The 70,801-nt window shown below is 40.5% G+C and overlaps 3 protein-coding genes across 4 annotated transcripts; 2 read left to right on the plus strand and 1 right to left on the minus strand.

The window, feature by feature from the left end:
- Window positions 1-25,910: 25,910 nt before the first annotated feature.
- creb1b (cAMP responsive element binding protein 1b) lies at window positions 25,911-37,390 on the plus strand. Its single transcript, XM_080903766.1, has 8 exons — window positions 25,911-26,060; window positions 30,419-30,544; window positions 30,667-30,813; window positions 30,913-31,013; window positions 32,061-32,215; window positions 32,821-33,003; window positions 33,184-33,337; window positions 33,615-37,390. The coding sequence occupies exons 2-8, from the start codon at window positions 30,440-30,442 to the stop codon at window positions 33,757-33,759; spliced, it is 990 nt and encodes a 329-aa protein (XP_080759892.1). The 5' UTR covers window positions 25,911-26,060; window positions 30,419-30,439; the 3' UTR covers window positions 33,760-37,390.
- Window positions 37,391-40,741: 3,351 nt separating this feature from the next.
- ccnyl1 (cyclin Y-like 1) lies at window positions 40,742-54,676 on the plus strand. 2 transcript variants are annotated; one of them, XM_080902041.1, is made up of 10 exons: window positions 40,746-41,728; window positions 43,477-43,551; window positions 44,209-44,252; window positions 44,634-44,734; window positions 45,091-45,126; window positions 45,237-45,288; window positions 45,955-46,074; window positions 46,947-47,113; window positions 50,425-50,587; window positions 50,982-54,676. In XM_080902041.1, the coding sequence occupies exons 1-10, from the start codon at window positions 41,569-41,571 to the stop codon at window positions 51,096-51,098; spliced, it is 1,035 nt and encodes a 344-aa protein (XP_080758167.1). In that variant the 5' UTR covers window positions 40,746-41,568; the 3' UTR covers window positions 51,099-54,676. The 2 variants fall into 2 exon arrangements, with proteins under 2 accessions (XP_080758168.1, XP_080758167.1); XM_080902042.1 differs by lacking the exons at window positions 50,425-50,587; window positions 50,982-54,676 and adding an exon at window positions 48,452-50,398 and having other exon boundaries at window positions 40,742-41,728.
- Window positions 54,677-55,873: 1,197 nt separating this feature from the next.
- On the minus strand, window positions 55,874-59,378 carry fzd5 (frizzled class receptor 5). Its single transcript, XM_080902043.1, has one exon. It carries the CDS (start codon window positions 58,674-58,676, stop codon window positions 56,952-56,954), a length of 1,725 nt encoding a protein of 574 aa, XP_080758169.1. The 5' UTR covers window positions 58,677-59,378; the 3' UTR covers window positions 55,874-56,951.
- Window positions 59,379-70,801: the final 11,423 nt, after the last annotated feature.

Raw genomic sequence — 70,801 nt, forward strand, 5'->3', positions numbered from 1 at the left:
CACAGAGATGCCTTTTATCTTCCCCAAAGTGATGGATCATGTTGGGATTGTTTCTAAAGGCACAAAGTGTAACACCTGCAGTGGCCAGGATCATGTTCTTACCCACAAAGCTCCGTGATCAAAGTCTGAACAGTGATTGGTAAACAGTTTTGGTGTTACATCAGTTTAAAAATGTCTTTTTCCATTTTTTGGTAAAAAATGAAAACAAAAATATCCAACAGTGAAGAAACACTGAATAACAGGAAACAATGAATCAGCTGCTCTGTAGCTGCTTAGCTGTACCAGATGGAGCGAGTTAAACAGAAGACAGATGGACAATGAACTGCTTCATCACCCCAGTATGCAGGAACCATATTCACTACTGCAATGTGTTTCTTTTACCAAAGATGTTTTAGAGTTTAACGACAGTAACATCCAGAGAAAACACTATTAAATCTAGATTAGTGTCACGTCATCTTATTAGAGCGCATTAACCAACCATGGTCAGCCTCGTAGACAAAGTAGATTTCTAGTTTATTTTAATCTGGTCTAGGTCCCATTAATCGGGCTATTGTATAGCAGAGACCTGGAGAAACAAAAAGAAAAACAATGTATATGTTTTGGTAACAAGCCACTGGCTGCATCATACTGCACCACAAGGTTGAAAATTCCCTCCACATACCGCACAAATGAAATCCCAAGATGCAAATGGGTGTGTGGATCTGGACTAGTTTGTGAGAAAACAGCCCCTAGTTTTTGTTTTTCAATATTTATTTATTTCCATTTGCTTTGAATCTGTTTAAACAGCAAATGTTAGATTTTGCAATTGTAAAGAATCCTTCCAAAATCTCTTGGATCCAGATCCGGATACAAAATGACTCCACAGTTTAATCACTTCTGTGTGGGATTAAGCTCCACCTCAGGCACATTTTTCATGTCTTAACTTTTTTGGGTAATCCTGCTTGCAGCCAGACAAACAAACCAAGTCAATCACCGTCGTAGTGAAGGTAAAAATGTGATTTTTACATAAATCATGTTAAAATGTTTATTTTAGAGATGAAAAGTAAACAGTGAAATTAGATTCGCTAACTTTGTTATCAGGCTCCATTCAGGGATACTTTCAGTTTGAATGAATCATCCTGCAGATTCAAGTCAGAAAACACAACACAAGTGTTTTGGGGGAGACAATAATGTGATGCAACAGTGTTTTTAGTGTTCTGCATGTTTTGGTTTCGCTGATGTTCCGTCACATTATTGTGTCCCCAAAAACATTTGCTCTCTGTTTAGCTAGAAAACATCAGAATGCTGCCAAAGATCCCTGTGTCTTGTGAGTTTCTGGTTTTTCTACCTACACTCTGTTTCATTCAACCTCCTTTGTGTTTTCTGTGCTTTTGCAGCTTTTTTTTTCAATTTGCATTTGACCTCTCAGGGCCACCGTCAATTAACGCACTTAATCAGTGACTTAATCACTAATAGAAGTACCCTGAGCAATATTTGAATTAGGAGGAACAAAATGCAGAATATCTGTTTATTTTCTTCCTATCATACTCATTTGCAGCGTATCTTAATTTCACATCCTTTGTTCTCAGTCTGTTTGAACACTGGTGATTTTATTGCTCTGGTTTATATTTTTCACTTAAACAGACTGTTGGGCCTCTTTATATATTTCAGTCCTTCTCTCCTCACCATTCCTTTCTGATCTATCCTTTCCCTCACAATCCACATCTCAGTCTGTCCATCCTCATCTCGTCTCTCTGTCTCTGCCACATCAGCTCAGCTCTGCAGTCTCTCAACATCTCTATCTGCTTTTTTTCACCTGCGACTCTGTCACATTGAGTTCTCTGCTCTTTCTGTCTCTTTTCTTTTTCTGTTTATCTCTCCTCTTTCTTCCTTCTTCCACCTCCTCCATTTTTCCCCCATTCCACCTTCCCTCGCCCTTCTTCCTCCTCCCTCCTCATATCTCTCTCTCTCACTCTGTTCCCCTCTATCACCTCCTGGGTAATGACAGGGGGGACAGGTGGAGACCAGACCATCTCTACCACCAGTCTGTGTGTGATTGTGTGTGTGTATGTGTGTGTCATTTACACACACATACACACACAGATGGTGGACAGGGGTCCCTGCCGGCCAGCCTGTCTGTCTGGTGATGGGGTGTTGTTGTTGTTGAGTGCACTCAGCCACACATGATTAGCTAGACAAACACACACACGCAGACACACACGCATATGTAGTCCTTTCTACATGGCACATATGGGGCTCAGCACCAAAACAAGTCACCTGCTATTCCAGTCACACATACACAGACTCACACACACAGGACTGAACAAGAATCAGAGGGCTGTGGAATTGTCAGTACTGATTATGGATAATCGTGTGTGTGTGTGTGTGTCTTTGCTTTACGTAACATTATCACTACGCAATAAATTTTCTTACATGTTATCCTCAGACTGTGGCCTTATTCTAATTTATGCAGTGGACTAATTAACCATTAATGCTGTTTATGCTGTTTTTGGCACAATATAATGAAACTTGGTTAAAAGACTGTGGAAGTGTGAATACAGATGGAATTTAATGGGATTGATAAAGTTTATGTAAATCAGTGAATTTATATGCACCAGGTTAGAGTGAAGTTGAACATACTGGGGATAAAAAGGAGGATCAGAGATGATTGGGCAAAATGTATGTCTCTTTAAGACTGTTTTTATTATGGACATACCTTCAACAAACACACATGTGAATGACAAAGAGAATCCAATCGTTTAAATGAAGAAAATATACTATTAATTTTTGAAACGGAGAAATCCAAAATGATGTAGAACACAAGACAAAAACAAAGGCAAATAAAACAAACAATACATTTCTGTTCCCTGCATTGTAGATGGGTAATGTCGCTTTCACACCTAAACAGAAAACTGAGTATAATAGGGGTTATAGTGGAATATGGCAGGTGGGGGAAACCCTATTGGTGCAGTGTTGGGAAAAGAATTCCTTAGAATTATTGCTCTTGCGTGCCCTAGTGTTTCCTTGTGTAACGGCAGTGAGCAACACCCCCCCCCCCCCCCCCCCCCCCCCCCCGCCATTAAGGTGTTGCGGATAAATACAACAAAATAAAATGATACGATCAAGACAAAAACTATGGTATTTTGTAAATGTAATAATAAACGCGATTCCACTGTGTAATTGTGTAACTTGGTCGCTATGGTAACGCATAAATATTTCTTTCAAAATAAGACACACAACTACAACACGGGAAAAGACCCAGGGAAACTGAGCTAACGATAAAATCCCTGAAAACCATACATTTCACACCCAAGCCTCAACTCTCGTGGCCCGGTACCAAACGAGTCCGTGACCCACGGGTTGGGGACCGCTGTGTTAAACAGTAATGCTAGTATCACCATGGAATTTACTGAGTAAGTCTAATCAGTATCATCACTTTATATTCAGACTGATGTCTTATACCCTTCATGTAAGCTAACATTGACCATGAACACCACAGCCACTCTGCACCAGTACAACATAGTGCATCAGTGCAAACTTGCCACAGTACTGCAAACTAACCTGTTTAGCCCACAGAAAACTGCCCAGTACTTTTTCATTTGACCTTTAAATACACAAAAACAAAGTTTGCATATTTGTTTGTTTAGCAAAATACTGAAAAGACATAACTTCCCATCATGAGCAGATCAGTTTGAAATATATATACACACACATATATTGGTTTGGGCTTTAATAGGTTCCACTCCTTTTTTTTTTCAAGCTTTCCACCAGATTTGTGAAACTGGTTGTACAGATTTGCTCTCACTGGCTACAAAAAAATTACTGAGCTCCTACACCGATGTTGGGCAATAAGGCTTGGCTCAAAGCTCAAGCTCATCCCAAAGGCACTGGGGGTCAAGCCTGTGCAAGCCAGTTTGGTTGTCTTTACGCCAGACTGGGAAAGATACTTTGTGGGCTGAATTTTGTGCACAGAGAATGTAGAATGTTGAAAAATGATACAAATAGTTTCTCAAGTTGCATTTTTTGTTACTATGACAACCAACCAGAACCAGCTGGTAATTCATTACAGAAAATAAATAGTATAATGTAGATGAGGAAAGTGTATTTTATCCACTTTTAGCGGCAGAGGAAAAGTGGCCTGGCAAAAGATGATGGGGGAAAAAAAATGAAGGAATACTTCGATGCATGCCTTTTTGATGATCGCTCCATTGCATTTTTCCAGCTCAGTAACAATGACACCGAGCAGGTGCAGCACAGGTGCCTGATACCCAACAACATGTGTCACCTTGACATCAAACTGTTGTCACATGTCACACTGTATTTCTCCCAGTGGTACCTCAATGGTTGTAGAGGTAAAAGTGCCTTTGAGCAATGCAGTGCATTCCCAAAGTGGGAGTAAACAGGAAAGCTTGAACTCCAGATGTAAAGCATTTTTCTTAGTACTTCTATAAAATTTGCCAAAAAACCTCTTCCCCTGTCAGTACTTTACCAAGAAGGGCACACTGGGAATAGTCATTAAGATGACCTCCCTTTGATCCGGGGAAAGCAAACACATCTGATTTGTGGAGAGCCGGAGAGATTGGAGGATTCCTGGAAATTGCGTGTGTGAGAGAGAGAGACAGAGAGAGAGCTCTCCATTTATATATTTATTTGATTTTTAGATGTTTCTCTTTGCTTATTTATGCTTCATATATCTCATATACATGGGTTTATCTCTGTTCTTATCTGCACTCACATCATATCCTCGTGTCTTTGCATCACTGACTTGCAGACACTGTGTTTGGTCATACAAGCCTATTATTAAAATGGATGAGTGACCTTCACAGGGTCATGTCGCACACAGTAAAACCCCTCTGTGCTGTTGCTGTGCACAGTTTTCAGCCCTCCTCTCCCTCTTTCAGACTGGCATGAAGGCTGTTTCCTGACAATGGAGCTTCAAGCGTAACAGCAGTTTTATCTTACACACCAGTCTTACAAAGACACTGAGGTTCAGCGACGGGCCAGTAGAGCTATAATAGGATCTGCTGGTTTATTTTATGTGAAGATATCCTATTTACACCAGGATGTCTTAAAAAATAAACAGAGGCAGAGAATCGGTGTGTTTTATAGGAAATTTATTGAGGAAATTAAGTGACTGATAAACTATCATGTAAAACCCAATAAACCCATTAATGAGGCTGTTTTCTTTTACAAAATGCTTTTATATAACAACTGAAGAGCTGCATTGTTAATCAGTGAGCTTTGGATTCACAAGTATGGTGATTTTGTTGCCTTTCTTCCTTTTTTCACTTTTCATCCATGGCTAAGCATGTGAATGACTTTCTTTGGTAACAGTTTGGAAACTGTTGGTAGTATCCCACTATAATGTGAGAAGACAGAATAAAACTGACATGTAAACTTATCAAAGAAGAGAAAGCAGTAACTGTTTTCAGTTAGTTGTGGAATTTGGGTTTTGGGTCTCTTTGCTCAAGCGGTTCAGCAATGCACAAAAGTCTTGAGCCAGCCTCTGATTTCTTTATATTTGATAGGAAATTAGAAAATAGCTGCAGCAATTTATTGAAGCATGTGCAGTTTGTATGATTCTAACGAGTCTGAAATTCAGTATTTTGTATCATCATCTTTATTCTTCAACACAACCTGAACTGTCTTAGCCAACTAACTTATTTAAGTAGTCCTCCAGAATAGCTCTCCAGGCTTCTTGAAGAACTTCTTGAAGATGGTATTGCCTTGCAGATCAAAATCTGAGCTAGTTTTCTGCATTCAGAACTCAACCGGTCTTGACAAGATCCTGAACACCACTGGCTTAAATGCAGTTCTAAACCAGCTGCTTTAGATACCTGTTGTACCTCTTTTCTGACCTTCTCTGTACGTACTAGCAAACAAAAATTTGAAGCAAAGATTTTACATTTGGAATCATCACATCATTGGACCTATTTTTCAGGGTTTCAGTTCTCTCAGTCTCCTTTCCAGCATTCCCTTCCATTAAGACCATTTCTGATGAGGCTTCAGTGAACAGTAGATGCATCTCTCAGGTTGTGTGTCAGGTCTTTGCTGGATTTGACTTGACCTTCAACTACTGTTGGTCTGCTGTAGATAGTTTCTAGCCCTACCACTTCTTTTGCCCTCTTTTTGTCCTGTTTCCTTATTTTTCTTTTAAGGACACACTGCACACTGTGCTAAGATATCCCAAGTTTTCAGCTAATAGCTCTTTGGGAATCACTCTGTTTGTCCAAGTCATAATACCAACACCAATAAATATTAACATAAACAGTTTCCTAGAATAATACATGAATTTAAACATATTGATATTCACTATAAGTTTTTCCTTGATTTTTCAGTGTGAACTGCAAATGCCATCAGCGACTATCACCATGCAGTTTTCACATTTTCAGTGTTTACATCATTGTACTCCAGACGTGACCTCCCACTCACCAGCCCACATAGAGAGTTACGATGTTAATAAACTTACACTCACTGTGATATCCTTTGCCAAAGCCAGAGTGTATGTGACAGCAGGAAGTAATAACTAATAATTTCAGTAATAACTGAAATCTATCATATACAGTACCTCTAAGCTCGAGTACATTTTACTACGTTTACTACACAGTACATTTAAGCTCACAGTAAAATTTACTAAAATTTACAACAAGTTTCTGTGTTTGTAAATATCTGCAGTGTCACATCTGTAAAATCAGTAACAGGAAACAATTCCTCATTATTCCACCCCGCAAATCTTGCACATTTAGAAACTCATGTGGGTTTTAAATGATTGTGCATTACTGATAGAGTCACTACTGCATCTGGCAGATGGTAATTAATCTTAACTTAATGCTTTTTTCTCTCTCTTTTTTTTTACGGTTGATGATTAACAAATAAAATACGCTTCTGAAAGTTTACCTGTTGTCAAGTTCCTCCCCAGCTATTTCTGCTATTCTTCCACTCGAGCTGCAGCTGCAGCGGAGTTATGAATTTATTTTAGATCATAATAGAACTTTTCATTAACGTAGATTCATTTGCAGCTGTGGGGGACGCTATGCTGGGCCACCTGTCCCTTCACCTCCGCCACTCACCTCAGCTCCCCTCCCTTCGACCCTGGGACCTGCGCTGACGGAGCAGCAGCGTCCTGCAGAGACATGGAAGACAGAGAGGCGGAGACTGAGGAAGAGACAGGGCGGAGATAAACAGAGAGAGAGAGTGTAATCTATCTGCAGACGGACAGGGTGCTGCGGCAGTAACATCCTTAATCTGACTGGCAAGGCCTGATGCTGATCTGACAGCTCCCACTGATGTACTGTGGAGGGAAGAGATAGGAGCAGCACACATGAACGCATGCACACACACATCCGTTACAAGGTTTTTTGGTGGCTACACTCAAATCTTTTATACTATATTAAAATCTATATTACACTGAAATATGTGGTTAACAGCTATATTTCATAGTTTTATTGTTATTGCTGCTATATAATACTATTACCAAATTTAAGAGCTAATAAAACTTGTGCCACACAACTAATAGCAGGTGTAGTAAAGAAAAGTGTGTTCGGTATTTTGAAGTATCGATTAAACGTTTAAAAAAACTCTACATTTTTTTGCAACTAGAATATTGATTTTGTGACAGGTTTGGGGATTTTTGTGACTTTTATTAATGGCATCAGCTGCTCATTAAAGACTGAGAAAACTGTCAGGAAACAGCTAATGTCTGTGTGATAAAGATAATGAGGTCTGAAAGTTTAGCTTTCACTCTTCTCAAAGTCTCAGGTGAACACGTGTTGTGAGACACTAAAACGGCTTTGAACTCAGTGGTGTCAAACCAGGGCCCGAACACAGCCCACCGAAGGGTCCAATGCAGCCCACTGGATGACTAATACTAAAGACTGGAGTGAAATCAGTGATTACTCCAGATTTTCAACAAATGTCCTGCTTTTCCTTTTATGGTTATGCCAAACTTACTACACGGGACTGAGTTTTTATCACACTGGGCACAATTTATTGATTTATCGCAATATTCAAAACATAAAAACAGCAAGAAACAGTCTAGATGTGAAGGCTTTGTGCTATTTCTTTTATATATTGTAATATTTACGTAAGGAATAAATGAAGGTGGACAATACTGAGAAATTTTTTTTTTATTTTTTATTTTTAAAGGTACTTATCATAAATTACATTTTTATTTTCTATTATTATCATTCTTATTATTATTATTATTATTATTATTATTATTATTATTATTATTATTATTATTATTATTATCAGTCTTTTTTTTAACTTAAAAACCTTTCAGAAATATCCAAAAAAGACTAAAGCGTGTTAAGCAACAAAACATTTATATTTCCTGCCAACGATGTCAACAAAAGCTGAACTAAGGCCAGTGTGTTACTTTACTGTTTACTTTATTTATACTTTATTGTTATGCTACTTATTACTACGAGATACAAGAGCGAGTCAGTCAGTGCAACCTTTTTTTAATGTTACCTTAGTATTTTAGTTAACGAAGCAAACATGCTATTTGTTTAATATATTTTATAATATATTGATATGATTATTATTTGATTACTTGTATATATATTTTTACTTTTATATTACTTTTGTTTTAATTATTTGATACTTGTTTATTACTTGTACTATTCACTCTCCATTAATATTTCCTACTCTTGTGCAAAAGAAGAAGGACACAACTGTGTCTCTCTCTGCACAAAGTGGACAAGTGAAACTACACAACAGGACAAACTTTTTGGCTTTAAATATATTAGAGTGTGTGTGGAAACTGACTGTTTCAGATGATTTGTAGGAGAACTAAAGGAAAGAAAGTGTTTTGGAGACGATAACAAGCCAATGGTTTTGAACCATGGCTTTCTGTGCACTGAACACAGTAATTATCTGTAAAGCTGGGGTGGACAGCAGGACTTTCCACAGACTGCTTTCACAGACTGCTTTCAGATGTTTATTCCAACAGTTAACATTAACTGACTGCAATAACCAAGAACTTGGTTAAGTAGTGTGTGTGTGTGTGTGTGTGCGTGCGTGCGTGCGTGCGTGCGTGCGTGCGTGCGTGCGTGCGTGCGTGCGCGTGTGTGTGTGTGCACGTGATGAATCTATATTTATTAATCCCATCCTTTTAGCTCTGTCTTATTAGACTCCAGCTCTGATTTCTTCTGCAGCTAACTATGCTGTGTTGAGATTATATCCTGGGCTATAACAGATCAACTACACAGGACAAAAAAAAAGTTTTGTGTGGTCTGTAGGTTTGCAGAAGGCTTGGCTTATTCTTACTGTACAGTTAGTGGCTCTTTAATATATAACAAAGAAATGAAAATAGATGGTATTATAATTATTTAATCAGTGTACTCATACGTGCATAAGTATAAACATGCACGTGAAGACTGTGAAACAACCACCATCACTAGCCACCATCCACACTCCTCCGTTGGGTCCATGAATAATGCAGAACTCCCATTTTCATACCACTTCCTCTTCCCTCCCCTCATCCCCTTTTTTCTCCTCCTCCTCTTCCCCTGTGCCATAGTAAAAATAGATCCATAAACCTGCAAGCTTTCGCTCTGGTGTTTACACCATCGTGGCCCTCCCCACTGCTCTCCCTCTCTCTCCTGACAGTAGGGTTATTACTCTCATTCATCTCAGCCTGTTCTCTCCATCTTCCACGGGAGCCAGAGAGCAGAAACAAAAGAAGAGGTTGTTGGGCCAGACTGCGAGCAGAGAGAAGGTCCTCAGGTAGAATGTAGATGCTTAATCTCCATATCTTTATTATGTTGCTCATAAAAATAGCCCTATGTTCCACGTCTCCCCCTTCCTCCTCCGTGTGCACTCACTCTTAGCTCAGGGGAAATGAGGAGCTCCTCTACCAGGCATTAAATGTACAAAGTGGGATGCACCGAAAGGAAAAAAAAAATTTGATGTCCGCTCCTTCTCTGTGGATGCAAAGCAGTAATAAGTTTACTTGTCAGTGCGTCGTCGGGGAGGTAAGATGCGAAAAACTGCTGTAAATTCACTTTATACATTTTTGTTTGGTAAATTAAGTATGTCTGCTTTTTCCTTACGGTAAATAATATTAGACTTGTTAGTGGATTGAAGCGATCTCTATGAACATAGAGAGGTTTGGAGCAAACCTAGCTTGTTTCACTGAGTAGCTAACAAAAATAACCTGTGAATTACCACTGAAGAAAACAGGATGTTAAAAAAGAAACTTGACGCACAGACTTAACTTAAACCCTCCCCCCAACCCAGTACCGTCTGCTTATAGGTCAGAAACTCTAACAAGCACAGTAGACTTACCCAAGTTGTGGACTTCATATCCTAAAGCAGTGCACGTGTGGCTTATATAGAAATCTTTAGTGTGCAAAGAGTTTGGAGGTCTGGGTCTTTCTTATATAGCTTTTTCCTAATTAACCCTCCAAATAACAAGAGTGTAGTATAAGCTTTGTGCTTCTCTGCTCTAATATAAGGCTCATTATGTCCATTGCAAAGAGCTTTTCATTAGCTAACTGCATCATCATTGGGTTACGGGTTACATTAAAATCCCCCACATTAATGTCACATCAATCCAAGAAATTTGATCATTTGATCATCAGCCAATGGGCTCTAAGCAACACTTAAACATCCTTCCTGATTTATGAGCAAGATATTATTTGTCAGCACCTTGTAAACTCACTAAGTCATATCTGTTTTATGATATGATAAAACTATGATTATGGTCAGTTTATGTTTAGAGGTTTGGGTTAATTAATTAATAAACATTGTACTGAAGTTAGGGAATAGTCATGGTTATTGTTTAAAAGGATGAATGACCATAAATGACGCCGAGCTCCTTTCTATAGGGATGTTGCCGTTCTGTTATGATGTCACATGACTTCCTTTGTTGGTTTGATCATATTGAATAGAGCTGCTGTAAGGCTCTGTAGCTTGTTTATGTCATTTGTTGTTTTGGTGCTCACTAACTGAAACTCTCTGTTTTAGGAACAACGTTCAGATTACAACCATCTTTGAACTTGTTTTAGGTTTGCTGACAAAATTGGGCACTTTCATTTTGGCAATTTGTTTTTTCATGGGTTTTTTTCTGTTTTTTAATTGTAGTTTTTAACTAAATCTTATTAACAGGAGTTCTAGCCTGACATTTTTCATGTATTTTTCCCTTTTTCTCTTCCAAGCAGTTTAAGGCTACATCCACACTAATGCGTTTTTGTTTGAAATTGCATTGTTTTCTCTTCGTTTTGGCCTCCCGTCCACACTGAGACGGCGTTTTTCGCTCATGGAAACGCAGCGTTTTGAAAACGCTCTCGAAAACGCATACATTTGAAAACGGTGCTTTTGCATCGCAGTGTGGACCACGAAAACTGAGAATTTCTAAAATGATGACACATGTTAGTCATATGATGCAGTCATGTGACCAATTAAGCTAAGATAGTGGAGGGCATTACACAGCAGTTGTTTTGTTTGCTCTGAAATTTGACAGCCCTATTAAAGATTAAATTCTTTAATTCTCACCCACTTTTGCAACTTTGTACTTTTGTGTTACTCGCAGCAACAACTCCACCTCATTGTTAGTCCATTTAAAAAACTCAGTGCTTTTCCTCGACATTTTGCCGCAACGTTTCAAAAAGCCGGAAGGTAAATAAGCAGCAGACAGAAATGAGGCAGGCCGAATCTTCTTGCGTTTCACGCATGCGCAGGACTGGAACGTAAGCGTTTTCAGCCGTTTCAATGTGGACGTGCAACTCTGTGAAAATGACTAGTGTGGACGTAGCCTAAGACTACAGCCTCAAAAGTTATTCCCCACCCCAGCTGTAAAAGGCTGCTGGGGTATTGATGTCACCTGACCACATTCAGGCCTTGCGGATATGCAAGTTTGTAAATGCAATAACTCGAGAATAAGACAATGTAGGATTTTGAAATCAATACCATAGATGTGTCTACTAGGAGGCTGAGAGTTAGCAGTGGCAGCCAACAAAATTTTTATTTATTATTTATTTATTTATTTATTTATTTATTTTTAATTTATTTATATTTATTTTATTTTATTTTATTTTTATTTACTATAAGCTGTTCCTGACAATAAGACCGCCCCTCCCTGAGCCTGGCACTGCCAGTGGTTTCGTCCTGTTAAAAGGGAGTTTTTCCTTCCCACTGTCACCAAGTGCTTGCTCAGAGGTCAGTCATTTGATTGTTGGGATGTTCTATTTATTATTGAGGGCTCTTACAGCGTAAAGCACCTCGAGTTACTGTTGTTGTTGGCGTTATATAAATAAAATTGACTTGAATTCGGAGTGGTCTTGTCACACTGTTATCACAGAAATAACTGGATGTCCTGTAATACAAAACCAATGTGTGCATTTTCCCCCTTTTCTTTTACATTCCTATGTACTGAATAATTTATGTAAGCTAAGATGTTATCAAGTTCCAATAAATGGATAGTTAGAAAAGCTTAGATGTCATTTCAACAAACCCAATGCTGAAGAGGAACAATAAGCTGCTTTTTGAAGCCTCCTGAGTTACTGTGGATGTATGTTGAATCCTGTGATTGCTGTAGAAAGCTTACATGCTGTACTACAATGCGAGAAAGTTATGGCAACAGTAACTGAGGGTGACAATGGGGAATGCTTTTCATTCATTCTGTTCTCTCCCATGGATTTTTCTCATTTTTTTACACATCACTGGACTTAAATAAGCTTTTATATAATAAATGATGAGACACTTATACTGTGAAAGGGGCACAAAAGCTTCCACGCAGAAGGGAACAGCAGTCCGGTTAGTAAACATTAACAGCAAATTTGACAGGAGACAAAGTGGAAATTGAATGCATGGATACCCTCCATTGACTAAGGTCTCTTTGTGCTACTTTTCTCTCCTTCTCCTCCACGCCTTCAAAAGGTCACACAGTAGACTACAAAAAAAATCCCATTTGAACGTTTTGAACATGAGAAAGAGGAGTTTGTTACACCGATGCTCGTCCCACACAGGTTTCCCCTCGACACAAACTCACCACAGAGCATTTCAAACGAGCGAATGTCAGGCTGTGATTCAGGGATGTTGGACCGAGTCTACATAAGCCTGTTTGTGCGTCGCACAGACAGAGGAGCACAAACAGTAAAACCTCTGACAGTCTGCCACTGTCTGAACCTGTGATTCAGTTCAAAGAGCAGAGAGAGGTGTGCTAGACATGGAGGAGGCACAGTCCCACATTTCACCTCTCAAGGTGACAGTGTTTTGAAAACACGTCGGGTCTGTCATGCTTTTTGATTACATGTGGCGTGTGAGGTATTGCTGAGTAGTGCTTTTGTCACTGTCTTGATCTGTGTTTGATGCAGTTTTCCAGGAATCACTCTTTAAATTTCCCCATATGTATATTTTTCCACCATTTTTAATAATGTTCATTATAAGGCACGACACCACTGGGGAATACCACAGATACAGACAGCACTTGTCATATTTGTGTCTACCGGAAAAAGACTCTGCAACGCTAGCTTTCACTTCTGTCACTTCAAAAAATGAAAGTTGTAGCCATTAAAATCTAACACGTAGCTGATGTATTCACATTGTCATCTGAATGCTCCGCATTTAGTATTATCCTAAGTAGCTCAGTGTGTTTATGGCGCCATGTCTGCACAGCCTCTGCGTGCTGAGTTTTCCACAGTGGCGTCCTCATTTGGCGACAGTCGATTTAAAAAAATATCATTTTTTGTCACCGAGGGAGTGTGAGACTGATGAATTTTAAAAAGGCACCTTAATCACGCTGCCAACAGCAAAATTGCTTCCATATTACTTCTCAGGCCATTTGCTTTCTAATTATCTGTCCAGCATGAGTCCCTGCTTTACTCTATTTTCAATCAACAGCATGTTTGGGTTATTGTTTTTTTTTTATATAAACCAACAAGGCATGCAGTAGAGCAAGGTCACAAAACCAGAGTACAAGACACGGCCTTTTGTGCTTTTATACAGTTACATTTTTAATAAGGAGAGCTTGTTGTTGATATAAACTCTGTATACCTGAAATTTAAATAAGATAGCTCTACACTGAACATGAAATGAATGCAGACTGATGTGTGTGTGCACCATCTGTGCTGCTGTTTCTCTGTTTTTACCCCCACCCCCTCAATTCAATCAGCAGTTCAAAGCCCTGAAAATACAGATGTAGTTATCCCCGTGAATATGAGTTTTCTAAATGTACCTGTTAGACAAATTCCCACTTTTTGCTCCAAGGTCTAACAAGGCAATACAAAGAGATTCATATCAGTGTAGAAACATATCCGTATGCACGTGTTGTAGAGGATCACATGGCATAAACTGCACTTCTGTAAGTATCCCATTGTTGAGACATTCACAAGCAGCAGACGTCACCATGTTTAGCTAATTTAACTCTTTCTGAGAACTGCATCAGGGGTTTTACATAAGTCGCTCATTTAAATAAGGCTTACAGTTTGCATTATTGAGGGCTTGGCCGCTTTGACTGACAACCGAATGCTGCCACATGTGGTTGTAGTCAGCGTATGTCTGCTAGGCCTGTATTACGGGGATATACACCTCTTAAACGTTGTGCTGTTAGTGCCGTTTGGTTTTTTTTTTTTAAATCCTGTCCCATCAGTCTTGTAAGTACAATGTCCCGCCGTGCAGGTAATTACAGATGCACTTTGCTAGCCAAACCCGCTAAAGTTAGCTGACAGCATAGTACATGGTAGCAGGCAAAAGGCTAGAAGAAGATTTTCAAACTCGTATCATATCATATGTTGTATAATTTTTAAGAAAGATAAGAATGCAAGTTAAGATCTCCGCCACTGGTGAATAAGCAGAAAAGCAGCTGTGAGCGATCAACATATGGCACAAAACTAAATCAAGTGAGAGAAAGTACACCGACAACAGTACATGGTAAATGTGTGGAGACTTTTGTGAATATGAAACATGTCGCAGACACATCGTGACTCTTTGACCATTTCTTGTGGCAAGCTTTTTTTCTCTCTCATTTTTTTAATTACCCTCTGGGCATCCTGCTGTCTCCAAAGCCTTTGAAATAGGTTTTAGATTGGCATTCGATCCGCTGCTCTCCTTCACTTTAGACACGTCTTTCTTCTTCTTCATGTCTTTCATGCAGAGCACCTTGGCCGCTGAAAGGGAGCATTGGAGAGCTGCACGGTTATTCGATGTGAAGGCACATGACATAAAGTGAGAGGATAGGAGAGAAGATTTAAAGGAAAAAAGGAAAGGAAACAAGGATGTAAAGAGACAAGGAGAGAACAGGAGAGACCGAGAAATGAAACAGAGAGAAGATTAAAGTGGACAGGAAAGAAGATGAAAAGAGAGGGGGGAAAGGAGGGAAGAGGAAATTCAAAGAGGACAGAAGAGGGGAGGATGAGCAAAGAAGGGTGACAAAGGGATGAGTGTACATAAAAGAGAAGAAGAAGAGACGATTGAGGGTAAAAGAAAAGAAGAAAAAGTGTGGTAGAAGAGACAAGGAGAGAGAGAAGGAACTAAGGTTAAACGAGGGGAGGAGAGGAAATAAGGATAGGGAAGGAGACAGCATAAAAGACAAGAGGAAACACGAGGACACATGGTGTGGAAATGAAAAAGGGAGAACATAAAAAACAAGGTGAGTGGGTAAAAAGGAAAAAAAGGGGGGAGGTAAATGTAAGAGAGGAAAAGGGAGGCAAGAAGGAGAAAGAAGAGAAAGCAAAAAAGGAGGAGAAAGTGAAGGAGGTGTAAAAGAAACGACTCCGAGAAGAAAGAAGAAGAAAAAGAGAGGACAGGAGGAGGATGAGAAGCCAGTCGTTCTTTACCCAGGGGGAGGCGCGGCGGGGGGTGGGGGGCTCCTCATCCCTCTCTCCTCCAACTGATCCTCCTTCTTCAAGGTCAACCACACGCATGCATACACACTCATGTACACACAAAACAGACGCATATACACACACACACAGACAGGCGGTTGGCAGACACGGTACACACCAAAATACACACACACACACACACAAATGCATTTAGTCGAGCTCAAGTAGAAAAGACGCCTTCTGCCCGCTTTTTTCTCTCTGACTCTGTGTACCAACCAGCCAAATCTCAGTCAACCATCTGGAGATAAAAACATTCTTCCCATACACACACACACACACACTCGCAGAGACACAAATGCACACGCACACTGTGTGTTTATGATAATAGACCAAATGCCTCTATTGATTCTTTCTCTGTCTGTCTCTCTCCCTCTGTGGTTGCATGTAAAATCAGTTTTATGTCTCGCTCCATTCTCCTTCTTTAAAATATCTATTCCTCTCTACTTAGACAAAAAAGAAGAAACAAACATATGACTTCTCCGTATTAATACATCACCTGCTCCTCATGATCATTACATTTTGACTCGCAGGGATCTAAAACGCCGTGGCCAAAAATAAAATGCCTCCGAACCAAGAATGCAAAGAAAAGAAAAGATCTTGCCCGAGAGGTGAAAGTGAAGGCACGAAGTGTCGCTGAAACTCCAGCTGCTGTGAACCAGATGGGGTTTGAATTCACATGAAACAGGATTAAATGTGCCTGCTTAAAAGCACAGAGTGCTGAAGGAAAATGTCAGACATGGACGTTTTACCAGTATTAGATCGGTAATGGAAGGCTCACATGATTGCTCTTGTATTAGCTCCCTGCTGCTACCTGAAAGCATTGTTGTGATGTATTTGCAGCTTGACAGCTGTTAGTGAAACATAAATATAGTTTGTAATTTTGTGTGTGTGTGTTCTGCTGTGCACATTGTCAGTCCTCATTTTACTACAATCTTGTTTCATCTGTTTGATATTTTTTCTGCTGTGTTTGGCTTGGCTTTGCATCCCTGACTCATCTTCATTGGTGAGGGGTAATTCTGCTGAGCCACCTCTTAGCTTCTGGCTACTGACTAGAGAGATTTTAGTGAAACTGTTTTTCCAACACAAATGCAAACCTTTAATTGTGGGACTACGTTTTCTCAGCATTGGTTATGTAAGAAAATGTTTAGTCTTGTAGTGGTGACTCTTGACCTTCTGGAGTAAAGGAGGAAGAAGTGTGAAGTCAAGAGTGAAATCTCGAGGAAGGTAAAGAAGTGAGCACCAATAGGGACAAGATATCACACAGAAAAGCCCTATAGGTGTGGTCAACGAGTGGTAAATGGAAACCAGTGGATAACGGCTGTCGTGTTTTCAATAAAACATCCGTAGTAGTTAGCAAGCTTCTTTATTTTAACGTGGCTCACATCCATGTACGTAAACATAACCTGCCGCTGCTTCTACGACACAGTATATATCACAATTTGGTTAGACAGCCACCTAGTGGTGAAGCTGAACTACCCACATAACTCCTATCAACACATCCCCTTTTCTTTAGATGTTATCTGCTGAACAACACTATGGAAACATACCTAACATTGCATAGCTTGAATAACATCACAAACACTTGTGACAGTGTAAACTACGGAACACACAATAATGCAGAAAGTTCCTTTTTGATATATGCATATATATCTAGCTATATATGTATACACCAACATATACATATATATATATATATGCTTAAAGGTTTAGTCTATCAGGTGGCTTGATAGAGCGTGCTGATCTTCTGACAATGGGTGACTGGTCTCTTTGCTCCACACTGTCCTTCACGGGTGTTGTTGGTTCAGGTGGTGTGTTGTTGTCATCACACTGTTCTTCCGATGGTCCCATTGTCTTTTGAGTGTACAGTAAACTCCTCCGATTTCTCCTTAATATCAGTCCATCTTCAGTTTTCACATTGTACGATCTTGGGTTTACCTCCTCCAGTACAGTTGCTCTCTTTTCCCAGATGTTTGCATCTTCCACTCTGACTGCTTCATTGGGTGCGAGTGGTTTTAGACTTTTTGAGGACTTGTCAAAGTTGACCTTTTGTCTCTTCTGCAACTGTTTCATTTTGTCTCTCACTTGTTTATGTTTCCTGGTTGTTGTGTAAGGAAGAGTGGTCCGTAGTTTTCTTCCCATTAATATTTCTGCTGGTGACTTGCCATGCTCCAGTGGTGATGCTCTGTAGCTCAGTAGTGCCAAATAAGGATCTGCCTTACCATCTTGTGCTTTCTTTAGTAACTGTTTCACAATGTGCACACCTTTCTCTGCTTTCCCATTGGACTGTGGATGCAGGGGGCTTGAGGTCACATGTTTAAAGTCATATTCCTGAGCAAATAGTTGGAATTCTCTACAACTATAGCAAGGTCCATTGTCACTATGAACAATCTGTGGTATCCCATGTCTAGCAAATATTGATTTCATGTGCGTTATGACACAAGTAGCTGACATGTTGGACAATAATGCCATCTCTGGATAGTTTGACAAGTAATCAATAACCAGCAGGTAGTTTTTTCCTCCTAGGTGGAAAATGTCTGTTCCGACTTTCTGCCATGGTTCCTCCGGTATGTCTGTTATGGTCAGAGGCTCTTTTGGTTGTTTTGCCTGGTGTTTGATACACGTATCACAAGTGGAAACCATTTGCTCAATGTCTGCATTTATACCTGGCCAATAGACTGCTGTTCTGGCTCTCCGTTTGCATTTCTCTATGCCTAGATGTCCCTCATGCAGTCTTTTCAGGATGTCTCCTCTCAGTGAGTGTGGAATTACTACTCTGTTTTGTCTTAGCAGAAGTCCATTCACAACACTTAGTTCTGCTCTTATGTTGTAGTATGTTTTGCATTCACCTCTTGGCCATTTCCCATTCAACAGTGTTATAACTCTTTGCAGACTAGAGTCCTTTTGTGTTTCAGCCTTGATCTGATGTGATTTTCTGTCTGACACAGGAAGTGACTCTGCTACCAGGTTTACATGTATATTTACATCCATCTCTGTGGAGCTTTGCTCTTTGTTTGGGGTTGTGGCCCTAGAGAGTGCATCTGCTAACACAATGTGTTTACCTGGTGTGTAGATCAAGTTGAAATCATAGCGCTGTAGTTTCATCATCAATCTTTGAATGCGTGGAGACATTTCACTTAAGTTTTTCTTGATTATGGCTATCAATGGCTTGTGGTCAGTCTCTGCCACAAATGTTGGCAAACCATAGACATAGGTGTGGAACTTTTCAAATCCAAAAACAAGCCCCAATGTCTCTTTTTCTATTTGGGCGTAGCGAGATTCTGTCTCTGTCATTGCTCTTGAGGCATATGCCACTGGCCTCCAGTGGTCTCCATAAGCCTGCAACAACACTGCGCCGATCCCGGCCTTCGATGCATCTGTTGACACTTTTGTTTTTCTTTTTGGATCAAAATACGCCAAAACTGGCTCTGTTGTAAGTGTCTTTTTCAGTTGTTGCCACTCGTTTTCCAGTTCTTCATTCCATCTGAACTCGCAGCTATTGTGTAGAAGCTGTCTCAGGTGCACTGTTTTGGCCGCCAGGCTTGGGATGAATTTTCCAATAAAGTTAACCATTCCCAGGATTCTCAACACACCTTTTTTATCTTCAGGACGTGGCATTTCCAGTATAGCTCGTAGCTTTTCCTTGTCCGGCTCGATGCCTTCGGCTGTCAGCTTGTCACCGAGAAAGGTAATGTCACCCACGCCAAACTGACATTTTACTCTGTTCAGTTTAAGTCCATAACGTTTCACCCTTTCCAAAACCTTTACTAGTCTCTCATTGTGCTGCTGTAGTGTGGATCCCCACAAAATGATGTCGTCCATATAAACTCTGACTCCCTCGATTCCCTCGATCATATGCTCCATGGTCCTGTGGAATATCTCAGGAGCTGAAGAAATTCCAAAAGGCATTCTCAAGAAGCAGTAACGCCCAAATGGCGTGTTGAACGTGCAGTATTTTGTACTGTCCTCATGAAGCTTGAGTTGCCAAAATCCTTGGGACGCATCTAGTTTGCTAAAAAATTTTGCACCAGCCATTTCACTTGTTATTTCTTCTCTTGTAGGTATCTGGTAATGCTCTCTTTGTATGTTAGCATTTAAGTCTTTCGGATCCATGCAGACTCTAAGAGCGCCGGTTGGTTTTTTAATGCACACCATGGAGTTAACCCATTCAGTAGGTTCTTCAACTTTTCTTATGACTTCCAGTGCCTCCATCCGCTCTAGTTCCTCTTTAAGCTTGTCTTTAAGAGCAGCTGGAACACGTCGAGGTGCATGAACCACAGGCTGAGCTCCTTCTTTCAGCTTTATCTTGTAGGTGAAGGGTAAGACTCCAAACCCCTTGAATATGTCTGGGTACAGATCCACGATTTCTTTCACACTTTTGGGCTAGGAGCTGTTTATACTGTATACCCGTCTGACTAGGCCGAGTCTCTCACATGCTTTATCTCCCAACAGAGATTCATGTCCCTCTGGCACAATGATAAACATCAGACTGTGATATTTTCCTTTTACTTGTACCCGGAGCCTGCATTTACCTTTGGTTTTGATTGGTTCTCCATTATATGCTTGGAGTAAACTGTTATTTTGGAATATGTGTGGTTTCGTTTTCATCGCTTTCACATCCAGCTCATTCACCAGATTAGCCTTGGCTCCTGTGTCCAGTTTGAAAGTTACCAGGGCTCCGTTCACTGGTAACATCTCTGTCCATTTGTCCCGCTTCACTGTACTGACTGCAGGTTGGTCCATGGGTGTATCTTGCTGCATTACCATTCCCACAAAAAACGTGTCACTGAGAGCAGTTTCTTCTACTGTGTGTACTCTTTCTTTTTGTTTATTCTTTGAAAAACATTGCTTGGCAAAATGGTTTTGTCCATTGCATTTTTTGCATATTTTACCATAAGCTGGGCATTGTTTCCTTCCATGTTTTGTGCCACATCTTTTGCACAAGAAAGTGTCTTTTGATTCTTTCTGTTCTTTTTTGTACGTGCGCCCTGCCTGCCGTGTATTAACTGCAGCTACAGCTGTGCTTTCCGTGTCTGTTTCCCTCGGCGACCTGCTGAAGGTTTTTGCATGTTGTATGGCGAGCTCGCTGGCATGACATACTTTCACAGCACTTGCTAAAGTCAGATCCGCCTCTCTCAGAAGCCTCTCTCTTATCTTTATATCTTTTATTCCAAATACGATCTGATCTCTTATCATAGATTCTTGCAGCTGTCCAAAATTGCATGTTCTTGCCTTTAACTTGAGGTCAGTCAGAAACGTATCAAAACTCTCTGAAGGTTGTTGTATACGTGACCGAAAGACGTACCTCTCAAATGTTTCATTCTTTTTGGGCGAACAGTGTTCATCAAACTTTCTCACTACTTCGTCAAACTTTTCTTTGTCTTCTGCAGTTGCGAACACAAACGTGTTATATACTTCCACCGCTTGTGGACCTGCTACGGTAAGAAGCAGTGCAATCTTCCGTGTATCAGGCTTACTATCTAGGCCGACAGCTTGCAGGTATAGCATAAACCGCTGTTTAAAAGTTCGCCACTCACAGTCCACATTTCCGTTCCAGTTGACGGCATCTGGTGGCTTAACACTGTCCATGATGACCTGCTTTACTACCCCAATCCTGGTACCATGTCGTGTTTTCAATAAAACATCCGTAGTAGTTAGCAAGCTTCTTTATTTTAACGTGGCTCACATCCAGCCGCTGCTTCTACGACACAGTATATATCACAATTTGGTTAGACAGCCCCCTAGTGGTGAAGCTGAACTACCCACATAACTCCTATCAACACAGGCTACATGTAGATATGAGTAAGACACTGCTTCACTGCTACTTAGGAGACATTCTCTATGCATGTTAAATATCTAGGATAATAACATCACCTACATGCAACTCTAGATGCATGTTTCAAAACGCAGTTCTGTATTAGAAGCTGTGATGGTGATGGAGGGTGTTGGACTGCTTGTACGTTTCCACTCGTTTAAATCTGATCCCTGTTAGATTCCAGGTTTTCCTCCTTTGTAGAGCTGCAGTGTCCCAACATTCAATGCCAGGATTTTACAAATATATGTTTCAAGTCTCGAAAACAACATTTATCTTTTAATTAAAAGGCTGTTTTGTACCTAATTTTTTTCTGTTTTACAAGGTCTATTTGACAAAGTCAGTGTTGATTTTTTTGCCACGACGATCCAGCAAAAATGGTTAAAAATCAGCAGAGCTGAAACCTCTAATGAGACATGGAGAACAGGCTGTAAAATATTCCTCCTCTCCTCTTTGGGTTAACCCCCACCCCCACCTCAGCACCTCCTCACCTCTTGTTCTTTTTTCCACCTCTTTATTTTAATATATATAACTGGCTGCAAATTCACTGCTGTTCATTACCCAGGCAGGGTCAAATCCCCAAACAATGTGTTTGGTGCCACAATAAAAAGGGTGTTTTTTACGGCGTGTAGCAGTAAAATGCTATTAAACAGATAAAACACCGGCAACGAGCATCAGGAGGATTATAAAAAGAATTGCCTTGATAAACTCTGCATATCTGCGCGGCGACACACCAGCAGCTCTCGTCTCTCCAGTCCTGGGTAGGACGAGCCAGAGACCGAGGAGCACATGGTCTCAGAATTTTCGCAGCTTTACAGCGCCACCATGTGGTAAGGTCGAAATACCAATTTTTGGTTCCGGGGAAGAGGAAAAAGAATGAAGTGCCTTGGACTGCATAACCATTTTCACAAATGCACAGCAGCCCTGAAGTTCTCCAGGCATTGCCCAGCAGAGCTGTGCATGAGAACAAAGCTCATGAGAACAGAGCTTATTATTCATATCCATCTATATTGGTGTGGTTGGAGAGGGTTTGAGCAGTGAAGTGTGTAAATTATTCTTTTTCTTCTACCACTTCTTCTTTCTTTGCATTTTTCTCAAAGATTGGCATTGTCATAATTTGTGTGGCATTTTTAATCCCTCGCTTCCTCTGAATCTTTGCACCATTCATCGTCTACTCTAAACATCCATCCATCAGATTTCTGAGCCTCATATCCACATCGGGGTGGAAAGAGAGCTGGAGCTTATCACTGCTATTATTAGGAAAGTGGGGGGTTACACCTTGAACAAATCACCAGTTCATTGCAAGGCTAATACGGGGAGGCAACTGCTCACATCCACACCACGAGCCAACTTGAATTCATTCATTTCCCTAACAGTCTCCTGTGCTGGGAAGAAAATGGAGCAGGCACTGGTAGAAAATGCAAAGTCCATAACAAAGGCTGACGAGGAGGTTTGAACCTAGAACATTGCTGGTAAAACAAAGTTCTAGGTTCCACCCTGTTTTCTCCCAAAATGAGGTCTCAACAAAAATCGACGACAACAACTCACTGAATGCATCTGTACAGATTCAAATTAGACACTATATATATATCTATATATCGATAACTAAAATCTAGCAATGGTTAAATGGGGGAAGGTTGAGGGTGGTACAGCGCTGTCAAGAAGATCCTGCGTTCAAATTCAGCTCCTTCTGGCAGGGATAGCTCAGTAGGTAACGTGGTGGCCCCATGATCGGAAGGTTGGGGGTTCGATTCCCCTGAACAGCTACCCTGAGGTACCCCTGAGCAAGGTACCGTCCCTTCACACTGCTCCCTGGGTGCCCAATGGCTGCCCACTGCTTCACTGAGTGAATGGGTTAAGGGCAGAGAGGAATTTCCCCATGGGGATCAATAAAGTACACTTTCTTTCAGTGTGCAGTGTGCAAGTTCTCCACAGGTCTGGACACCCTGGCCAAAGACATCCATATTAGGTTAATTGGTGATTCTAAATGTGAGCGTGACAGATTGTGTTGGCCCTGCGATAGACTGGCGACCTGTCTAAGTGTACCTTACAGCTGGGATAAGCTTCTGAATTGAATAAACAGAAGAAGATGGATGGATTATTAAATAATAATTAAAACTCAGTACATCTGTCCATCACACTGCCACCTGGTGTCAGTTCACAAATCTACACCTCTCTTTATGAGAGTATTTTTCATGTCGCAACATCACCAAAGAATTTGACATATTGTCAAATTCTTTGACAATCAAATCAAATTTTAAACGTACTTTGTGCATATTGCACAAAGTACGTTTAAAATTTGATTATTTCTGACTGTCATGAGCCTTTTAATGATGACAGCTTGGACACTGATCATATCCACTTTATTTCTTCTACATTGAACATCACAACAATCTGTTACATCTGATTATGTAATGTCTGATATAGCCATATTTGTTCATTTCTACATATAGAATGTTTTTTGTTGCAAGATTTAAAAATCTAGCTGATATATTTTTGCTCATTCTTGGATGTGTGATACAGAATATTTTTTATCAGGATTTAATTATGTATGTATGTATGTAAAATTCTAACCCAGTGATTAGGTAGTAAAACTGGATCTGTGTCCTCTTGAGTCCCAGGCTGGAGTTCAGTCTCCTCATTAGCATATAAACGCCTGAGAGAAAATCTGCAAGTACTTCACATTAAGTTTGCAAAGTTCTCTCTCTCTCTCTCTCTTGTTTGCCTTTGGCTGATCTCTTGAAAACTTCTCACTTGAGATGGCTTACGTTTTCTAGCAGATTGAATGTCTGCGAAATCTATTCGTGCACATGCTCAGCTGGTCTTATGCTGCCCTCTTGTGGTTAGATTCTGAATGGCTACAGCAAGTTGGTCTTTTTCACAGCAAAAAGTTGGGTTGTCATAATTTGAAAATCATTACGTGTGCTAAAAGCTTTAACTTTTTCTTCATTTCATCAGAGGCTCTCAGTAAACCATTACAATGTACTTATTTCTGATTAATGTGAAAATGATGTACACTGTATCTCTTGTAGTGTGGTTACAAAGAAAGTGAAAGGTGATAAAATGCAGGGCATCTTCACCATCACTGTGAGTCAGACTGTGCTTTGGTGTCAGTAAGGATAAGCTTAATACTGTTTCTGCTGTAAAGTTTTTGCAAGAATTGTACTGACACTGACTTTAATTCCAGCTGTGTGCAAGAAGCAGCATTCATCTTTTGAATAAATCTATTCATGAAGAGTTTTCCTCTGGGACCTGCCTGAAACTTACTGCAAGAAACACCAGAACAACTAATGGATCTAAGTGTAATCCTCATGCTAAAAGTAGAAGAAAATGGAAGATAGATATATAGATAGAATTTTAAGGGCTTAAGTTAAAACTGCATATTTTCATTTTAAATGTTTTTCCTAATTTGTAGATCCCCAACGAATGAACGAGTGTACAGGCGTAGTTCAGTACATCAGACAGGCTCTTTAAGACAAACAGACTATCACAATGAGATGTTACAAAGTTGTAACTGGAGGCAGTAACTAGATAACTTGAAGAAACAAGACTTAATGTGCCCCAGGAAATATTCAGTAACACATAATTATATTACCATGTGGTAGTAAAAGCACAGACCTGTTACAGTCGAGCAGAGGTTTCATTAGTTTGAAAAGCAAGTTAAAATCCTTTTAAAAAAAATCCCCCGTGAAGTTAGATATTTAACCTTGTTATAATACATTTCTAATAATACAAGTTGTGATCTATAATCGCAGTACTTGATAAAAATTAATAAATATTGTTTTAAAAACCCCGCAGCTCCACTAAACTAACAAATCAATACAACTAACTGGGGGCCACTGGGAGAGGCAATCAAGGCTGAGGAGCGCCCAATGATGTATAAGTTTCAGATAAAACCACGGGGCTTCCAAATTAATTAGTTAACTGGACTGTGTTTGTATTAATACCGTTGAAAATATATATATTTAAAAAAAAACATAGAAAAAAAATAGAAAGTAGCTTGTCTGTCACTAATATTTTACAGAATTTCTGTTTCCTGCTTTGTCATATGTCTAATACGGCTTTAGATGAACGCAGCGACCCTCACGTTTACAACACGCTTTTATGACCACCAGCTTTAGCTGACAGATTTTTATTGCTTTTGTTGTGTAATTATTGAATTGCAAATAAACCGCGTATTGTTTTTTTAGTTATTTTGCCAGACGTTTCATGGGGCACGAGGGTGTCGTTGCTATCCGTTCATTCTCGGCATTTTCCGGCATTTTCCGTCTGCACTTCGTTTATTTCCGGTCAGCGTCGCCATCTGCTTTCTCGTCCTTCTCCAATCTCCGTGTTGTTGTTCCCGGTGACGCGGCGGAGGTGTAGCCTGACGCGGGCTCTTACGTGTCGGCCAGAATAAAAGTGGAGCTCCGGAGGCCTGGGAGTGACGAAGGGAGACTGTATCGGTAAGGACGAAGCGGTGTCCGGGGCTCACAGGGACGGGACACTGCCGTAGAAAGTGTCGGTCTGGTCGGGTTCGGCCCGAAGCAAACAAAGAGATCATGGCGCCGCGGTGTGTTTGTAGCAGGATGGAGGGAGGGGAGTCTGCGGCTGTTTGGGAGAAACGGAGCAGATGTGTGGCTTTGCTAGTGAACCAGGATGGGCAGAGTGTTAAGACACAACAAACGGCGGTCGGACTTTAGCTTTGTTAATACGCTCACATGTAAATGATGCTGTAGCTGACTGAGCTTTCTGCGCAAAGATTTGCGCTGTTTCCCTCCCGTTAAAGGCGCACTGAAAACACTAGCTACGATATTTGCGTTTTTCTCCGTCACTTGAAAGACTTGATTGTTATTCTTTTATATGTACATGAATATGTACATTTACATGTATGATTGCATACCCATTTGTATCGACGCTCTTTCGTGGTTAGTGATTTTGCTCCGAGTTTGCGTCGATGTGCACACAGAAATGTGACATCGTAGGCCTCAGCGTTTGGTCGCCCGTTAAAAACATAACCCACGGGCCTGTGGATTTAACGCACATCGTGTGTCTGCGGTCTCATTACTTTTTTTAAAAAATTGCGGCACATCTCCTGGGATGTGATCGGTGTGCGTTGAGGGGGCGTTACCCGGCCATGTGGCGCTGCTGTCACACACGGAGCATCCGAGTGATTTTTGAAAAGCAGAGGGAGAAATGTGTAAAGCCAATCATGCAGCGGGGAGAAGCTACGCACTGTGTGAGATCACGGAGCTCAAAGAACAACACGTCCCAGATCAACACTCGCTGCATCGCCTGAAGTCAGGCGGGGATCACCTCTCCAAAGCTCCTTTATTAGAATCATAGTTAATGTGGGGGCTTTGGGTTAGGAGCAGCTAAGTTGAGTTTGAAGTGTGACCTCCTGATAATTGATCAGGATTTGTTAGGGAAGCCCAAGATGCCCTTCATGATCATTAACCATTTTTATTTTATTAAAGAAAAAAGAAGTTCAATAATTTTCCTTTCCAAAATAAAAGCATTTTGTGTGTGTTTGTTATTGAAGATGACGTGGGGCACGCCCATGTGTCCCCTTGGAATTACCCTGGATCACCTTTGTATGTGTTAATGAGTAGATTTGCATCTTCACAAAATAATTTCTATCCCATTGTTTGGGACATTTTTTTCTTTCATAAACATTTGTAACTTTATCAAAACCTGCCCATGCAGACAATGGTGAAAACACAATTCAGATGCACAATATAGTGTCTAGTGCAGGGATGTCAAACATAAGGCCCAGGTGCTCGAATTAGCACGGCAAAAACTCCAACCCAGCCCCCTTAACAGCTTTGGAAAATGTGAAGAAAAGCAATGATTTAATTTTAAATGTAAAAGTATTAATGGAATTAAAATAACATAAACCCTGAACATAAAGATGTCAGTTTTGATTCATCTTCAACTAACTGCTCGGCTCCAAACTCACCTTCCTGGACGTGAGGACAAGGTCGAATTTTTTTGCTGTTAGATCCTGATCAACCCTGTCTTTATTTGGGGCTGAATTTCTCATATATGAACAGTGAAGTTACTGCTCTTGGCGTGACTCCTTTATACATGCGCACAGTTGTCTCACTTTAAAAACAGAATTATTCTGATGCTTCACATATGTTATAAACAGCTGAAATAACTGTCTTAGTACTTAATAATTACTCATTTAAATAACAGTAATGTGAAAAAACAGGAAATTCCTTCTTTTTTTTATTTTATTACAGGACAGTCTTGTTTGTGAGCCCCCAGAACTTTTTCTGTAATTTTACAGAAATAATTTAAGCCCAAAAAGTTGTGCACTTCTTTCAGTTACTACAGCAGTAATTCTCTGTCTTGTAGAAAGACTGTTGAAAGTGCACTGCTTTCACTTATATTTGATATATAAAATGTGCAGTTAGACTTGTTTATGTTTAACTGCATTTTTTTGTCTTCCCCGCGCAATTGGTTAATATTGTTAACTCCCTGAAAATGGCTTCAGCAGCAAAATTAAGATGTTGATCAAGCTCTGATAATGTGGTCTGAATTACACAAACAAAATGAAATTGTTGATAATCTCTAAGAACAACCTAACCTGTGATTTGGTTATTTTTTTAAGCCTCTGTCACAGAATATGTCACTAGGGTGACCAGATGTTTCTCTGTTTTTATTCCTTATCCCTCGACCCACATCTTGAGACAGTGTCCCACATTTTCTAAAGGCTGATTTTTACTCTGTGTATATGAAGGAATGGCTTTTTTAAATTACAGTTGGAAGGAGGACGTTGGCCTGTCTGATGTCATACTCATCAGGGAAAGTCACACGTCAGCAAAAAGTCACACTCTTTGCAGATTTTGTTGAATATGATGGAAGCTACCATGAAGAAAATCAAGCGGCAATATGTCCTTAAAAAGAGTTTTTGTCTTTCTTTGCTAGTTATTTTTCAATTTCACAGAGAGGCAAAATACGGTGTGAAGCGACGATACGCGTGTCATAATTGGATAGGGCATGTCAGTCTGTGGATGCATTCAAACTGAAACCGAAAAACTGTTCCCAAACAGAAGAGCAGATGAGATAACGTGGAATAAAAGAGAATACAGGAGTGTAGAGATGATTTTCAGCCTCTTTTATCTTATTGCTCCTCACGGTTTTATTCATTGAGATTCGTAAGGCTATTGTGAATACTTTACCGTTTGACGTATGTCAACAATCCTGGCTGTGCTGTGATTTCAGCTGCATTTACATAATAACAGTAAGTGAAGTGATCACAAGTTTTCATCTGACAGGGTGCTCTGCTCTCTGTCACACTGAAACCTCTGCTCACTCTGAACAGAGCAGAGATAAAGTGTCGTGCCTGCGTCGGGAGAGTAAGGCCTTGTTGTGAAGCAGTGTTGTCTGTGGGTGTTTTCAGAGTAATGACATGGTAAAAACAACCTTTCCAGGGGAATGAATATTCAGTTATTTCCCAATGCATCCAGGTCATGTTTGTTATATGAATGTGTGCCAAGTGTTGTAGCAGATATGCGGTGTTACTTTTAGTCACTGAAACTATTTTTCCTGCAGTTTTCAGTTTTATTCTGATGTTGTTTTTACTAAAGCCAAAAATGTGAGCAAATAACAGACACAGCATTGTTATTTGGCACAAACTGATTGAGTTGTGCAGTCGGCTGAGTGTTTGACTTTTCCTCCAGTCAAACACTCAGCCGACTGAGTGGGCAAAGTTACGTGACAACACAGTAGTATGTTTGAAAGGGGATAGTACATAAAAGTATTAATGGAATTAAAATAATAAAAACCCTGATCAGAGGTTCTGAATGTCAGTTTTGATTCATCTTCAACTAACTGCTCAGCTCCAAACTCACCTTCCTGGACGTGAAGACACAGTCGGATTTTTTTGCTGTTAGATCCTGATCAATCCTGTCTTTATTTGGGGCTGAATTTCTCATATATGAACAGTGAAGTTACTGCTCTGGGTTTGTTGGTATGTTATAAACAGCTGAACTAACTCAAAAACCTTTTTAACATTTTACTGTAAAGTTATATTTTACAATATTTACATTTGTAGTAATGTGAATAAGTTGAATGACAGAAACCTGCAGGGGAACCACTTAAAATGTATTGTGCTTAAATTTTAGGGAGAAAAGTCTTTTTTTTTTTAGATTAGCTCGGGAAATGTGAGACTGTGAAACCGACTGAAAGCAGACGCTACACTGAAAGCATGAGAGCTGAAAACCCTGTTGGCCTTTTCTGTTCTTGCTGCTGTTACCCAAAGCAGTCGTCTTTTGCTGAGCTGACAAACTCGTAGAGAAGCAGAAGAGTAGTAGCTTTGTGACGCCATTCTCTCAGAGGTATGCTGTGTTTAAATTCATGCAGAATTATTTTAAGGTCTGACCTAGTAAGTAATTGCAGTTCTGCCTTTACAGAAAAGTGACCAGGGTTTACATTCAGACATGAAGACGACAAATGCCTTCAGCTTATTGTAAAGCAGTGCGGGCTTTAAATACCAGAACATTGCACAGGTATAGAAGAAGCTCCAGGAGATTTTATTATTGATGATTAGCATCATAAAAGCCATATTTTTTTAAGAGAATGATAGTATGTTAAACCTCTTTACTCAGATGGCCAGTGGTTGACAACTGTTGTTATGTTTACTGTTATTGACTCCTTGGTGACTCATTCTGAGTCATCTAGTTTGGTGTTTTTATTTAAGTGGAAGTTTAAATTCAAACATATTCTAAGCTTCAGTCAGCTTCTGACACCTGGCGAGTCGTTTGCTGCAGCTCCCCAAAAGCTTCGTTTTAACACGTTCATTCAAATCTGTACCCAGGTTACAACATCAGGTTAGCCAATGAAGATGGAGTCAGCAGCAGAGGTTCAGCAGGGGGCAGAGACTGCTGTGACTGAGACGGAGAACCAGCAGATCACCCCGGCACAGATTGCTACTTTGGCACAGGTATCAATCACGTGATGAAGATGATGTTGACACAATTTCCCCTACTTTCAGTGCGTTCAGTGCCCATCTTGAAGTGTGTTAAAATGCATGTGATAGCTCAGTCATATCACCTCTGAATTTAGGTGTCCATGGCAGCAGGACATGCTTCAGCAACAGGTCCCACAGTAACACTGGTACAGCTGCCCAACGGACAGACGGTTCAGGTCCACGGTGTGATCCAGGCTGCGCAGCCATCTGTAATCCAGTCCCCACAGGTCCAAGCCGTACAGGTGAAGCTTGAGCAGTACTGTCTTTTTATTCAGCCTTAGCACAAGATCATTAGCCATGAAGTGTTGATTAATGTCTTGTTCTTTTGATTGATGCTCCAGATCTCCACCATAGCAGAAAGCGAGGATTCACAGGAGTCTGTAGACAGTGTGACCGACTCTCAGAAGCGCAGAGAGATTCTGTCACGGCGCCCCTCATACAGGTAATTAAGACATTCAAGACAGTGGTGTTATGCCACAGACGAGTCTAAAGCTTTGGGGGAAAACTGTCAGATGGCCACTAAACCATTTTCATTTGGCTCTGTAAATTTCAGGAATCGAGAAGTAGTTCCCAAAAGTTACATTTCTTCTTGCTTGATAAAATTGATAAAATTGTGCATATTGGTTGCAATACAATCTGCTAATTTTAGTTTGTGTGTGTGTGGGGGGGGGGGGGGGGGGGGGGGGGATATTGGTGTGCCTACAGCATGGATATGGGCATTTCTTTTATTTGTATTCCCCCAAAAACGAGTGCAAAGTGCAAACTGCATCCCGGACAGAAACAACTCCATTACGGTGCTAAACCAAGCTCCTTGCAAGCATCTACAGAGTCAGTGTGCTAACGTTAACCTAGCCTAGAACCCAAAATGATGTTAAAACTGAATGAATGCAGACCCCAGTCCAGCAGCCAGATCCTGAACTTGAAGAGCTAACAAAGGCAGTGATGAGCAGTCAGGCTGCAGCCTCATTTTCTATTTGTTTCTAAAGTAGACTCACTGTGATGCCTTAAAGTCTCTTTGTGCTGATTTTCACCTTTGCTTTGTGCTGATTGCTTTGTTTTTATACCTAAATTCTAAATAAAAGGTCATATGTGTGTCCACATTAGGATTTGTGTTGGTGTGTGGCCTCAGATTTATATTGTTAAAGGTTTATTATGAGACAAATAAGTTAAATCCAAATGTAATGTAACAAGTAGTAGTAGTATACCAAATTATGTTTTCATGGGAGCAATTGTAATAATGTAATATTACTGCATTAATATTTACAGGAAGGATACAAATAAGCAGTGAAAGATGCTTTATGGAACAGAACACTGTTTGATGTTTAAAGAGAGAGTTTGCTTTCACTTTGGTAGCTGATGTCTATTTTTAGATTTCACAGGGCACTGGCTGTCTCGCTTGCCCTGACTTAACGCTCATGCTAAGGCTGATACATTATTTTATATGGATAACTAGGATTGACAGTAAATCCACTTCTGCGTGTCCTAACAGGAAAATTCTGAACGACCTTTCGTCTGATGCACCTGCTGTCCCTCGTATCGAGGAAGAAAAGGCCGAAGAAGACTCATCTGCTGCTGCCGCCACACCTGCAATCACCACTGTTACTGTCCCGACACCCATCTACCAGACCAGCAGCGGCCAATACAGTAAGTGACATTTGGTTCAGTAATTAAATTATGTTAAGTTATTTTAGTAATTAAAAGAATATAATTAGGAATTAAAATATAAAATATTTATAATAATTAAAGCAATTTAACCATCAACCTCACTACTTCATGTGAAGTCTTAAATGATCTCCCCAGTAATACAAAAACCTTGATTACTTAATATAAATGTAAACATATTGAGGGAGATCACACTAGGATTAAAATATGTTATGTTTTCAGTGCAGTTTAAAGCATTTTTAAATGACTTAAACTGGGTTAAGAAAGTAAAGGGCAGTTAATATTCCACATATTCATCACATCGAGGAAGACAATGAGTCTGACCTGTTTAGCTAATTGTTTTGTTTGTGGGGCAGTCCAAGAAATGTTTAACAGTTTGTGCAAGTTCATCACAGAAATACAGTTTGATGCTTCATGTTTGATTAAGCGCAAGACTCTAAAAGAAACAATAACAACTTCACAGCACATTCATCACAATGTTTTCTTTATGGGAAGACTGGGGAGCGAAGAACGATAAGAATGAAACAAATTTATAATGTGTTTTCTGTCCTTTTATTTTTCTCCCCTTTCATTTGTCCCTCAAATAGTTGCAATCACACAGGGTGGAGCCATTCAGTTGGCCAATAATGGCACAGATGGAGTACAGGGCCTTCAGACTCTGACTATGACCAATGCAGCAGCAGCCCAGCCTGGTGCCACCATACTGCAGTATGCACAGACCAGTGACGGCCAGCAGATACTGGTTCCCAGCAACCAGGTGGTGGTCCAAGGTAAGAGTGGCAGTCTATTATCCATGAGCACAGCCATTCTTCAAAGCATTCTTTTGTCTTTGGCAGCAAAGACAAAAACATTTGGATGTTCATCGTTAGTAAACAAGATAGTTAAACAATGAACTAGGTTCATTAAGAGGCCAAATTAAACATCTGCTTTCTGTCAAATTTTCCTGTTAGCTGCCTCAGGTGACGTTCAGGCCTATCAGATCCGAGCAGCCCCTGCCAGCACCATTGCTCCCGGGGTAGTCATGGCCTCGTCCCCTGCTCTTCCGACCCAGGGTGCCACTGAGGAGGTCACCAGAAAACGCGAGGTCCGCCTCATGAAGAACAGGTATAAAAAAGGAGGACTGTGTGTTTTTGTGTTTGTTTGTTTTGTAATGTCTTTGCAGTTTCTTCAAATACATTTCTACGGCTGCAAGCACCAGGAATCGCAGGGTATTCATAGCAAGTTAATAGTGATTCATAGTAGTGAGTATGTTTCAGCCCAGAGTTTGGTACATTTGAGAAGTGTTCACATTGCAGGTATTAGAAAGGAGGCTAATGAGTACCCATCAAATCCAACATGCAGAAGGAAACAAAAACCCAAATTGTGTCTTATCCTTCTACAGAGAGGCGGCCCGTGAATGTCGCAGGAAGAAGAAGGAATATGTTAAATGTCTGGAGAACCGAGTGGCCGTTCTGGAGAACCAAAACAAGACACTAATTGAAGAACTTAAAGCCCTTAAAGACCTTTACTGCCATAAATCAGAGTAGTTGCACTCCTGAACACCACACTGGGCCAAGTAGCATTTCAATACCTTTCAAATGCTTTGACTGTTTCTGTCCACCTGGCCTTCCGGTTTGCCCTTGCCTGGTCTTTATCCCCACCCCCACAAAATGGCTCAATCCAGAAGACTGTTATTACAATAAATTTAAAAAACAAAAGTTGTGTACTGTTATCAAGGTCTGATGAGAAAAACTGCAAAAGTGCTAACTGATACTTCATAGGCAATTACAATACAGATCGCAATGACAAGCATATGACAGTGGTTAACATGCTGCTTTGTGTACGAGCCTGAGTTTTATTGTCATAGTTTTGGCTGATGCCCAGATCATTTAGTCTAATGTTGCTTCACAGAAGAAGAAGAAATCCTGATATCTGCTTGTTTTGTTTTCTGTTTGTTTTTTCTTTGAGTAAATGGTTCAACTTCCAGACCAACTTGAAGATGCAAATCATTCATAATGGTTTACTGAGGTACTAACTTTTACTATCTCTCTTCCAAGTTCAAGTTTGTTTTTTTGTTTTTTTTACTTGAATCAAGGTTCAGTTGTTGAAAAACAGTTTATTTTCTGGCCTCACTGGACTCCCGTAGAGTCCTGCATTTACTATGTAAGCAATAATGCCATCTTTAAGTTGGCCTTGGAGTGTCACTGTTGTAGCTGTCGCTTGCTGTTTAATTTGCCCAGTGGTTTTGGTTTAATATCAAACTGTAAGGCAAGAACTATTTTCACTGTGTCCTAATATGTGAGTCAATAGAAACTTGCCAAAAAAGGTTTTGTTGCAGTGGCGCAAGATCACATTGAAGGCAGTCAGCTTTGAAAATGTTTACTCGCCAAAACTTTGACAAGAACACAAAGCTTGTTTTAAAAAGAAGGGTGGGGGGGGGGGCATTGGTTGATTTGTTTTTTTATTTTATTTATATACATATAAAATTATCTTGTCAATTGATATTTTTCCAGCTGTACTTTTTTTTTTTTTTACTTTCTGGAAAATAGCCAATATGTTGCTGTACCAGGCAAACCCAGTCAGTTGCAGTTAAAGGCTTTGAATGAAACATGAATTTCTACTTGATCCACTCGTTTATGTGAACCACGTTGTAAAGGGGACTCTACAGCTAATTAGGCACAAACAATCCTTTTTTGTCTTCTAAATATTTGTAATGATGCTACCAACTGCCAAAAAGGAAGAAAGTGGAGCTACGTAGGTGCAAGCAGAAAGTTGATTGCCGCAGTCGTATGTGTTATATAATGAAATGGTAATATTACAATTTTCTATTCAATGCTTTTTTTTCTCATGACGATTGTCGCTACTCCCGAAAGATCATTAGCACTGTTTTAAAGGCAGATTATTTTTGTTACAATCTAGACTAAGTTTTTATAGTTTTAGTAAAGATTCCTAGTAATTCTGGGAACATTTTACTCATTAGCTTAAGGAAAATTTTCAATTTTAGACATTAGGTATATTCATGGTTTAAATTATTAAAGTGTTGCATTTGCCAATGCACGCTCTTAATTTGGTGCGTAAAATGCTCTCACAACAAAATTTTAGAGGATTAAAAGAAGAAGGAAGCAAACCCAAGTAACACAAGCGACAAACTTTTGTTTTGTTTTGTTCTTTAATCTTATTTCCATTTTGCAGTGTCTGTTAAATGATGGTAAAATCTGAATTGTGACACCACAAGATTGCGGGTCATTTCTGGATATGTAGCAGATTGGATCCTTGGTGAACTCTACAGAAGATAACGGCTACAGTAACATGAGTTTAACTCTAATAACCCGTGAAGATGTACACTCCATTGAGAGGAGATCACTTTGTGGGACTGTGTGTGGTTTTTGAACAGATATGTGTATGTATTTGTGTGTTTATTTTTTTATATTACTGTACATAGACTCTACAGCATGTGTAGAACTCATGTATTTCTGTTTGTTTGATATGGAAAAAAATGTTCTTATGGCTTGTATGAAAATCAACTTTGCATATTTGTAACATATATCAGTGTATAATTGAAAGAAATGTATGTGTGTATTCATGTTATCCACCGGGCCTACCACCGTCATGGCAGCTAGTGTATGAGAAAAGGCCTTCAATGGAGATGTTATATTTTGGAGTGTTCTTTAGGATCAGTAGTGTTTGTAGACAAAAACAAGTCTGTTGAGAAGCATTTGGGGTCCACAAGATATATCAGCTTCACAATTTTGTCATTGGAAAACTTTATTAGGTTTCCTAAACATATCTTTTGTCTATGCTCATGGAATTTGAGAATATCTTTCCCATTGTTTAGGGTGACTTTCAAAATAAAATGTATTTCATAAGAAAGCAATATTTGTTTTAACAGAACATAGTGGGGAGTTTTAGCAGTGATACGATATGTATATCAACTGTTTCTGTTCAAACAAATGTTATATTATATTGTTGTGACATAAATTTGTTATGAAAATCATTCTAAATGAGCAGAACCTCCAGCAGGTCTAAGTTAAGAAATTAAAGCACAGTTTTTATTTTTTCTTATGTCAATTCAATCTTTCATTCATTTCAACCAGAACATTACTGCAATCCTGTCTAATGAAAAGTTTGAGGCATTTTTAGTAGGAAAGATGCTGACATGAAAACTTCAAAAGCTAGAAAGGGAAATTTAAAAAATGTCCTTCAGCCCACGGTTGTGATCTTTATACTCATCAACAAGTCGTTTGGTCCACTTATTAGCATTTGGGAAGCATTTGAAAGCTTTGTTCAGAGCTTTCAAATGCTTCCCGCTCTTCATCTACATATTTGCACAACAGAGTGCGGACTTTGATTTAAAGCAATCTGTAGAATTCGTAAAGTCATAAATAATGTTCTTGTACTGCACTCCAGGGGATGATGATGATAAAGTCTGATGATCGAGAAAACCATAAATGGGCTAAAAATCTGTATTTAGTAATAAATGCATGGTGAGTGCCAGGGCTCTAACAGTGTGTTCAGGGATTGGTAGCAGTGACAACTTTTAGATACCAGTGCCATTATGATGCGACAGAGAGGAAATGCAAGAAAGTCAACCCCTTTGTAATTCAAACTTTCAGTGGTGCTTATATTAAAAAAAAAATAATCTAGTAATAACTTTCTTTTCTGTTGATTTGATATGGTGAGCTCAACTTTGTGATGTGATTACACAATATCTTTTAAACGATAATTGTTTTGATTTCTGTTTGTGTGCCAGAATAATTTGTGACAACGGGCCTCGTTTGTGCATGTAACAGAACGATATCCATGTGTGTAAAGGTGTGTATATATAAACAGGATTTCTAGAACAGTAATAATGACATTTTTTCTAACTTTTAATGTGATGAGTTTGTATATTGCCACTTTTGCAAGTTATCAATTGAAAATGCCATGTATCATACGGTACCTTGTATAGACGGGGTTGCCAGATGAAGAATTCAATACTGTTTGTTTAAACATTGTCAAATTATAAAACTATACCAGCCCATTATTTCAAAGTGCTGTTACTCTGGCATTATGTCACTCTTTTGTAAACACTTGCTATGTCACAATAAACTGATACTGAAGATTATATATCCTATTGTTAATTGTATTAATTGTATTGTGTGTATTTTCAATCTGCTTGACTGCGTTGTGTTTAGTGTTCTATTTCTAATAAAATGGTAGCATGTCAGTTTAATAATCATGATTATCCAAGTTTCAACATGTACGAGGACATCGAGAAAGGGGTGAGGTGTGAGCTTTTCAGTGTGGCAGTGGTGTTACATCAGTGATCAGCTCTGAGCCTTGTTTGCAGTGGTGTTTGACGGGTTGACAGATGAGGTCAGGGAGGAATATGATGTTTGCAGACGATACTGTGATCTATAGTGAGGGTGAGGAGCAGTTCAAAGAGAGCCTGGAGAGATGAAGGTGGAGGTATGCACTGGAGAGAAGAGGAACAAACGTCAGTACAAACAAGCCGGAATACGTGTGTGAATAAGAGATGAAAATGGCAATGTAAGAAGCAAAAGCAGTAAAGACGAATGAGTTGAAATGCCTGGGATCAAGTATTCAAAGCAACAGAAAATGTAGGGGTGGGGTGGGTAGAAGTCTCAAATCTATTCTAACATGCATTTAAACCCATAATACGTGACCATGAACACTAGGTATGTGTAAGCCAGTTTAAACACTAAGCAAAAAAAAAAAAAAAAGAAGGTTGTTTGCTATAAATTTAAGCTGATGGGTTTGGGGTAACTGTGGCTCAGGTGGTGGAGCAGGTTGTCTTTGGGATGTCAGTGGTTTGATCTCCTGGCTTACCGTATCAAACACACTGTAACTTAAACAATGGAAGTGGTTAGGGGAGAAAATAATTTGATGAAACAGCTGCTGTAAACAACTAATAGTAGCTAATTATCTATAGTCATGTGATCAGAACGCACATTGCCTGCATATTTTTCTCCCTCACAACACCAATGATCCCACACTTCTTTTCAGCATGTCTCAGCATGTCTCTGCATGTTTTGGTATCTGTCACTTCTGAAGCTGTTCCATCACGTTTTTGTCACTGCGAAACACTTCCATTGTTTTTCATGTGCTTTTGCAGTATTTTCTATTTGCATGTGCTTTCTTGATGTTCATTATGATTTTATTTATATAATCGCCTCAAGGCGCTTTATTTTGTAAGGTAACACCCTTTTAACAGGAAGAAACCTCTAGCAGAACCAGGCTCAGGGAGGGGCAGTCATCTGCTGGGTTCAGGTTGGGGTGAGGGGAGGAAGACAGTGTGTAGTGTGTTTGACCTCTCTGGGTCACCGTACTGGCTCTTCCTGTCCATGTGTCCACCCCGAGTTGCCTATGACATATCTTTAGGGAGTGTGAGTATGTGTGTGAATGTTAGGCAGTGTTGGTCAAGTTACTTGAAAAAAGTAATCAGTAACTAATTACTGATTACTTTCCCAAAAAAGTAATCCCGTTACTTTACTGATTACTTATTTTCAAAAGTAATTAATTACTTAGTTACTTAGTTACTTTTTAAAAACACGATTTACAACCTGAAGAGGTGATAAAGTGATAGATCTGTCAGCCCAATTCTACTTTTTCTACATAATCCATCATACAAAATGTAATCAAATGGAAAAGTCTCTTTTTTTAACTTGTTTTATCAGTTTTAATCTTTTAACTTTATGCATCAAGCAAAAATGTAATTATAGGCTATGCAACATTCTCTGACTGGAAGAAATTAGTTTAACATTTAAACCTATTTTCTGCACATTCCAGCACATAAAATAAAATATTTTTTGTGTTTACACTCAGTCTTTCAAATAGATGCAAGTAAAACACAGCAGAACATAAATAAAGTCAAAGACTCAGCGGTCCTGTTGCTCTATTTTCACCTATTAAGCAGCACCGCGGTAGGCGGAGGTTTACCCTGGTGCAGGTGTGCCACAGCGGTCAGTTGAAGAATCCGGGACTTTCTCTGTGAGTTTCCCATTACGTAGTAGCGCACTCGGTACTTGCTTGGAAGTTTAGGGGGTTTTTTTCGCTGTAAAAAGAAGTTTTCTTCCCACGCACGATGGACGCTAATGTTTTTGTCACTTTTTATGGAATCAAACTCAAAGTAAGGTCAGTACTTCCACGCTTTAAACGCTGCACGCTCATACTCTCTCCCACAATCGATATATGATCCATTGTTGATCCGCACACAGCTGTTGTCACTAACGGTGCACTCGCTTACGTCACTGTCGTGAGACATTCTCGCAAAAAATCACGGTTTTAGTAACGCAGTGTTCCTACGGGAAAGTAATGGTAATCTAATTACCGTTTTTGCAATAGTAATCCCTTACTTTACTTTAAAGTTACAAGTAACGCGTTACTGCCCATCTCTGGATATAAGTGCTTAAGTATAGATTTGGGAAAAGAAATACTGTATAACTGTGTGTAATTGGGTGAATGAGAATGAAAGGGTTTTGAGCACTTAAAACTGAGGAGAAAGATGCTTATAGGTACCAGTCCATTTCCCATTTATAAGTAAATTCAAGTATATTGGGTATTTACTTAAAAAGTAGTTGAAGTCTGCTGAAGTATGTTTTTTAGTCTCCAGCATGAACTTGCAAAAATAGGGTTGGATGACTGACATGCTTTCTTTGTTTGTACTTAGAATTTCATGTTTACACATTAAAATATTCAACATACACACACATACTGCTGGCAGATTGACACTAGTGTATGATTTATGTCATTTGCTTATTTAATCATTGAGCAAAATTTTAATACAATCTGTGATTTCCCTGCTTCATCACATACAGCCAAGAGTGAGAAGGAAGAGGAGTCAGGAATCCTGTTTCTGAAACCAGAGAATGTGAATTTAAGTTCTGTCTGAGCTGCCACATTTTAATAAAAACTGTCTGACACTGGTTTTCAGTGGCCTGTAAGGAAATCTATCATCAGCTCACGGATTCATCTTTAAATATTTGTCAGGGCTTTGTGGGTTTTTTTTATCCCTAAATAATAATAATAATAATAATAATACATTTTATTTGAAAGCGCCTTTCAAAACACTCAAGGTCGCTGTACACAGTAGTAGTAGTAGTAGTAGTAGTAGTAGTAGTAAATCTTCCTCTCACTCTTAGGCTTCACATTTAATTAAACAGCCATTCTTATTTGTTTAATGAATTAAGATTTAACAAATGTAGCATGTTAAAAAAATATACCACCTGACTTACAGTCCCTGCTTGCCTATCCAAATTTATTGCGTTGTTTGAATAACAAAAGATGCACTGAGTGACAGGTAGTGCAATAGAGGATGGGCTTCGGTTTTCACTGTCAAAAAAGGGTGTGGATCAGTGACGATACAAAAATAGGAGCGTTGTAATTACATTTCATGAGTTTAAATCTTCTTTGATAGACAGCCTTCACAACCAATTAGCAGGGTTTAAATGCTCGCCCATTGATTTATTAGCCAATAGTAATGCATGGAATTCCGAGGTGGGCGGGCTTACCACGTTCAGTGCCAAGGCTTGTCCGTTTGGGAGCTCCGGCAACAGATGGTGGCAGTGGCGTCTACCTACGGCACAAATCTGACAGGGAGGAGACTCAAATGGGGGTGTCCGGAATTGTGAATAGAGTTGGTTGTCTAACGATGGACCGGAAGAAGACTTTGTCAGTGCAACTCCATTGATAATTTCTTGGCTAGTCTTTTAGAATTTTATCCTTTTTTTCTTTGTTTTCCAAAGAAGGCCGCAAAAGCCTCGAACTGGATTTGTCGACACACTGGGCTCAGTTGCAAGAGGGCATCTCTGGGATTGCTCGGAAAGTCTCGTAAAATATGTCTGCTGGAATGTGACATTTTGAAGACGTAACACGGTCATTTTGAAGAGACTGTTTTATTTACTTGGTACCACAAAGTTGAATTGATGAGGAGCAGAGAAAAGTTAACGAACCGAGCTAACTAGTTAGCTAACATGCTATAATGCTAGTTGGCTACTTAGCATCGAAACTCTGGCATGTTGAATGAATGAATGGACCAGCTGCTTTAAACTAAGAGCGGCTTTTGTTAGGACGAGAATATATCGACTGTTACATACGCCCAGTCTGACTTTCCACTAAAAGGCAAAGCTTTTGGCTGTTTGGTCTCCGGCTGCTGCTCTACTTAGCCACAAATGGACAGGAATGCAGTTCCTGGGAATTGGTGGAGAGCGGCGTTTTAGGACGCAAAGATAATGTGCTTGTACTGAGTGCAGCCTGGTAATGTTTATGAGGCCGAGGGAGGCTAACCTCAGCTAGCTATATATATTTGCACTACTTGGATTTGGCTGCTATCGTGTGAAGCTTCCGCTCAGTTTGGAATGGGGAATACGGTGTCATGCTGCGTGTCTCCGGAGTCGAGCCCCAAACTGCCATCGAGACTGCCGGCAGAGCGGCTGGAGGAGTTCCAGACCAGCACCGAAGTGAGCGACGACACTGTGCCCTACCTGCAGCACATAAGCGACAGAGAGGTCCCTGATGGTAAGAGCCTGCCAGACATCCAGCACTTAACGATTCCTTTATAGCTTTAACCCCCGTTTCACTTTTCAGTATCTGGGCCTGTGAAACACTACACCCATATGTGTTTGTTTACAGGGAGGCTCATCCTAATCCACCCACTGGCACAGAGCAGAATGATCTTTGTGTGACTCCCAAGCACACACGCAAACTTTGATGACTGTATACAGGCTACATCATGTATGCACAAACTTCTGTTAATATTGACCCACGGGATGAATCGAAAGCGAAAGATCATCCAAGAACTAAGTAATAATAGTGTTTCACAACATGCACACACCACACCCACTTTGGTTATTGCCTAGTTACACCTTCTTTGTATTTATTACCATGCCAGTGGTAAAACTGGCCTTTTTAATTAGGACATTCTTGGCACCATTTATCCACTGCATTATATTGATCAAATTGGCATTACATACAAAAGTTAGACATCAAATGTGAAAACAAGCTTTTTGATATCTTGGTTACTTAGAATCAATTTCTGCAATCTACTGTGTGGGGAAACTTGAAAAGGTAAAAATAAAGAAACTGAGACACACACACACACAAAAACAAACCCAAATGGCAACTGTGTTTAGTATTTTCTTTTTTTGCATGACATTTTTATGTTCACGCATGAAATTTACATATTCCTTAGGAAATAACTTCATCTTAATGTGTCTTTAAGCAGGTAGTGGTTGAACACAATGTTACAGAATAAAAAGTACATATTAAGTGTTGTACCCCTCTTAGTTTTGATGCCCACACTGTAATTTCATGCTGTGGTACAGACCCCGATCAGGAAAGTATCTCAGATATTTCTGTGTGATGTAGAGCCAAGCTCAGTCCTTATGTCGCCACTCTTTATTGATTCCCCAGCTTGCACAGTTTATTCCATTTATGAGGTTATGGACAGTTGTGAGTGCAGTTTGTGAAACCAGCTGTTGGCAGGGTGAAAGTGGGAGGGGGGAAACAGGCCAGCAATCTGTCGTGCATTCCTTATGGTACTCCCTTAACAAATGCTTCTATCACCTAATCCCTTGTATTTTATGTAATGTGCCGTCTGCATGAATTTGGAGAAAATGGATTTCTAAGTTGTGGACGTCTATGAACCAGTGCCAGCAAATCAAACTAATGACACTTGTGCTCTGTTTAATGTCTAAGTTGTTTTGAAAACCAGAGGTTTTGTTTTAAATGTAGTGAAAAGTTTTAACATAGTGCTTGTGTCCTTGATAGTCTCTGTATTTGCACAGTAAATTGAAAAAGTAATTGGACAGTAATGCCGTTGCATTTGCTAATAGTACTCGGGCAAATTGGATTTAAGGAGTAAAGGTCATTGTAATTGTAATGCTTTAATTGAAATTTTGCACACAATCCACCTGTCAGGCAACACGATTACATTTAGTTCTTCTAAGTCAGATGTGTTGGAGGCTTTAAACCTCCAACACATAAGCACAAACAGGTTCCCAGTCTCTCTAATCTGTTCTGAGCTTCATGTCTTGTTTGTCTTTAAACAATTAAAAGACTGTCTTTATTACATTATTCTCCACTATTTATGATGATGATTTACATAAATACACTGTGTGATCTTATAAGTGTTTGATGGTTTTGTTAGCTCACAACTTTATGGTTTTTCTTTTCTTTCTTTATTAATGCAGAAACAGGAGCTAAATGCTTCACACCAGCCACTAATAATGAACATTTAAATGCTTTTCTTCCTTTTGTTGTATCAGAGCTGGCCTTGGAGTCTAATCCATCGGACCACGCCCGAGCAAGCACCATCTTCCTTAGCAAGTCCCAGACAGACGGTGAGCAATCATAACATGACACTCACACAGCAGTGATTCACACAAACTGTCTTCATCTAAATCCCAGTTAACAGAAAACATGCACACATCTTTTCACTTGAGCAAATGTTTGAAATTCAGTGGTCTTTAACCTGCCAGCTCCCCTAGTTGTGAGATGATCGGCTACACCCTCAGAGAACAGCACCGGTAACTGTTGGGTGAAATTACAACACTCTATCCTGGCTGAGACCTTAGTTATAGATCCTATTGTTATAGCTGCTGCTCTGCAGATACATAAGTGTCTTTTAAAAATTCATCACTTTCTTACTGTAGAGTTTAAGACTAAGATGTATCATTTAAAAAACCAAGTTGGCGATTACTTGAAAGGGTCTCAGAAGATTTTTAGAATTTTATAAGGAAAATACAAAATAAATCACTTTTAATGGTTTGCTAACCTATGCATTATGAGTTATGTGTCCAAGACATAGTTGAATAAGTATATATGGTATTATATTTACAGAAAAATATCTAAACAAATGTAAATAAACTCTTCTAACTATAATTTATTTTACATGATTCTTGAGTGTGAAAAGGCTGTTAAGTGCTGTGGTATTACAATTAGTCTTCTGTGATTGATGCTGCTTTTAGTCTTTGTTGAACATTTTAATTCTTTTGCAGTACGAGACAAGAGGAAAAGCAACCACATAAACCATGTCAGTCATGTAAGTGTTTTGAAAATTTACATTAAATTTTTGCTTTTAATATTTAAAAAAAAAATCAATCACACTAAGCTTGGTTTTTAATATCCTAATGGTGACTTTAATATAACTAATTAAATGGAACTTATGAACTTAATTTATGGGCTATTAGCTTGTACATTTCATATTGTAGAGGGCTTCATTTGCGTTTATTGCCAGTGAATGAATCACTTTCAGCGAGGAAAACATTTAAACAAAGATGATCCACAAATATTGTTAAAACAAAACAATTATAACACAGAACTTTCAAAAAATTGGAAATGTAGGAAGCATGCGTGACCGTCTGTCCCCTGAACACCAGTTAATTGTGTGTTGTATTTTTTTGTTTTTTTTAAATGTGTGAAGGTGTCCCCTGGTCCACTCTCAAAGAAATACAGCTCCTGTTCAACCATCTTCATAGACGACAGCACCGTCAGCCAGCCAAACCTCAAAAGCACAATCAAATGGTGAGAATGTCTCTCAGAAACACAAACACACAGGGCTGTGTTGTCCAAAGGTCCCTCCCTCAAAACAAAGTCCTGTTACATCAGAGCATAGTAATCCTGGAGTGTTAGAAAACAGATGCGTGACTAAAGCTCATGTTGTTTCCCCTCGTTTAGGACAATAATCTGTAGTGACATTAATCCAGTGAATGTGGATCATTATATCAGGATTATCTGAGTGTGATTAAATGAAGCCTTCTCGCTGAATGTGTCAGATATTTTGTCACACTATAAGCTCTAATACACATGCACACACGATGCTAGTGTCACACTGAGGTTGTAGCTATTAAACTAATCGGGGGGTTTTCTTTCTCTTTCAGTGTCACTTTAGCAATATACTACCACATCAAAAACAGGTATGTGTAAATGTTGGATTTGATTACTATCGTGTAACTTTTGGCAGATTATTTTATTAAAACTAGTGTGCCTGTGAAGTATATTGACTGATGTATTGCTTGTGCTGTAGGGACTCGGACAGGTCACTGGACATCTTTGATGAGAAGTTGCACCCCTTGTCGGTGAGCATGTTAATGAAATTAACCAGCTCTCCAGCTCAATAATGGTGGTAGACTCACATCGTTCATGTTGATGTGAGTCAGTATGAAGACCCATCACATTTACATGTGTAGGCACTCTGCCCACCGGTCTTCTTTGGGCCACGTTTTTCTAGAAACTTCACAAGTTATTAAGAGTTGTGATGCTTCACAAAAGGGATGTGAATCACTGTTTTAAAAAGAACCCATAATGAGGAAGAAAAACATCCTCTCTTGCGGTCTGCATTAATGACTTCCATTCAGTTGTAGATTTGCGATAAAGATGCAGAAGTGGTTTCTTTTCACTGCCTTACAGCGTGCTTTTGGCAGAGCTGAAGTTATCGTAGTGGAAAATAAAGAAATTTCACTGTTAAACTTATTCTACAGTTTCCATTAATAATGGATTTCAGCAGCTAAATGGTACAGCTTCTTTTTCACCAATCAATTTTCTATACTTAAGAATGTAATCATTGCATCATGCCTGACACATCCAGCTTTTTGTGGTGCGTTTCCACACAGCTTTTGGCTCCAGACTTTCAGATGAATTACTGAGCTACAAAAAAAATAACCCCAAACAAACAAATGTGACCTGATTGTTGTTAGACCTTTGTTGCTTCTGTCAGACAAGTGTGTATTTTTCACCTCATGCAGAGAGAGCCGGTGCCTGATGACTACGCATATGTAGACCCAGAACACAAACTGATCTACCGCTTCGTCAGGACACTGTTCAGTGCTGCACAGCTGACTGCAGAATGTGCCATTGTCACTCTTGTAAGTGGTGTCTTGATTTATTGATCACATTTACAACAGTAATTGCATTGCACACTGCATATTTGATTTCACCCAGTGTGTTTATAATGTTTTAATTCTTTTTCCTTTTTTTATATTGTTTTTGATTTCTGTCTGGGTTTGTTTTTTGTTTTGTTTTGTTTTGTTTTTTTGGATGGAGCTCATGCCATGGTGTACTTCTACAGTATCAGAATTTAATCATACACACAAAGATCACCAAGTGGATATTAATTCAAGTTGTGCTCAGCATCGTGTTTGTCTGTACTGAAGATAACCTGAGTGACATGAACACAGCTGTGGAGGTTTTTGTTGTTGAGTACTTTGATGTTGTATTAAATGGCCACCAGATGGCAGTGAACGCCTGCATTTATGCTGTTTTCCCAAATAGCAGAAATGACAGTTGATCGTCAGTATGAAGACAAAAGACACTCTTAAGTCAGAGCTGTCAGAGTAGGATTCTCGAATTTTTCTAGCTCAATCCCTATATTTACTTTCAGTTTATATCATCCTACAGACTGGGTATTTTGGAAAGTAGTGTTTTGCTTATTTATTATTTTCAGCTGTTGCAAAAATGAAAACTCAGTATTCTGTTTTCAAAATGGCAAAAAAACAACAACACATCTTTGTAGTTTTGCAGTGGTGCTGTTGTGGCTGTTGGCTTGTCTCATAATCATTGTTATTAGAACAGAAATACAGTGTGGTTACATACTGTAAAAGTAGTCTGGAAGGTGCATATAGGGATTTTGCTCAGTACAGATACACACACAACCAGACTATTGTTCCTGACTAATTGTAGTGAACTAGCAAAGGAATTATTAAAACCTCTGAAGCTTTTAACATTCTTCGTCCTCAAGGTGTACCTGGAGCGCCTGCTGACCTACGCTGAGCTTGATATCTGCCCCGCCAACTGGAAGCGTATTGTCCTGGGAGCCATCTTACTGGCTTCTAAAGTCTGGGATGACCAAGCTGTGTGGAATGTCGACTACTGCCAGATCCTAAAAGACATCACTGTGGAGGACATGTAAGTTGTACAAGTGATCTGAAAAATGAGAACATGGTGACTGTAAAAGAACCACTGGATTTAGTAACCTGTTTCCTGTTAATATAATCACATCCTTGGTGAAGTCTAATTTCTGTAGAGAAGATCAATCAACTTGTTCAGAAAATACATGTTAAAATAGTAATGTCAAATATTACCAAGAATGTAAAGCAGATTTAGTGCTTTAAGTACACATATCAAGGCAAATCTTACTCAAGGGTTTAGAATAACAACAATTCAAATGAAGGAGTGAATTTATCAAGGAAATCCTTGTTTTGCTGGTGCTGACTGATCAAACAGCATACCGACTGTGGAACCAAACAGTCTTTTCATTCTGCTGTACTGGTATCTTGCAGGCCCGTGTGAAGCACCACGATCAGAGTGCATTCAGTCAAAACTAGTTTGCTAGCAGACATGCTAGAAATGAAATGTGGTAATAGCTGTTTCAAGCACTTGTAAGTGGAATGAAAAGCCAGAGAAGATGTGGGTAGAAGCTTGAATATGATGCACAATTTCAGAACATCGCTTCTGAAACATAATTGTGACATTTCACTTAAATTTGAAAGAAAGTGTTTGATAAATTCAGCTAGGAAGAAGAGCACCGTCCCCATTTAGCACCTCCTAAGGCCGTGGCACTCAGCCTGTGTACAAAGCTGATTTCCCCCTTTGGGTTTGGAAAGAGATGCCGCTGTCACTGAATCAACATTGTTCCAGATATCCTCAGGTCTGTTTGAGAGGTTGAGAGAACATACAAGTACCCAAAATCTTTATTGGGTACTTGTTTGGGTTTGTTCTTGGTGAACTCTGGGGTGCCAAAATGTGGGTTGTTGGCATGTTCAGGTGGGGAAAGCTCCAGGAAACGCACATGCAATGAGAAAATGAAGAAATGTGTTGATTTAATAATTTATTTATTTGTTTTTTGCTGTCCAGCTAGGAAATTTGTTTGTTAATAATGCTCAATCCGCCCCACTACCATCATCACCAATAAATAAATAAATAAATAAAAGGAATACATCAACAAGGATGCACTTAAAGCAGACAGATGAAATACGGGGATGGAGAGAAGCCACAGCAATCTGTGCTGTCTGTCAGGCTATAAGAGTCGAGAGGCTGCACTTGGAAGACCCAGGCTTTATTTCCTACAATTGCTTTTCGTGTGTGTGCGCGCTCATATGCGTGTGTTTGTGAAAGAGGTCGAAAGTGCCTCCTTGTTTTTTTGTGATTTGGAAAGATGCGTGTGCGCTCTCTCTGCGAGCCCCCATCCCTCTCATACGTCTGACCTACCCTGTCTGTGCCCTGTTTTCATTGCTTCCTCTGAAGTGTCTTTGTGATCCCGGCCCGGTCTGGATGGAGGGATGGGAAGAGGAGTAGAGGGAGAGAGAGAAACAGAGACGGAGAGAAGTGGAGAGGAGGGTCTCAAGTGCTCTCACTGCTTCTACATAATGGTCCTGGCTCTCGCCCGCTCCATTAGTTGCCCCGGGAGACCAGACATCACACACACACTCACACACTCGCTCTCACCACCTTTGCTGACCAACAAAGCATCCTGGATGCTGTCTCCTTGGCGACCACCTCCCTTAGATTTTACTCGTGACTGTGATGATGAGGAAGGATGATGGAGGTTGTAGTCTTGAAAAGGATGAGCTGCGATACTCCAGCTAAGTGCCTGGATGTCTGATTACCCACGTGTGAGTGTGAGCCCTTTATAAAGATATATCAGATTCCATCTTCTGAGAGATGAGTTTTAAAGCTGAAAGCGACTGAATATAAAAGTTTGTGTAGAGAGAGGTTTGTCCTGTCTGCTTTTGTTTCTTCAAATCGTGTCGTCTTCACTGCTGCTTGCTAAACGAGCAGAACTCATCAAAATGTCTTGTTGAGAAGTTGTTTCTTACCTGTCAGTTGGACCCTGGTCCCCTTTTCTGTGAACAAGTACAAAAAGGAACTTTTGCAGTGGTTGTTTTGGGGGATTAGTTTACAGTGGCTTTTCACTAAAAAGATATTGTATACTAGGAACTTTCATATGTTGTGCTTGCAGGAGAAATTGTCTAAGCTAAATATTCCCTTAATGCACAACTGTAGTTGACTATTTACTTCAAAATATTACTCATCCACCTGCTACTAATCAAGGCTGTCGCAACAACTAGTGCTGTGTGATACTGCAAATTTTAATATTGATCCGATACCATCTAAATACAGGGCCAGTACCATCCATCCATCCGCTTCCACTTATCCTTTTCAGGGTCGCGGGGGGCGCTGGAGCCTATCCCAGCTGTCATAGGGCGAGAGGCAGGGTACACCCTGGACAGGCTGCCAGTCTGCCGCAGGGCTAACACATATAGACACAGACAACCATTCGCACTCACATTCACACCTATGGGCAATGTGGATTAATCAATTAACCCATCCCCATAAGCTGCATGTCTTTGGATGGTGGGAGGAAGCCGGAGTACCCGGGGAGAACATGCAAACTCCACACAGAAAGACCCCGGCATGATGGTGGAATTGAACTCACTTCATGCTGTGCGGCAACAGTGCTAACCACCGTGCTACCATGCTGCAATAATACAATAAAGGCAGCTTATGTAATGAAGAGACCGTGTCATGAGTTCTGGGATGAATCATCATCATTTTTGTGAATTCTCAACATAATTGTAATGATCACTAAATAACAGATTTTCAGTTTTCACAATAATTAAAAAAATCAAAACAACAACACACTGAAGTTTTTCATGAATTTTAAATGTGTCTGTCTTTAAAGCACCTCTGTCAGCTTCTGCTGTTTAGATGTGCTATAGTCTACAAATAACATAAACATGATAGTCCACACAAAAAATAGACATTTGTCATGGTTAATAAGTTGTGATTTTGTTTTTCTTTATTATATTACAATAAAAAAAATAAATAAATAAAAAAACTCAATTCAGTTGATACATACTGAACTTAAGCGACACAGAGTATCTATTCAATACCAAAACCACCAGCAATAGCAACAGTACTATTAATATTTGAATCGGTACGCCCACCTCTATCCATAACCAGCCGCTTGAAGTTTCAAAAAGCAGGTTGCAAAAACAAGTGTGATTCTGATAAATCTTTTCAAATGTCTCCTACTGTGTCACAAATTATGTAAAATGCAATTATTTTTTTTTAACTTTGAGACTGGGTGACTAGGCTGTTCTTTCCTAGGGAAAAAATGGGCTCTATTTTTTACACACACTCATACCTTACAGTCCAAATTACGTCCCAGGTTTTGACTGTTGGGAATAACCCTAAGGTGTCTTCCTGATCTCTAGGAATGAGATGGAGCGCCACTTCCTGGAACTTCTGCAATTTAACATCAATGTGCCGGCCAGCGTCTACGCCAAGTACTACTTTGACCTGCGACAGCTGGCCGATGACAACAACCTCAGTTTCCCTCTGGAACCCCTCAACAACCAGCGTGCCCAGAAACTAGAGGTAAGCTTCCTTCCAGAGACTACAGAACATCCGTCTGTAATACTCATCTAACGCTGCCTCGGATTAGGAGTTGCTGGTAGATACTCTGTATTCTCAAGTTAAAGGCTGTTTATTTTGGCAACTGTTTCTATGGCATTTACAAGCAGGATTTAATTGAACTAATAAAAGTGTTAGTGATTAGTACAGTAGGAAGAACCACCCTCTGAAAACAGTCTGAGAAATTTCTTATGTAGCTTTTTTGCTCATGACCTGGATTTTTAAAGTGCAACAAAGGCTGTTTTATCATTTACTAATCATTAGATACCTTTAATTCAAACCACCTGGTTAAATCAAAATGATCTAGTCCATCTGTGTGTGACTTTTGAGTAATTGTGCTTTGATAATGCTCCTCCAGGCCATTTCAAGACTATGTGAAGACAAGTACAAGGACCTCAGTCGAGCCACAATGAGGCGATCTCTCAGCGCAGACAACCTGATAGGTATACGACGCTGCAATGCTGTGCTCTCATAGACTGCTGCCCTCTGACCTCCAAAGTTCAGCTAACCCACAGCCAGCCCCAGAAAGCATTACCCACAGAGTTATCAGGCAAGGACAAAATGCCACTGTATGACCTGTCCACACGGTAATTTACATTACAGCTGTAGACGTGCGTGATTGTTAAATTAAAGGTGTTTACCTTATCTGAAGCATTATCATTTGACTGTTGTTTTTACAAGTCCTTTATTTATTTGTTATGTCTATCACTTCTGAGAGAACACATTGAACATGAATGATTGAGTTCATCATCTGTCTGAAATACACTTTAGTTTCTATTTTTTTCTTTTCTACAAAAGTGTTTGAATTACTTCATGCAGCCTTAAAGGATGAAGAGAGTGGTGAGTTATATTTGTTGTTACTGTCACCGTATTCCACGAAAGACCAAAACCAGCAAATGTTAATTGTTCAGATGTGGCGAATTGTTTTTTTTGGTTTTTTTTTGTTGTTGTTAATGAAGATTGAAATCATGCTTGAGTGCTATAGCAAGTTAATGTTGGTTGGTCATTTCCTGGGATTCCTTAACAGTATATAAATATAAACTTTCACCAAATGTATCTTTTTTTTCCTTTAGCCACAAAAAAAATGCAAAATGATCTTTGTTGTAAATTAGATTTAATACCAGAAGTTACTGTGGCGACTAACTCAGACATGTTTACTGTCGATATGTTTCGAGTACATTTTTCTGTCCATCAGGATTGAACATCCACCATGTCTCATATTACAAGACACTGAGCTGTTATCACTGTGTGGGAGCTGGCTGACGTCTTCTCAGTCAGCTGTTTTGTGACAGGAAAATCAGGAGTGCCATTTGCAATTTGGTGTTAAGTTGTGTATACCACGGGTGATCAAACAAGGCTGTTTACTGACTCTGGATCAGTATTTGAAAATTAATGGCTCCATATGGAAGTTGGGTATATGCAGGTCAGCCTCAGTATTAAGTTCCTTAGATCCTCATTCCCACCGCCCCACCCCCCGCCCCCCATCAGATCACCAGTGTTGTTCTTGTCCAAGCACCCATCCAGCCTAAGGTTTGGAACACACTACACAGATACTGAGGGGGAAAACAAACTGATGGATGCTCCCCTTCTCTTTTGCTTACTATGTAGGCTTCTAGCTGTGAAGTTTGTCTTGTTTTTAATTGGAAAAAAAAAAACATTTGCAGATGGAGTATTTTAAATAAACACTAATCATGTAACAAATGTGGTTTATTGTCTTTTATATTGTGTCTTTATGATCAGCTAAGTTCTAAACATTGTTGAGAATATTGAGCCTGACTTCCCAGAGTTCAGTTTAAACACTGTGTTATAGCCGAATATTAGAAAAACACAACATGCGCCATTCATTAACCTTAGCTGGCATTATGATATCTAAATCAAAAACAGCCCACAGTTGTGAGGGAATCAGAGAATCGCTCCTATTGTAATTCCTTGGTTTTTACAGACATGCAGCTGCACGTCTCTTAACAGGTACTAGAAGCTATGAACACATCACTCCAATTTTAGCCAACTTACATTGGCTCCCTGTTAAATATGTAGATTTTAAAATTCTTTTGTTCACTTTTAAAATTATAAATAATTTGGCGCCCAGCTATCTTTCCGAACTCCTCCATTTGTACAATCCCAATAGAGCACTTATGATCATCCAATCAGATGCTCCTAGCACAACCTAGGTGTGACCGAGCCTTTGCAACGGTAGCACCCAGACTCTGGAATAACCTCCCTGTTCATATTCGTACTGCTGAGTCTATCCAGTCTTTTAAATCATGTCTTAAAACATATCTTTGTACTTTGGTTTTTGATTCTAACTAGTTGGCTGTTATCTGGCTTGTTCTGCTGTCACCTATGGTTTCCTGCCCTGTTTTCTTATTGTTTTGTTTTAATTGTCTCATGCTTTCACTGACTGTGAAGCACTATGGTCAACTTTGTTGTTTTTAATATGTGCTATATAAATACATTTTGATTTAATTCTAACCGTTACACAGAACGCAAGCAGTCCAAAGTAGAGCTGATACTTCGCACTAGGAGTACACTGAGAAACAGGTGTGGCTACATGGTTGAATTGTAAACCAGTTTAAGCAGTTTATCTACTTTTTTTTTTTTTTAAGGAAGCAGTTCAAATTGTAAACATATATATGAGGCTCTTTTTGTCAGTGGTGAAATTGAAACAAGTTTTTCTTAGTTGAGTTAGATAAATCATTCTGATTGCATAAATATCTAAAGATCATATGAAAGCACTTGTTTTCTGCAAATTTCTGTTAACTGTACTGCAAGTATAGGCAAAAGTTTGTTAAATGCATCTTTTGAATCTATCCTTTGTTGCTTTCAGTGGCATAACAATATACACTCACTTGACACTAAAGTACTACTACCAGGTTGGACCCTTTTGTCTTTAGAACTGTCTGAATTCCACATAGCAAAGATTCAACAAGGTGCTGGAAACATTCTTCAGAAATTTTGGTCCATGTTGACATGACAGCATCACAGGGTTGCTGTAGATGTCAGCTGAACATCCATGATGTGAATCTCCTGTACCACCGCATCCCAAAGGTGCTCTGTTGGACTGACATCCAGTGACTGTGGAGGCCATTTGATTACCGTGATGTGATGTTCAACAAACCAGTTCTGAGATTTGATTTTTGTGATGTGGTGTGGGATAAGATGGATTTGCTCATCAGCAATACTCAGATAGGCTGCAGCATTTAAACAATGCTCAGTTGACAGTAAAGGACCCAAAGTGTGCCAAGAAAATACATTTCTCACACTATTACACCACCAGCAGCCTGAACCTCTTATACAAGGCAGCACTGATCCATGCTTTCATGTTTATGTTCTGACCCTACTATCCTAATTTTGCAATTGTCCAATTTTGGTAATCCATATAAATCATAACCTCAGTTTCCTGTTCTTAGCTGACAGCAGTGATACCTGGTGTGGTCTTCTGCCAGTGTAGCCCATCTCCTACAAGGTTGAAAGCTGCTCTTCTGCACACCTTGGCTGTAATGAGCAGTTATGGAAGTTACTGTTGCTTTAAACTGTAGGTGGTCTTGACCATGTCTACATGCCTAAATGCTTTCAGTGTGTGTAACAGGACTGTGTGCATATTGAAAGTGAACAGATAGAATTCATACAATAGTAGATTTATTTATACAATAGCAATAGTACAGTATCTTGCTTTTAGTCAGCTGATAGCTTCCTGGATTATTTAAAGACAGACATTCCCGTCAACTGTATTGTCTCTAAAGTTATTTTCACCCCCCAAAATTATACGTGATTATACGTTGAATACTGTTGTAACACTGTATCTAAGCCACATCAAACCACACATGGTTTACTTCCAACACATTGGCCACTACAAAAAAATGTCCATCACGCCACTCTTGTGTTAATCTATGCACGGTCTGAAGCATGTGTGTGGGAATGTATGTGAATGTTTTACTGTTATATCTTATTAGTATTTTAAGTATTCTATCTATTTTATTTATTGAATTTTATTGTTTTATTTATATTTTGATATTGCTAGGGATGATGCAATGATCGGGGACCATTCTTAATTTCGTTGTTCTCATGACAATGACAATAAAGTTTCTGATTCTGATTCTGACATTGGACTTCATTATTTTTCTGTTAAATTCTAATGTCCCTCAGGTCAAGTGCTGCATTTTCAGCTTGCTATCAGTAACAATTACTCACATACATCTGATATTTACATATGTCTGGCTGAAGGAATGAATGAAGAATGAATAGGTGTCTTGTTGTGACGTTTAACGATGTAGGGTGGTGCTACAATGTGACAACACATTCCAAGAGATCAGCAATCTATTCAAGGAAACCCTCTTGCAAGAAGTAGGTGAGACTTCGTAGAATAGTTGTGTATTTCCACAAATTTGTCATAAACAGGGCAGCAAATGGTTACACATCCACTATACTGCCATTATTAGTGAATGCAAGAACTTCCAAATCAGGTTACTGAACAACTAATTTCTTCCTAGTTGAACTTTGCGCTCTCGTGCGCACTCTTCAGCAGTCAGTTAATGTTTTAGGGCTTCATACACAGTCAAAAAGCAGTGCACAACGTTCAAGATCCAACACTTTTAATTCCACAACATGAATCAAAATCTACAGTATTTTATCAACGTCCTTTGAGGAGGTCTGTCAATGTAAAAACTGAAAAAACCCCAACATGTACTCTTTAATCTACACATCAGTTTTAGGAGCATTTCTTTTTTTTGGCATTCATCATCACTCATACAATCATTTCCTTCACACACATCAGACTAATAAATTAGAGCTATCTAGCATGTGGGACACACGGTAATCTAAACAACACAAATGACCATCAACAATGAATGGAAATATTACAGAACGTCACAGGTCCAGTCAGTTCTGCATTAGCGCTGCAGCACTCTGCACTGAGACGGATTTCATGTTGTACTCGTCCACCGTCATTCATTTTGTTGTCTTTAGCACTCTCTGTCTCTCTTTCCCATCCCCACCCTCCACACACGCACACTTTTCTGGGTAAACTGTACACCGTGCAGTGAGTGTGACTTCTGAAAGTCAGTTTTTATCAAGTTGTCAAACAGATAACTTACATTAGACCACAGATCCATTCAACATAGGAGGGTTTGGTTCTTACTTACATGAGAAAAACTCAAAATACAGGTACATTCTAAGTTCCTCAGTTAATTAACTATTAAGCAAAAGAGCTTTTAAATTGTGACATTGAAAAATCTTCTTTTTGAACAAAGTGCTTGTTTTCTTCATCCAGCAGTCCAAATCCCAAACAGAACAAGATAAATAACAACCTGGGAAAATTTAAATTGTTACTTTTTACTTCTATAGATTTAAACTATGGATTAAACTATGTCTTGGTTATTTGTTAAACGTGGCTAGTTCAGTTTTCCAGAGTCTAAGGTGACCTTTACTGTACAGAGTCTAACCCTAACATCTGTTTGTTCTGGCAAAATACTGCTATAAAAATCACTTTGTGGTTCTCAAAGTGAGGTCCAAGGACCTCTAGAGGTCACTGAGCTGAGGTCAGGGCACCACAGAATAATCATTAATTGGTCATTTATGCTATTAATGTTTTTCAACAGCTACGAACAAAATTCAGATGGGTCTGTGGTCTAATGTTCATCTGTTGGGGGTGATGTGGGGGGTGAGCAGGTCCCCTTTGAACCAGCAGATGGGGCTGAAGTTTCATCCTGTATCTTTAACATAAACATTGTGCATTGGTTCACAATACATGAACAAAACTAGATTCCCCCCCACAGAAACTTTAGTGATTTAACGAGACAGTTAAAATGAGAAAAAGACTTTCAAAGAATTTCATCTCTGGTTTTGGGAAAAAGCAACATAATAAGGACCTTTTCCCACCTTCAGTTTGTAACCATACAAAACAATTCACTCAGACACTGACATACTACAGCACATTTATACACGAGTGTATACAGCTCAAATCTGATTTGTTTTTCTGGCGTCTTACACTTACGATTGTGGCAGTGGCATCAGCTGGTTAGAAACTAAATATATGGCATGTTATCTTTTTTTTTTTAAACACCAAATATTTGTACAATATATACATAAATAAATATGTGTTTTTTTCTCTCTCTCTGTCAGTGCTCAGGATGAGGAGAAGCATGTGGGACTCCATTATGGATCCATTTAACTCAAAGGTTAGTTCCTCAGTGACAGTCAAGTTCAGTCAAAGGTTTGAGCTCTACGTCCAAGGAAAGCAGTTCTAGCTCACAGTTCTGATATATGTCCACAATCCCAGTCTGTGTTTGGATACTGGGAGATGTGGCTGTACACGAGTCCTCTTAAAAGCTCATATATGAGGCGGAACAGCTTTATGGTAGATCCCTGATGTCAGCCCAGTTCCAGTATGTCCAGTTAAAGCAGTACTGGCCTCACTGTACATGGAGGGTGGAGCGGTGGCTTTCTGTGGCCAACAGGGACAGCATCGAGCCACAAACCTCCTCCAGGACTCTAAAGTTTTTCCCGACCAAATCCAGACTCCTGAGGTGATGCCCACCACTAAGCACATGAAATATTTGAGCATGAAGACGGCGTAGTCCGGGCCTAGTCCCAAGCGCTGGCGTTCGGACGGGCAGAGGCAGGCCAAAGCTCGCTCCCAGCCAGGCCGGTAGTGCTGCTCATACACCAGGCAGGCCACCACAATAGTGGCGGGGACAGTGTACAGCACCGTAAAGAGCCCGATGCGAATCATCAGCCGCTCCAGTTTGTCCGTCTTGGTGCCACCTTGCTTGATGATGCTCCTGATGCGGAACAGAGAAACAAAGCCGGCGAGTAAGAAAAGCGATCCGGTGAAGAGGTAAACCACAAGAGGTGCGAGCACAAATCCCCTCAGATTCTCCAGACTCTGGTTCCCCACATAGCAGATTCCAGCCACAGGGTCCCCGTCCACAGAGCTGAGAGCCAGCACCACGATGGTCTTGACGCTGGGGATGAGCCAAGCGGCGAGGTGGAAATACTGTGAGTATCCCGCGATGGCCTCGCTGCCCCACTTCATCCCTGCGGCCAGAAACCAGGTGAAGGACAGCACCACCCACCAGATGGAGCTGGCCATGCCGAAGAAGTACACCAGCAAGAAGACGAGGGTGCAGAGAGCGGGGCCGTTGGTGTCATAGAGGATGTGCAGGTGGTCGCCGCTGGCGCCACACGCCACTCGCTCGTGACCTGCCACCAGCCGGATGATGTAACCCAAGGAGACAAAGAGGTAGCAGGCAGCCAGGAAGATGATGGGCCTCTCTGGGTACTTGAAGCGTTCCATGTCAATGAGAAAGGTGGCAACGGTTGTCAAGGTGGAGATGAAGCACAGCACCGACCACAGTCCCACCCAGAAGCTAGTAAAGGCGTGCTCATCTGGCGAGAAGAAAGGCAGGTGGCAGGGCTGGGCGCAGTTGAGCTGTGGGCCAGTCTGGACCCGGCCATACAGGCTGTGAGACTCCCTCATGATGGGGATCAGCGGCTCTCTGCAGCGGCACTCCCTGTCGCACTGCGGGGGGCTCGGCGGTCTAGTCCTGCCCTTAGGGGTGGGCTTGGGGAACGGGGGAGCCAGGGTGGTGGTCTCGCTGCTGTTCTGGTCCATGCACAGGGTCTCGTCCCCTAGCTGTGGCAGCTGCTCACAGCTCATCCTCTCGGGCCACTCAAAGCCATACTGACTCATGAGAGGCGAGCAGCCCCGTTTGGCTCGTTCACACACCGAGCGGCAGGGTGGGAGCGGCTTGCGGTAGTCTGGCAGGCAGATTGGTGTGTACATGCTGCACAGGAAGAAGAGTAAGTCCGGGGAGCAGCGGATCCGGACCAGGGGCCAGAACTGGTGGACCTCCAGGCCCACCTCTTCCTGGGTGTCGTGGTTAAACTGATTGGGCATGTGGGTCAGGTTGTAACCAATGCCCCGACACATGGGCACAGTTATGGGCTCACACACCAGATCCTTAGAAGCACCTAATGTGAAGCCAGGGGAGTGGAGGAGCAGCAGCAGCAGCATTATGAGGGGCCACGGCATGTGTCTCACTGTAGATGCCATAAATAAATATTAAAATTCACAACGATTCATTTGGAGTCATTTAACGAAGAAATCTAATACAAGAGTCCTTTTACTGCATGGTCATCTCAGAAACCTGACTGAGAACTTTCTTCTTCTGGTGAATAAATCTGGACATAAACAGCCTCTTAATGGTTAAAGCATAAGCTGAAGTCTGACGGTAAATCCAGTTGATCCTGCGAGCAGCTGTCAATCATTCACCAGAGCTCCTGCAATCATTACGGAGAAAGTTCATCTCCGGCTGTCACGTTCCACTAAATTTAACATTTTGTTGTTGTTGTCGTTGTTGTTTTTTTGTTTTTGTTTTTACACCGTTTCCTTCCGATAATTCACAGACGCCAGAAAAAGTGGCATCATGAAGTAGAAAATGTCCGTGACAACGTGAACAAACACAGAGCAAAGAGCGGTTCTCCGGTGTACGACAAACGTGTGGCTGTCTCCAGCGCACGAAGCTCGGTGCGTAAAATCCACTTGTCGTGTCCTCTCGGGCTGGTTTATTCCGTCAGCAGCATTATTTTCAAACTTTTAAAAGTGTCCCCTCTGCCGCACCTGTTGCACTTCTCTAGGAGGGAAAACGAAATAAAACACGAGAATAATCCGCAAATGTTCTTCAGGGTAAAAACTTATTAGTGCAGCAGCGCGTGTCAGCCTCGCGCACTGAGCCCGAGGACGGAATAAAGTCCGTTTGAAACTGCAGCACCTCCTCACCGCGCCGAGGGTCTGCTGCATTCAAGGCTGTCGGAAATGTCACAATTTCTCCTTGAACACACCTTTCGAGTTTCTTCTTACTTGAAATGAAACAAAATCGGGTATTTCTGCCAAGCAAAGTCAGTACGGTGTCCGATTTTTATTACAGAAATGTGTTTTCAATTTTTAGACATTTTTATGTGTATAAAGTACTCCATTTAATAAAAACAAATACAAAATGAAAGAAGAAAAATAAAATTAGGTTACAAGGTTACAATTTTTGTGAAGTAGCTGCTACACACTGATTCTCGATATTGAATGGACTATTTTTAAGGGTATTTTTGTCGCCTGTCTATTATTATGCAGTTAAAAAACGTTCTTCTTGGCCAGGTTTTTATAATGAGGCAAAAACCTGTATTTCAGTGCTTTGTTTGGTCTCTAGTAAAACCCTAAAAGCACTCAGTTTTTCTTTTACAAATGAAAACGTTCTTTATATAAAGAAAACGCACACGTTGGCTTTATTTACGTATTTATTTATTAGTAAAATGTGAACTCCTTTATTTGTGTTTCCTTTTGTAGCGCAGCTCAACAAAGCGCCTGTGCGGTTAGAGCGCATGTTTGGGATTGTCCCCAGTATCGAGCAGCACATGAACGCATCAGTGAGTCATATTTATGACTTCCTGCATTAGGGGCTGGAGTTTACCGGGAGAGCTTGAAGGTATCAGATGATGGATAAGGTCTCTCCACCCACTCACACCTCCACCACAGGACCACACACACACACGCACTAAACGGACTTCTCCATTCATTTTCAGTGAAGCAGACACGTGCATTATAATCCACGAGGTTCATGCTTTATTATTATTATTATTATTATTGAATGCTCCTCCGTTTTGTTGACTTTGTTGTCATTCATTGCTTGTTTTTTCCTGACAAAACTGTAATTCTTGATATGTTTTTAATAAATATAAGTAAACTTTATATTTATTGTTGCTGTCAGTCACTTCTGTTTAGTCATTCTGTTTCCATTTATCAGAACTCACAGTTACACATATAATGTATTTAATATCATATGGCAATAAGAAAAACAAAACAGACACCAGGTTATAGTCAATAAATGATGAAATTCTCATTAATAGTTTGGCTTTTTGATGGTTTAGCATCCATTAAACTGTTTACACATTTAACTGTTATTGTTTGGAGTTGAGCATGTCATTTTTTTATTTTCATTTTTTGTCTTGTCCTTTGTTACATATAATTATTTTTTGTTGTTCAGGTGTAATAACAGGTCTTTTGTTTACGGCCTGTTGTTCACTCCTTGCTTGGTCTACTTATGCTGAACATGCCATTAACTGTAAATGATGCACCGAAACAAGAACAACAAGAATTTACTGATCATTATTATTATTCATTTATTTTACCATGTTACAATGGACCCATATTTACCTTCCTCCCTGCCGCCATACTAAGGTGAAATTTACCCTAAAAGGACTTTTCAGTCTGCACAGCTTACAATACCCGGCAACAGTGTTTAGTGTAGCAGTGTGTTTCAGTATTTCTTCATTTCTTTCCATTAATCAAAGAACAAAAATCAGTGTATGAGACAGTTTTCAAGGTGTATCTAGGGATGGATGCTTTAATTGCCTCCATACAAAGCTAAAGAAGGTTAGGAGAGTGGAGGTGTCCTCTGCCGTGTGAGTTAAACAAAGTCTGCTTTATTTGGAGTTAATGAAATTAGAAGCCTTTTCTTGTCAAATAGACCAAATTGAATCACTGACCTGTTTAAACTCCAACGCCGACTGATGTTCAGGTCTCCTCACATGGCAGCACTGGGCCTTGATTAGATCTCAGAAATCATGTTGACGGAGATTTGCATGAACCTTGCATCCACGATGCACTGATCAGAGCAGACACATGAAGAATGATGTAAATGGTGCAAGTATAAAGGACACTGTTTGGAAGGAAGAAAAAATAAACACTATTAAAGTTTTTTTTTAAGCTGTTATATTGTTACAGAGTTGTTACAGTATGTTTGGATCTTTTTCAGTCTTTTAATATAAATAACAATTTAATCTATATTTGCTTTATTAAATTAAATATCCTTTTTTAAATTGCCATCAGTTTCACACATGATGCAGTGTATCCACATCATCGCCTCAAGGTCACAATAGTAACATAAAAAATAATAATAATTTTTTAGTGAACCTATTGAAAGAATTTTTGTTCATTCTGCCGCGAAGTAAAATCAGTTCCTCATATTTGAAAGTTAAAACAAAGCAGAGCAGTTTTACTGAAGCTGATAGCAACAATGTAAGTTCTACTTTAAAAGGGGAAAACTCTGTGCGCCTGCTTAAGCAAGATAGTAATTCTAAACTGGGATCGTGGAGTACTGGACAGTTTTTTTGAAACCTGGAGTTATGGACAGGTTTCCTTGGTTATCAGAGCAGCATGCACGTGGGTGTGTAAGGGAGTGTAGGTTGCCAGCTAAGGTCTGAGAAATGCTCGCAATGAACGCACTGATATCTAAATGAAGTGGTAAAAAAAATCAGTTGTGCTCGATAGCAGATCTCCTAACGCTGCTCTCTCTCTGTAGCCACACTGTACAAAGGTCACAGCTCTGGCTGGGGGACAAAGGTTTCCAAAGGTGCGTTTGTGTGTTTTTGTGTGTGTGTGTGTGTGTGTGTGTGTGTGTGTGTGTGTGTGTGTGTGTGTGTGTGTGTGTGTGTGTGTGTGTTCAGCATATCAGCTGAGACGAGTCTTTCTGATTTACCCCTCCTCGGCTCACACTGATAGATTAAAGCAAACAATGAGGAGTTCATATGTAAAGCTGGCAAGGCATCAATCTGTCACGTATACCAAAGCACACACACAGACACACAAACATATGCATGTGATTACTTGTGCCAGTTGTGTTTGCCTAAGATTTAAGGGAGAACACACGGAGATGTGACCTGCATCACTAGATGTTCAGGTAACCACAACACACACACATCTGTACTTGTTTCACCCGCGAGGACTCTCAGTGCTTCCCACAGCCTGCTGAAGAATTTCTGTCCACAAGACAAAATTAATGTCTATTTAAGTGACTGCAATGAGGATCTCTAAGGTTGCTGTTCGATGCCATGCATCCAAAGCAGTACTTCATATGTTGCTTAGCTTGGCTTTGTATTCCTTAACCACAGTTTTCAAAGTAACCAGTGTTTTCCAAAAACATATCTGTATGATGAACAGCTAAAGTGAGGGAAACAATTCTTTGATCATCTGCTTAAAGTTTGCTCCCTTATAAAGAAATTCTCTAACAATCCTCTAATAATAAGTATTTGATTGGCTATGTGCACATGTGGCACACAGATTACAATCAGTCAGTCAGTTGATCAATTGCACATACTCCAGATCAAAATTCTTTTGTGTATAAAACACACCTGTCCACAGAGCCAACTTCTTCCACTGAAGAATCTCTCCACCACCATTGGCAAGATCAGAGAGCTGTCAAAGGATGTCGGGGACAAGATCGTAGACCTGTACAAGGCTGGCATGAGCTACGAGACCATCAGCAAGAAGCTTGATGAGAAAGTGACAACTGTCAGTGGGATTATCGGAAATGGAAGAAATGTAAAATGACCATCAATGCAAGATCTTGGCCCATGGGGTGAGGATGATCATGAGAAAGGTGGTGGTACCACAGTCACCAAGAACACCACCGGTAACACTCTCATTAATGGCACCATCAACTACTAAGTCATGTTTTGCTTGGGAATCAAGCAAACATGTAAATCAATTTATATTTTTTATGTAATGAGTTCTTTATGGATGTTTGGTTGATGTTCTCCATTAAAATGAAACAAGCATAAAAACAGGGGGTTCATTTCTTTCTAAGTGTACAAACTTCAGCAGGGGATCAAATGATGATTTTCCCAACTGTATGATCTATACTTGGTGCAGGGACCGAGCCTCAGGTCCCAGGAAATGTGTAATGACAGTGGGTGGGTTAGTGGATGCGAGGTGTGTTCAAGGAAGTATAAAAGGTGTTAAAGCCTTTACACATGTTCTCACTTTCTTCGTCTTCTTTTGTTTAACAACAACTGGATCAGCTGATCATCGCTTGATGTCAACTTTTTTTCTCAATGTGATTTTTCTGAAAACTATCGTTTTTTGTTGCATAAATGCAATGCTTTTGATTGATATATATATATATAAAAAAAAAAACACCCAGCACGCCCCTGCGGGCGGTTTATCCTTCAAGCTCGGGTCCTCTACCAGAGGCCTGGGAGCTTGAGGGTCCTGCGCAGTATCTTAGCTGTTCCCAGGACTGCGCTCTTCTGGACAGAGATCTCCGATGTTGTTCCTGGGATCTGCTGGAGCCACTCGCCTAGCTTGGGAGTCACCGCACCTAGTGCTCCGATTACCACAGGGACCACCGTTACCTTCACCCTCCACATCCTCTCGAGCTCTTCTCTGAGCCCTTGGTATTTCTCCAGCTTCTCGTGTTCCTTCTTCCTGATATTGCTGTCATTCGGAACCGCTACATCGATCACTACGGCCGTCTTCTTCTGTTTGTCTACCACCACTATGTCCGGTTGGTTAGCCATCACCATTTTGTCCGTCTGTATCTGGAAGTCCCACAGGATCTTAGCTCGGTCATTCTCCACCACCCTTGGGGGCATCTCCCATTTTGACCTCGGGACTTCCAGGTTATACTCGGCACAGATGTTCCTGTACACTATGCCGGCCACTTGGTTATGGCGTTCCATGTATGCCTTGCCTGCTAGCATCTTGCACCCTGCTGTTATGTGCTGGATTGTCTCTGGGGCATCTTTACACAGCCTGCACCTGGGGTCTTGCCTGGTGTGATAGACCCCAGCCTCTATGGATCTTGTGCTCAGAGCTTGTTCTTGTGCTGCCATGATTAGTGCCTCTGTGCTGTCTTTCAGTCCAGCTTTGTCCAGCCACTGGTAGGATTTCTGGATATCAGCCACCTCCTCTATCTGCCGGTGGTACATACCGTGCAGGGGCCTGTCCTTCCATGATGGTTCCTCGTCTCCCTCCTCTTTCTTGGGTTTCTGCTGCCTGAGGTATTCACTGAGCACTCGGTCAGTTGGGGCCATCTTCCTAATGTATTCTTGGATGTTCGTTGTCTCATCCTGGACTGTGGTGCTGACACTCACCAGTCCCCGGCCCCCTTCCTTCCGCTTAGCGTACAGCCTCAGGGTGCTGGATTTGGGGTGAAACCCTCCATGCATGGTAAGGAGCTTTCTTGTCTTTATGTCAGTGGCTTCTATCTCCTCCTTTGGCCAGCCTATTACCCCAGCAGGGTACCTGATCACGGGCAGGGCGTACGTGTTGATGGCCCGGATCTTGTTCTTACCATTCAGCTGACTCCTCAGGACTTGCCTGACCCTCTGCAGGTACTTGGTGGTTGCAGCTTTTCTAGCGGCCTCTTCATGGTTCCCATTCGCCTGTGGGATCCCCAAGTACTTGTAACTGTCCTCTATGTCTGCAATGTTGCCTTCTGGTAGTTCAATCCCCTCAGTTCTGACTACCTTCCCTCTCTTTGTTACCATCCGACTACACTTCTCCAGTCCGAACGACATTCCAATGTCATTGCTGTATAGCCTGGTAGTGTGGATCAGTGAATCGATGTCTCGTTCACTCTTGGCATACAGCTTGATGTCATCCATGTACAGGAGGTGGCTGACAACTGCTCCGTTCTGTAGTCGGTATCCGTAGCCAGTCTTGTTAATGATCTCACTGAGGGGGTTCAGGCCTATGCAGAACAGCAGTGGGGACAGAGCATCTCCTTGGTAGATCCCGCACTTGATGGTGACTTGTGCTATGGGCTTGGAGTTTGCCTCTAGTGTTGTACGCCACATCCCCATTGAGTTCCTGATGAAGGCTCTTAGGGTCCCATTGATCTTGTACAATTCTAGGCATTCCAGTATCCAGCTGTGGGGCATTGAGTCATAGGCCTTCTTGTAATCAATCCAGGCAGTGCACAGGTTGGTCAGTCTGGTCTTGCAGTCTCGGCTGATTGTTCTGTCTACCAGTAGCTGGTGTTTTGCACCTCTGGTATTCTTGCCAATTCCTTTCTGTGTCCCGCTCATGTATTGACCCATGTGCCTGTTCATCTTAGCCGATATGATGCCTGACAGGAGCTTCCATGTAGTACTGAGGCAGGTTATTGGTCGGTAGTTGGAGGGGACCGGTCCCTTCTTGGGGTCCTTGGGGATCAGGACCGTCCGGCCTTCAGTTAGCCATTCCGGATGTCTCTCGTTAACTAGCAGCTGGTTCATTTGTGCTGCCAGACGCTCGTGGAGTGCAGTCAGCTTCTTCAGCCAGTAGGCGTGAACCATGTCGGGCCCTGGTGCTGTCCAACTCTTCATACTGGAGACCCTTTCTTGGATATCTGCCACTGTGATGGTTACTGGACCCTGTTCAGGGAGGTCGCTGTGGTCAGCCCTCAGATCCTCTAGCCACTGAGCATTGCCGTTATGGGTTGCATCCTTCTCCCATATGCTCTTCCAGTATTGCTCCGTCTCCAGCCTTGGTGGTGCTGTTCTCTTATTGTTCCCTTGCCACTGAGAGTACACCTTTGCTGGTTCTGTGGAGAACAGCTGGTTTATTCTCCTGCCTTCTATCTCTCTGGTGTACCTCCTCAAGCGGCTGGCCAAGGCTGTGAGTCTTTGCTTGGCAGTTTCCAAGGCCTCAGGTATGGACAGCTTGCTGTATTTCTTAGGCACCTTATTTGTCGCACCTTTCTGCAACTCCGTTAGTTGGCTAACCTCCCTCCGTGCTACTTTGATCTTGCCCTCTAGCCTCCTTCTCCATGGAGGGTACTGCCCCTTGTCGCTGTTCAACTTGTAGCCAAGCATCTCACTGATCACTGCTGCCGTATTGTAGATCAGCTTGTTAGTGTCGGTAATCGTGGTTGTAGGTATTGCCCGTAGTGCTGCATTAACATCATCTAGCAGACCTTCTGAGGGAACTTCACGTAATCTTGGTAACCGGCTACGCGGGATCCAGGTTTCAAGCTTGGCCATGATCCTATTTTTCAGGTCAGTTCCTCTCGCACTCAACGATCCTTCTCCTATCGCACTTGGGGCTATGTACCCAATCTCGGGTGGGGGTGATGATATCTCCCCCCTGTCCTGGCGTCCTGACTCCTCCTTGCCGTAGCATTTGTGTTGTACCTCGTCAATCTCTAGCTGTGAGAGCAGTCCCTTCTTTCGAATGTTATATATATATATATATATATATATATATATATATATATATATATATATATATATATATATATATATATATATATATATGTGTGTGTGTGTGTGTGTGTGTGTGTGTGTGTGTGTGTGTGTGTGTGTGTGTGTGTGTGTGTAGATATAGATATATGACAAGTTTCCATCAGAAAAATATGGAATTTCGTGACATTTTTTTTGTAAAGGCCTTTAAGCTAAAAACCTATGATAGCTAATCTGTTTTGTTTTTTTTGCTAATTCTTGTCTACAAATGTCACTTGCCAAGGACTGTAGCCATTGTGCATTTAATGATTAATTGTCTGTCTGCCTGTCCATGAATATAACCAACAATCAGTCCAATGTTTTTGTATGAACAGCAACAAGAACAAAATAACACAATCACCAGATTCATGGCGAGCCAGCAAGCAAACTGCTGTTATGTCTCTGTTACACAAGACGCAGATGCATTTTTGACATAATCTTTAATATGTCGACCGTTAATTTGGTTTATATTTGGTTTATTATCTTTAAAGAAAGACAGTCTATTGTTCTGTAAAATCTGCAAGGAGCTTGCACTTCATACCTCATAGACACAATTTTTAAGCTATTTTATCCAACTCGTTGTTTCCCCAAATCTTTAGAATTAGTTGGAAATTGCAAAGCTAGCGAATAATCCACATAACAGACCTTATAGAATAAGTTGCAATCAGCTGGAATTGTCTTTCAAAACCAATTCCCCAACAGTTTGGCAGCTCATGAAACCTCTTCTGCCTGGCTTGTCACTGGTTTGTTGAAGGCGTTCAATAAAAAAAACAACAAAAAAAAAACATCTCATTAAGGATTTAAGTAGAAAACAGTGGATCTACCCTTTAACCTTGGTAAAAGCACACTGACAATCAGAGGCCTGCTGAAAGCGTCGATGTGGCCAAACGAGCGTCTGAACAACCAGGTCACTGGGAACACTGGGGCCCTGCCAGCTTTTGTGTAGCGGCTCGATAAATGTCGAGGGGGGGTACTGTGTATGTGTGCGTGTCAAAGCCATGCACTCTCCACTCATGTTGGGAGAGCAGAGGCCCGGTCCTTCCTCCTCTGTGACCGTTGTCCACATTCCCCCTCCTCCTCCTCTCTTTTTCTTTCCTCGTCCTCTTTTCCTCCTTAAACTGTCTTTTGTTTTCATTTTCGTTGGCATTTCTGCTCCGTCGTTGTTCAGTCCACTAAATGAGTCTTGACTGGCTCGCAGGCCACTGGAGAAGCACAAAGGACTTCGTTCTACTCGCTACAGTTGATCCATTGTGGGCGTCCTACAATGCACTAATTGGCGATGACAATTAAGCACGGTCGACACTCAGCTTCAATTTGCCCACTGCTCGACATACATCAGAGGCAAATGAGTCAGCCTCTGAGCTCCCAGCTCTCTCACACAATATCCATGTTCACTCTAGCAGGTTTACATGCACCTTTATTCACATGGATCTTGTTTTCTCTCAGCTCAGCTTGAGGCTGAGCTCATAATCTGATCATCGGCTGCAAACTGACACGTTATCGTTTTTCACCTCAGCAAACTGTGAATTAATTTGGAAATTGTTTACGTCACACGGCGCTTTTCGGCACATGGAGATGATCCACGTGTCACAATCTGTGAATCTTGTGCTCTCATTAAACTATTGCTCTGTAAAAGGAGTTTTATCTCCTGAGACTTTGGATGAAATACTCAAATGTGGTACTAAACTCAGCTGCCAATGCAGTGCGCAGTGTGAGAATACAGGCATCTAACATCTGGTTTAAGTTAAAGTTCAACAAATTAAATAATCCCAGTTTTAGGTTGCATTGTTTTCTACCTTATATGGAGTACAATAAGTCAGCTCAGTGAATCCTCCCTTAGTTATGCTGCAATAGACGTAGGCTGCCGGGGGATTCCCATGATGCATTGAGTTTTTCCTTTCCAGTCACCTTTCTCACTCACTATGTATTAACAGACCTCTCTGCATTGAATCATATCTGTTATTAACCCCTGTCTCTCTTCCACAGCATGTCTTTATCCTGTCTTCCTTCTCTCACCCCAATCGGTCGCAGCAGATGGCCCCGCCCCTCCCTGAGCCTGGTTCTGCCGGAGGTTTCTTCCTGTTAAAAGGGAGTTTTTCCTTCCCACTGTCGCCGAAGTGCTTGCTCATAGGGGGTCATATGATTGTTGGGTTTTTCCTCTGTATCTATGAAGCGCCTTGGGGCGACTTTTGTTGTGATTTGGCGCTATATAAATAAAATTGAAATAAATTGAATTGAATTTCCAGTTTAAATGTTCTGCCCCACAAGATCTCTTTTCCACAAAGTACTGGTTTCCAATCTCTATCCCATCATGTTACCCCTCACACACCCCACACAAAAACAGATTATTGCAGGTTCGCAAAAGCTTTCAGTATCATGGCACCAGAAAAAATTCCTGGCCCAAATTTGGAATCATTCGTCGACAGGGTCTACTGCATGAAATTTGCAATTTCACAGGGAAAAATGTGCAATTATTTCATGATTTTCATTCCGGTAGAAGTTATCCTAACATCTCCTGTGTAACATTTTGTTGTGGGGTATTTCTGAGAAGACAGAACGTAGTCAAGGACTACGTTGGTGCAAAAGACATAGGATAGTCACAAGGTTAATTTGAAGGGTCGTGAGATGGTTATGATATAGAAGTTATGCTATAGACATTCACAGGTCACTTCATCAGTTAGACCCTACTAGTACTGGGTAGGACCAGTTTTACTTTCAAAGCAGTCTTAATTCTTTGTTGCATAAATTCAAAATGCTGGGAAGGTTCCTCTGAGAATTTCTGTCCATGTTGACATGATGATATCACACAGTTGCTGCAGATCTATGATGTAAATCTCCTGTTCGACCACAGTGAAGTCACTGTCATTCTCAAACTGTGACATAGTCATGTCATGTATTTACTCCAAAGTTCATTTTCACTGAAGATATACTAATGCACAGCTTCATTATCCATGGATGTATCTTAACACATTCTGAGAACAACCATATCTTTGTAAAAAATACTGTTAGCAGTTATCTTCAAGTATGACCCTTGAAGCCACACATTGATATTAAAGCCATATTAATGTCTACTGGAGGCAGGTGATGACAGGCATGACTTATGAACACATGATTTCAATCTTGCTGCATAAATACTTAAGGCATATTTGCATTTCATGTAATTTACATATTAGCAAATGTGTTCAGCATGTTTGCACACTGTATATTTATTCAGATGACTAGTAGGATACCTCTCTTTGTTTTAACAAAAAGTGTTTGCCCTCGAATTGTTTCAAGTTCCACTTTTTGTCAGTTTCCAATATTAACATCTTCTCAGACTTGTCTTTCTCCTTTCTAAAGAAAAAAAAAATCAGATTGATGTCAGTAAATCAAAACTTTGCCTTCTTGCAATGAGATGACTGATTAATAAATTACCAAGTAAAAAATCAAGTCTAATGCTGCATATACACATATCTTTCACTTGAATCAGTTGCAGTACGCATGCATCTGACAGGGCAGATATGTTGACATGACAGCATCACACAGCTGCTGCAGATTTGTCAGCTGCACATTCATGATGCGAATCACCTGTTCCAGAAGGTTCTCTTATTGGATTGAAATCTGGAGAGTGTGGAGGCCATTTGAGTGCAGTGAACTCATTGTCGTGTTCAAGAATCCAGTTTATATGATCTGAGCTTTCTGATGTGGCATGTTATCATATGAGGGTACAATGTGGTCATAAAGAGATGGACATGAGCAACATCATGCAGGCTGTGACATTTAAATTGTTCTCAGTTGATAATGAGGTGGCCAAAGTGCCTCAAGAAAATATCCCCTACACCAACAGTGTCAGCAGCATCAGTCTGAACTGTTGATACAAAGCAGGATTGATCCACGCGATCATGCTGTTTATGCTAAATTCTGACTTTACCGTCTGAATGCTTCAACAGAAATCAAGACTTGTCAGACAACAGTTTTTTCCAGTGTTCTGATTTCCGGAGTTATTTTTGTCTTCCTATCAGCAGCAGGGCTGTTACCCCTCTGACCTCAGGTATCCACAAGGCATTTTTCACCCAGAGAACTGCTGATCACTGATTATTTCCTCTTTTTTGAATCACTCTCTGTAACTCTAGTTCTCTGAAGAACCCCAAAGTTCCCCACAATTTT

This window comes from Rhamphochromis sp. 'chilingali' (genome assembly GCF_963969265.1).
Source record: "Rhamphochromis sp. 'chilingali' genome assembly, chromosome: 14".
NCBI classification, from domain to species: domain Eukaryota; kingdom Metazoa; phylum Chordata; class Actinopteri; order Cichliformes; family Cichlidae; genus Rhamphochromis; species Rhamphochromis sp. 'chilingali'.

Bases quoted from the DNA above. Each gene is read 5' to 3' on its own strand.
- ccnyl1 (XM_080902041.1), top strand. From the start codon at position 41,569: ATGGGGAATACGGTGTCATGCTGCGTGTCTCCGGAGTCGAGCCCCAAA. The intron at 44,253-44,633 runs GTAAGTGTTTTG...AAATGTGTGAAG, and splicing joins ACATAAACCATGTCAGTCAT to GTGTCCCCTGGTCCACTCTC. The intron at 45,289-45,954 runs GTGAGCATGTTA...CACCTCATGCAG, and splicing joins AGAAGTTGCACCCCTTGTCG to AGAGAGCCGGTGCCTGATGA.
- creb1b (XM_080903766.1), top strand. From the start codon at position 30,440: ATGAAGATGGAGTCAGCAGCAGAGGTTCAGCAGGGGGCAGAGACTGCT. The intron at 30,545-30,666 runs GTATCAATCACG...CTCTGAATTTAG, and splicing joins AGATTGCTACTTTGGCACAG to GTGTCCATGGCAGCAGGACA. The intron at 30,814-30,912 runs GTGAAGCTTGAG...TTGATGCTCCAG, and splicing joins CACAGGTCCAAGCCGTACAG to ATCTCCACCATAGCAGAAAG.
- fzd5 (XM_080902043.1), bottom strand. From the start codon at position 58,676: ATGGCATCTACAGTGAGACACATGCCGTGGCCCCTCATAATGCTGCTG.